Source organism: Lissotriton helveticus, chromosome 8 (genome assembly GCF_964261635.1).
Source record: "Lissotriton helveticus chromosome 8, aLisHel1.1, whole genome shotgun sequence".
Lineage (NCBI taxonomy): Eukaryota > Metazoa > Chordata > Amphibia > Caudata > Salamandridae > Lissotriton > Lissotriton helveticus.
In genome coordinates, this window is record NC_136069.1 from 578,774,791 (window position 1) to 578,846,879 (window position 72,089).

Here is a 72,089-nt window from a genome sequence, read left to right on the forward strand (position 1 = left end):
ATCGGGTGGATACCCTCTGACAATCTAATTGCCCCACGGCAGACATTTTGGTCTGTTTAAATGATTTAAGGGTGAAAGAAGCGATTCTCAAGGCGGCTCGCTTCAACCAGGCTATGCGATTCAGAGACCACTCTATGTAGCTTTTTCAGGACCTGGCTGCCAGTACTCTGCAGAAGCCGGAAGACTTCCAGCCTGTGACCAGTCATTTGCGCTCGGCTGGAATTGCCTACTCCTTCAGTCATCCGTTCAGCATAATATTCCGCTATGAAGGCAAGCTCCAACAGTTTCGCTCCCTGGCGGAGACCTGCAGGCTTTTGTATCTAGACACTGACAACCCGGCCTCCCAGTCCTCCTGCACAGTGAATGGTGGCACATATGCCCACCAACAGGGCTCATAGTCTGGACCACAACTCGATCTGTTTGCGCCCTAATCCTTCAACAATAGTTAAAGAGCGATATGCAGTGATTCGATCACTCCCCAGTGTAGAAGGGGAATCCTTGGACTCTAATGGTTGAGGTACCGATGGATGGTTGTGGTGCATTGCATGATTGGGCCAGATGGGGCTGGGGCGATTACCACAACGTTGAGAAGTGTCTCTTGATCTCTTGGCTGCCCACGTATTTCCTGGCCCCCCTATGAGACGGACATTTACTGTACTTTACCTTTTTTCTTTTGTATTTGGGATGTTGATTTGTTTGGGTTGTTTATGGGTGGGTAGGGATCCCTCTCTTACGATTCTCTTAGAACATTACCTGCAAGTATTGTCACTTATAATCAACATAGCTTAACATCACACTCCCTTGTTTGTCGAGACTCAGCAGAGCAATAGCCAAACCTACACAGACCTGCTAACCCCACCATGTGTATAGAGGCTAAAATAATCAGCCCCAACGTTCGCGGTCTCAATAACGCTGTTAGGAGGAAAGCAAAACTTTCTCTACTTGAGTATTCCGGGGGCGATACATGTCTTCTACATGAGACTCACCTACTTTCATAAGACACACACTGAATACAGGCTAGATGGTTCTCATGTCACTAATGGTCCTCAGGAAGGGCAAGAAGGGTGGAGTGGCTATTTTAATTTCCAAGCGTTTTAGGGGTACATGTTGGGCTCTGTGGCCGAGATTAAGGGCAGCCTGCTAAATTGTGGGTAAAAATGGGGGCACTTCATTGTACAGTGGCTTCAATCTACTTACCTAATGAACATCAAGAAGCTTTCTTGATGGAGGCTATCACCAAGGTGCTTCACGCACCTGACTCTGCAGTTGTGGTGGGCAGAGAGTTAAATCTGGTGATGGATTCAGTGATAGATCGCTCCAGTCAGAGGTTGGAAGGAGCAGGAGCCCTGTCATTAGCAGGTCGGGAATGGCTTGAGGAATGCGGGTTGAGAGATGCATGGCGCTGCTTGCATCCTGGAGAACATGATTATACCTACTATTCTGAGGCACACAAATCCTGTGCTCTTTTGGATTACTTTCTGGTCACCTCTGCCACCTAGGAAAGTACCCAGGCCTCTACTGTCGAGGCCCGTTCGCTCTCTGATCACGTGCCTATCACCCTGACCATGCGTACTTCCCCTTCATCTTTGACACCACAATGGCGTCTGAGAGATTCGATGCTGTCATCCCGACAACTGTTACTGCTCTATGGACCACATTGCAGGACAATTTATCACTTAACGATGTTGGCTCCACTTCCCTGTTCTCTGTGTGGGAGGCACTGATATTGGTCACTAGGGGGGCTCTAATTGCTAAAGCCGCACACAAGAATAAGATAAGAAGGGCTCAGAGGGAGGAGCTTTAATTGAGAGTGAAGGAACTTGAGGCAATTCACAAGCGCTCCGATGCTCCTCAGATCTGAAGGCAACTTAAAAAAAAATGGCTCCACCTTCGGTGCCTTGACTTGGATGGGGCTGAACATGCCGTAATGTGCTTGAAGCACAAATATTTTGTAGGGACGAATAAAGGGGAACGCATGCTGGCACATTGTCTGTGCAACAAGTAACATGCACAAGCAGTTAAAAAGGTTCAAGGGGCTCAGGAGGTGGAGGTTACTGAGGACAATGGAATTGTGGATGCCTTCCAGGCCTATTACTCAGAATTATACTCTTCAGATCCCTCGATCTCTTCAGATCCACATGCCTATGTAAATGCTACAGCTGTCACCCCAATCCCCGCTAGCAAGGCTGATGATCTCGATGCACCTATAGTTATTAAAGAGGTGAGTTCTGCATAATATTCCAATATAAAGGCAAGCTCCAACAGTTTAGCTCCTGGCAGAGACCTGCAGGCTTTTGTATCTAGGCCCTGACAGCCTGGCTCGCAGTCCTCCTCTACAGTAAACGGTGGCCCATCTGCCCACCAACGGGGCTCACGGTCTGGACCACGACTCGACCATTTGCACCCTGATCCTGCAACGATAGTTAAAGAGCGATATGCAGTGATTCGATCACTCCCTGGTGCAGAAGGGGAATCCTTGGACTCTAATGGTTAGAGTAAGGATGGATGGTTGAGGTGCATTGCATGATTGGGCCGGATGGGGCTGGGGTGATAACCACAACGTTGAGAGGTGTGTATTGCTCTCTTGGCTTCCCCCGTATTTCATGGCCCCTCTATGGAACAGACATTTACTGTACTTTACCTTTTTTCTTTTGTATTTGGGATGTTGATTTGTTTGGGTTGTTTATGGGTGGGTAGGGATCCCTCTCTTACGATTCTCTTAGAACATTACCTCCAAGTATTGTCACTTATAATGAACGTAGCTTAACATCACACTCCCTTGTTTGTCGAGACTCAGCAGAGCAATAGCCAAACCTACACAGACCTGCTAACCCCACCATGTGTATGGAGGCTAAAATAATCAACCTCAATGTTCACGGTCTCAACAACCCTGTTAGGAGGAAAGCAATACTTTCTCTGCTTGAGCATTCCGGGGGAGATACATATCTTCTACATGAGTCTCACCTACTTTCAAAAGACACACAGAGAATGCAGGCTAGTTGGTTCCCATGTCACTAATGGTCCTCAGGAAGGGCAAGAAGGGTGGAGGGCTATTTTGGTTTCCAAGCGTTTTAGGGGTACAAGTTGGGCTCTGTAGCCGAGATTAAGGGCCGTCTGCTAAATTGCGGGTACAAATGGGGGCACTTCAGTGTACAGTGGCTTCAATCTACTTCCCTAAGGAACATCAGGAAGCTTTCTTGATGGAGGCTATCGCCAAGGTGCTTCACGCACTTGACTCTGCAGTTGTGGTGAGCGGAGATTTAAATCTGGTGATGGATTCAGTGATAGATCGCTCCAGTCAGAGGTTGGAAGGAGCAGGAGCCCTGTCATTAGCGGGTCGGGAATGGCTTGAGAAATGCGGGTTGAGAGATGCATGGCGCGGCTTGCACCCTGGAGAATGTAATTATACCTACTATTCTGAGACACACAAATTCTGTGCTCTGTTGGATTACTTTCTGGTCACCTCTGCCACCTAGGAAAGTACCCAGGCCTCTACTGTCGAGGCCCGCTCGCTCTCTGATCACATGCCAATCACCCTGACCATGCGTACTTCCCCCCTTCATTTTTGACACCACAATGGCGTCTGAGAGATTCGATACTGTCATCATTGACAACTGTTACTGCACTACGGACCACATTGCAGGACTAATTGTCACTTAACGATGATGGCTCCACTTCCCTGTTCTCTGTGAGGGAGGCACTGAAATTGGTCACTCAGGGGCTCTAACAGCTAAAGCCGCACACAAGAATAAGATAAGAAGGGCTCAGAGGGAGGAGCTTTAATTGAGAGTGAAGGAATTTGAGGCAATTCACAAGCACTTTGATGCACCCCGGATCTGAAGGCAACAATGGCTCCACGTTCGGTGCCTTGACTTGGACAGGGCTGAACATGTCGTAATGTGCTTGAAGCACAAATATTTTGTAAGGACGAATAAAGGGGGACGCATGCTGGCACATTGTCTGCCCAACAAGCAACATGCACAAGTAGTTAAAAGGGTTCAAGGGGCTCAGGGGGTAGAGGTTGCTGAGGACCTTGGAATTGCCAATGACTTCCAGGCCTATTACTCAGAATTATACTATACAGATCCCTGGATCTCTTCAGATCAAAATGCCTATGTAAACGCTGCAGCTGTCACCTCAATCCCTGCTAGCGAGGCTGACAATCTTGATGCGCCTATTCATACTGAAGAGGTGATTTCTGCGATTGCCCGATTGAAGCCCCTGAAGGCACAGGGACCTGACAGGTTCGGCTCAGCCTTTTCTAAAACTTTTTGCACTGAGTTAGCTCCCTTACTCATCCGCCTGTTTAATTCCTTTACTGATACAGTTACGCTCACCAAAACGATGCTCCAAGCCTCGATTACAGTGGTACCCAAGCCCGGTAACAACCCCCCCTCTGTAGCTTATATTGACTGATCTCGTGGATAAATATTGAGGCAAAGTTGTTCGCTAGCATTCTAGCTCAGTGTTTGAGTGCTCTGATGCCCGGGGTAGTGGAGCCAGACCAGGCTGTATTTATACCCGGTAGGCAATGCGGGGACAACACTAAACTTATTTGTAATTTGATCAATAAGGTACAGCGGTCCTGCAAAGAGGCCTTACTTTTAGCGGTAGATGCTGAATAGGCTTTTGATCGGGAGCACTGGCATTATTTGTACGCTACTTTAGAGCGCTTTGTTTTGGGCACACGCTTTCATAACTGAATTGCGAGCATATATAGTTTCCCTAGCGCTATGGTCAGGATGAATGGAGTACAATCTTGTGGTTTTGCAATCAGCAGAGGTACAAGACAGGGTGCACCTGATCACTGTTGCTCTTTGCCCTTTACATGGAACCCTTCACACAAAGACTCTGGGACACCCTAACGCTAAGGACATTCAGTTTGTCACCAACAATCACCTTAACAGTCTTTACGCACATTATGTTATCTTTTCCATCGCCCACCCTTTGACATCTCTTCCAGCTATTGTGGCAGACTTATGCACCATTGGCCAGGCATCCGGTTGGTTTTAAGATCAATTTGCAGAAGTCACAAATATTTTATTTTTTTTAAATCTTTATTGTCAAGATGGCATATCATACAATCACATAAACATACATGCATCTCGCTCATGTATCATTGGCATTGTCAATCAAGAGAATTGGAGAAACAAAAACATGTCGTGATCCAACAACTTACGGTTGCCACCTTGATTTGTGCATGGAGCATTCTTAAGATTCCGCGAAAGACAGGTTTCAAGTCATACCTTCATAACAGTCCCTCATGGTAATCCTTACGGTTCTTACTCGTGGTAGGTTTACCCGCTCCCAACAGGTCAAATTTTAAGCATAACAAAAACAATTAACTCAACTAAGGTCATCACATGGCAATAGATAATTCCGTATATGGTCAGCATTCGGCCATTCCACACATGCATTACTGGTCCCAAGATAGCTTTGCCACCCCGCACCCTCTCAGCCCTCCCCAGTTTTCAGTGTGTGGACTCAGTCCATCTAGTCTTCATCCTCCTCCGACTCTGAGTCCTGGCCCTCCGGCAATGGTGTACATGGTTCCCCCCTATATTTGTTCCACGGCGACCATACCTTATTCCACTTACGGGGGCAAGCTCGCATCAGATATACTGCCCTTTCTTTTACCATTAAAAGGTCCATGTTCCTGATCCACCCAGCTACTGTAGGCAGCTCCGGGGCACCCCATTTTTGCGCAATGTCTCGTTTGGCCACCGTGACAGCCAACGTAACCCACAATCGCCCATACCTGTCCAGGTCAGTAGGTTCCCAAATGTTTAACAGGCACAGACGGGGTTCTGGCAGGACTGATACTTCCATGGCCTGGGAGACAGTACGCATAATCTGCCTCCACACCTCCTGGATTCGTGGGCAATCCCACAGGGTGTGGAGCAGAGTACCCTCCTCCCCGCAGCCCCTTAGGCAGTATGGGTGTGGTGCCCGCTGTATTCTATGGAGGAGCGGTCTGGTGTAATATGTGCGGTGTAGAATCTTGAGTTGTACTAAGCGGAACCTGGCCGATATGCCTACCTCCCGTGGTGATGCAAGCGCCTCGTTCCATTCTGTCTCGTCCATTTCGCCCAGCTCCCCAACCCATTTCTCCTTGAGCTTCTGTGTGGGGTCCGGGAAGTTGTTAACTAGTTTTTTATATGTGAGAGAGGTAGCCTTTTGTTCCATAAATTCTGTCAGTAGCCTGTCCTCCAGCGGTGATGAGTCTGGGAGTGTGGTGTCAGGTGGAATTGCTTGTAGGAGGGCGTGTCTGATCTGAACATACCTGAATGTCTCCGTAGGGCCTAGTCCATATTGTTGTTGGAGTTGGGAAAACGTAAGCACTGTGCCCCCTTCCCAAAGGTCTCCTACCACTGAGATCCCTATGTTGTCCCACTGTGTGAATCCCTTACAGGACCTCAAGTTTCCCAGCGCCTTAGTGTCCCACAACGGTGTTAACCTGGTAATTCTGCCCTTCCAGCCCAGACGCGATTGTGCTGTGTGCCACAGTGTCGCTGTGTGAAATGTCGGGCCTAGTAGGGGCTTAACTTGCGAGTAGTTGTATAACACCGCGAGCATGCCGTCCGTACCCAGCTGAGACCAGTCCGCCTTATAGGCGGGATCGTCCCATGGAGTGTGTATCCAGTGGTTAATTATTTTAAGCTGGGACGCCCAATAATATAATTGAAGATTAGGCAACGCAATCCCTCCCTCATACCAGCTCTTAACCAGTTTATCCTGTGCTATCCGCGCTGGGCCATTACTCCACAACAAGCCAGATACCAGTGCAGCGATTTGCGTAAAGTAGCGTGGGTCCACGATATAGGGGGAATTCTCAAGCACATATAGAAACCGCGGGAGAGCCATCATCTTATACAGCGCCGCCCTTCCAAGGAGGGTCAGCGGCAGTGTAGCCCAGAATTTAACGTCCGCACGCAGGCGAACTAGAGGCGGCAGCAAGTTCTCTGTATAAAATCCCTTAGCATCAGCAGTAACGAAGATTCCCAGGTACTTAAAAGAGGTGGACGTTATCTTTAGGGGACAGCCGTCTTGCAACAACGGGGCCGGGCCCCGGAGTACGTATAAGATGGATTTGGACCAATTCAGGGTGTAGCCCGACGCCCTGCCATGTTCATCGCATATTGCCAATAGGGCAGGGACTCCTTCGGCAGGATTGATCATGTAAATAAGCATGTCGTCTGCATACAAGGAGACTTTATCTTCCCATCCTTCCTCCCAGGAGATGCCCCGGAACAGCGGTGTCACTCTGAGCAGAATTGCCAAAGGTTCCAGTACCAGTGCAAAGAGAAGGGGTGATAGCGGGCACCCTTGTCTGGTTCCCCGCCCCAGTGGGAATGGCGGTGAGATGTGACCATTCGCAACCACCTGTGCGACTGGCGACGTGTACAGTAGCCGTACCCATGCAAGATATTTTGGGCCGAAGCCCATTCGGGTCAGTACAGCGAATAAATATTCCCATTCAACCAGGTCGAACGCCATCCTAGCATCCAGGGAAATTATCGCTGCCTGGTTCGTAAGAAGATGCGCCCGTGCCATCACCCCATGCAGTCTCCGTAGGTTCAACGCCGTGCTACGGTACGGCATGAAACCCGACTGGTCTGGGTGTATCAAGGTGTGTAGGTGTTGAGTTAGGCGACCGGCCAGGAGTTTCGCTAGTATCTTTGCTTCAATGTTGAGTAGGGAAATGGGTCGGTATGAGCTACAATCAGTTGGTGGCTTGGCTGGCTTGGGAATGGCCACGATCGTGGCTGTGTGCTGGTCGAGTGGGAGCATCGCCTTCTCTACGCTTTCAGTGTACATATCTAACAGGGGTTTTGCCAGCACCGAGGCCGTCGCTTTATACCACTCTACAGGTATGCCGTTGGGTCCCAGCGCTTTGCCTGACTGCAATGCCTGTATTGCCAACTGGATCTCGTCCTCAGTCAGGTCTGCGTCTAGTTCTTGCTGTGTTTCGTTGGAAAGCTCTGGGATATCAATGTGACTAATCGAGGCCATCGCCTCCCGTTCCGTGACGGACCGCTCCGGGGTGTATATCCCCTGAAAGTGGCGTGCTAAGGTATGTACTATTTGTTCCGGGTGTGTCTGCAGTTGGCCCTCACTGTCGCACAGTCTCTGTATCCCTCTATTACTGCCGCCCCATTTGTCTAGCCACGCCAACATCCTCCCGGCCTTGTCTCCCACATCGTATATTCGGTGTGCGGTGTGCGCTAAGTGACCCTTAGTGACTGTTGTCAAGTGAGCCTGGTATTGCTGCTGTCGGAGGTGTAATGTATGAGTAGTGTCCGGGGTGGGGTCTGACATGTGAGCATTGTTCGCTGCGCCAAGCGCCAGCTCTAAATTCGTAAGTTCTGTTCTGGAGTCCTTTTTATGCCCAGCGATGGCCGCTATGGCAGCTCCACGTAAGACCGCTTTATATGCCTCCCAGAGTACCGAGGGTGAGCAGACTGTTCCTGCATTTTCGGTAAAGTAATGTGTCGTGGCTAGCTTGAGTTTCTTCCTGATCCCAGGGATCTGTAGGTAGTTGGGATAAATCGGGTATATTCTGGCGCGCTTTGACTCTTTGGTGGTAAGATGTAGTGATATCGGGGAGTGATCTGAAATGCCCCTGGGTAGAATCTCTAGCTTATCTATGGAGCCTAAACCTACCCCTAAAAGAAAGAAGAAATCAATACGTGAGAGGCTGTTATGTGAGGAGGAGTAGTGCGTGTATTGATGTGCTGTGGGATTGAGTTGACGCCATGCATCCGTGAGGCCCATTGCGTACAGGAAGCTGGGAAGAGCAGAGGCCCCTCTCGGGCGGTCCCGTGTCGGAAAAGTGTCTAGCAAGGGATCTGTTATAGCATTAAAGTCCCCCCCGATGATTATGTTCCCCTCCGGAAGTTCTAGAAGAAACTGCCCCAGTGCCGGCAGTGCAGTAGAGTGCAGCGCCGGGGGGATGTATACTGACACCACATTAAAGGTTCTCCCCTCCCATTGACCAGAGATCGCCGCAAAGCGTCCCTGGTCGTCCGCCCTATGGCTGTGAACCAGAAAGGGCGAGTTTTTCTTAATAAGTATCCCAGTGCCCCTGGAGCCCGTAGTAAATTGAGCGTGAACTGCCATGGTGTATCCACGTCTATTTAAAGCCTTGCATGTATTCCCTGTCAGGTGTGTTTCTTGAAGTAAAACCAACTCAGGCCCGTGGCGTTTGATGGTGTGCATCACCAAACCCCTTTTTATTTTATCACCCAATCCCCGGACGTTCCACGTAAGTAGTTTCAGTGGGGGCACCATTGTTAGAGCGGGAGCGCCCTCAGTGGGTGCATTTTGTGCTCGCCTTGCCATCCGTATTTAAAGCCCGTGACTCCAATGTGCGGCTATGTGGCGCTATTTGTAAGGAATGACGTGAGTCTGTGTGCCCGATGTGGATGGCCCACAGTGTGACCGTTTTCTTCATGGAAGTAGTGATGACCAATAACGATAACCATAACAATAACAGTACAACTTTCCCCCCCCCACCCCCTCCCTGCTCCCCTGCTCCACGGACGATGACCCGCCCGCATCCCCAACTTGGCAGAGTGCTTAGTCCCATCCCTAACTATCTTACTTGCTCGTGGGGTCGGTGAGTCCCCCACAGGCATCGGCCAATGCCCGCCCTACTCAGCTCCAACAGCCACAAGGTCCCAACGGCAGCAGATTTGTCGATCCAAATGTATCACATTCATTCAGCCCCTAGCAGGTTGTCCTGAGCCGAGAGGGTCTCTTTCTAGATCCGAGTCCAGCCCCGCGGCTCCTTCTTCAGTTGTAGGGCTGTTGGTTCGGCGTTCCGGCGTCCCTTCGTTACGCTGGTTCCGGCGGTCCCTGTGCGGACGTTGGGGTTGGCCCACCTGCCTCCAACCATCCAGCCATTCTCGTGCCACCTCCGGTGTGTCGAAGAACCATGTCTTGCCCTCGGCCACAACCCGCAATTTGGCGGGGAAAAGCATCGAGTAGGGTACGCCCCTATCGCGTAGCGTCTTTTTTACTTCAGTGAATGATTTTCTGCGCCTAGCCACATCCGCCGTATAGTCCGGAAAGAAGGCCAAAGTCGAGTTCTGAACTTTTACAGGCGGTGCGACCCTTGCTGCCTGCAAGATGGCGTCTCTATCTCTGAAGTTAAACAGCCTGGCCAGGACAGGCCGCGGCGTTGCTCCCGGTTTGGCCGTACCTCCAGGGACCCGGTGCGCCCTCTCAACAGAGAAAAAGTTGGACAGGCCCTTTGGTTGTAGCTTGTTTTTGATAAGGTCTTCTACATACAAGTCCATGGCGCCTTTCCCTTCCGACTCCGGAAGGCCTAGGATGCGTACGTTGTTTCTACGGGTGCGCCCTTCCTGGTCATCCAGCTTGTCCTGTAGTTGCTTCGCGACCTTTTCCATTTGCTCCATCGCCACTTGCAGGTCCGAAGTGTCTTCAATGAGAGATTTTGTGACCACTTCCACTTGGGACACTCTTTCAGACATCTTCTTAAAGTCCGCCCTCAGCAAATTTACTTCGGAAGAAATAGTGCCCACCGTCGCCTGTACATCAGTGAGCGTTCTCATAATGTCCTCCAGGGTTACTTTCTTCGCCCCTTCTGTGTCCGGAGGTGCACCAGTGGAGTGGCGCCCGCCTCCCTGAGAATGGCTTTGTTGACCATATGCAAATTTATCAAGTTTTGCCTGCGTCGTTATACTCCTTAAGCCTTTGCCTGCCATGGCGTCGCGTTCTCTGTCGTGCGACCCGGACCCCTAAAAATGTCCAACGCAGACCGCCACGTGTGGCCTGACTGGATTCCCACCGTCTGCAGTCTCTCGCACCGTTAGTTACAGGCTTCTAGTTCACTGTGACTGATGGGGCGCATTCGTAGAGGATCTGTGCCCGTGCCCGTGCCGTGCGGCTCCCCACGTGTGAACTTTGCTCCTCTGTGCGCTACAGCACGCTTACCTTCCGTGCCTCGTGGTGTCTTCTGTGCCCCCAGGACAGGTGGTGTCTTGTAAATAGCGGCAGGTTTTCGCTGTGTTTTGAGCCGCAGTGCCGGGGGGTAGTATCCGGGAGGTCGCAGCCCCCACCAGTAGTGTAAAGTGCACAGCACACGCCTTCCCAGGGTAGTGTCCGCTGTCCACGGGACAATGTTCAGCACCAGCCCCCCAGGTGGGCTGAAGCCAGTGACCGCTGCACGGATCTATGGGCGCGCTGCCGTCTCACCTCTCAGACGGGGCGGCGGTATCAGCCCTCCTCTCTCCCCAGTGATGGCGCCGCTGAAGAGCAGGGATTTCCCCGCTTGCGTGGGTGCTCCGCCCGTCCGGGGTATTGCAGCCGATGTCGCTCTCTCAAGGGGTGCAGCTTGGCAGCAGGGAGCGTCGGCGCGAGTCTTTTCACCGGGTGTCCGCAGGTGCCGGGTGAAGTCAGTGCGCCTCAGCCGCCCAGGGCGCACTTCCGCCCGGATCCGCCTAGTACGCCAGCCCGGTGCTGCCGGGCAGTGAAAGGCCGCAGCAGTCCGCCCCCGATCGGAGCACCTCTCGGCATCTGACAGTCACCAGGAGCGGGTCGGTGCGTGCCGCTGGTTACCCCCAGCCGATGTCGCTACTTCGAGCGGGCGATGTCACGGATGGGTCTACGGATATGTGGTCAGGCCGTTATGCCTGCGGAGCTCCCTCGTTAAGCTGCCGCCATGCTCGGCAGTTGGCCACGCCCCCCAGAAGTCACAAATATTGAACGTGACTTCTACCCTGCATGCTGTGGGAGATCTGCGCGCTCAAGTTGACTTTGACTGGGTTACAGAGGAGCTAGCATACCTTGGTGTGGTCCTCAATAAGAGCCTGGCGAAAACCACCAAAGCAAACTATTCCACATTACTTGCACCTATATGCAAGGATTTGACACAATGGCAGTGGCTCCCTTTGCCGTGGCTAGGCAGGCTTGCTGCTGTGAAGATGAATGTGCCACCAAGGGCACTATATATTTTTCAGACACCTCCGCTTCTGCCACCCCAGGTGTATTTCCTAAAATCAAAAGGGAGATTGAGCATTTAATTTGGGGATCGCTATGCCCTAGGTTGCAGAAGCATTTGTTGCAATGGCCAAAGCAGGATGGTGGCCTCGCGTTGCTAAACATGACTCGCTACTATCAGGTGACGCTCTTACGATATTTGGTAGAATGGAATCGTCATTGTATGGAGAAGTTTCGGGTATTTATGGACCAGGCGGTTGCTGGCCGCCATATATGGAGGGAGGTGTGGATGCCTAGGTCTTCCCGAGCTTGTGGGCTCTACTCTTCTCCTGTAACGCGACCAACCTTCTAGGTCTGGGATAGGGTTGCCACATCTGCTAACCTCACAACATTCCTGTCGCCTATGTCTCCCACATTCTCGAATCTGAATTTTCCTCCTGGTATGGACAAGGGGGTGGTTGTTCGCTGGGTAAAGGAGGGGTGTAAATGACTAGGCTGCCTTATTGATCACAATGGCCCTATCCCATTCACACAACTTGCGGCTGATTATGACTTATCAACCTTAGATCAATGTCTCCACTCACAGATGCTGCATAGGGTGTTGGACACGTCCATGCGTCCCCTTGTAAGCAGGCCAATGTTCCCATTCTAAAAGTGGTTATTCTTTAGGGGTGAGCGGATTTTGCGTATTGGCAATCCGCGGATTTGCGGATTTGCAGATTTGCGTATTTCGAAAATACGCAAAATCCGCGGATCCTAGCGTATTTTTTTTGTTTTTGTGTTCGCACGGGTTTCTGCAAGTTCGCGAGGGTTTTATTGTACAAAACGCTCGCGAACGTGCAGAAACCCGTGCGAACACAATGTGCCTACTCATGGGTATTGCGCTCGTGAAAGTCAAGGATGCAAAGTCTATCCAGCATCACAGCTGATTTTCCACGGTAGATTTGGGAAGAAGGCACACCTGTCCAGCCTCGACGACGCTCACGATTGTTTTTGGGCTAATGAATGAGTCACTGAATTTGAGCATCAACTAGTTCGAGCGACCATGTGTGTGTTACTATGCAATCGCCCCGAAGGGCGCAGGGGTCCCTTGAGTGAGCTGCTGTAGTATTTTACAATGGCGCCAGCAAGCTGCCAGCGCCGTTGTAAAATAGTTACAAAGTTAGCTTGCACAGGAAGCACTTAGATAAAATAAAGCAGCACCTGCTTCGTTTTATCTAGTGGTTCCTGTGCAAGCTAACTTTGTAACTATTTTACAACGGCGCTGGCAGCTTGCTGGCGCCATTGTAAAATAGTTAAATGAGTGGGGGTTCAACTTTTGAACCCGTTACGTCCGCGGATTTTTTTTCGGATTTTGTGGGAAATCCGCAAAATACGCGGATTGCGGATTCCCCAAAAATCCGAAAAATCCGCGGACGTAACGGATTTTCCGCTCATGCTTATTATTCTTTAAGAATGATGAAAAAAACTAATCTCTGAAATGTATTAATTTGTGGGACATACTGAAACATCGTACAAAATTATCTCATGCTGGTATTACACTCCCTCCCGAATAATGAAGTGGAATCCTCAGTTTGACAGGTTATGTTGGCGGGGTTGTGGTAGTCCTGGCACTCTCCTCCATCTTTTATGGAACTTCCCAAAACTCACTAGATATCGGGATAACATTTTTGAAGAAATAGACAAGGCCTTTGACACTACTATCCCTCGGTTGCCCACTTATACAATACTGGGTTGCCTAATGCACTAACCTTTCCTCTTCACTCAATAAAAGGCAGACAGATTGCCCTGGCACTTAATGTTGTCCATTGGGTGCCCTTATCTGGTTGGAAGCCTAAAATAATGCCTGAACACACACAGTGGCTCCACCAGTGGTGGTCCCTTCTTGGCATGGAAAGACTGTCAATGGTCACTCTGAGAGATAAACCCGACTATACGAAGATTTGGCCCCCTTTATATCAATAGTCTCGTGTGAATTTTGAGAGTTGACCTGCCCCGTCTACCTGTGCATTTTGAAATTGATACAGGACCATCAGAGGGAGATTTAGACCTCTGCTTCTGGGTGAGGATCATGGGTGCGGTGCTGCCTGGATGTTTCCCTATGAGGTCTTCCCCTTGTTTTATCTCGATTCTTGGCTCATTCGGAGAGGGATAGGGTGGAGTGCGAGTGGGGTTCGTTGTTCCTTTTGTGCAGGTTTAAGGGTTTTTGTTGTTGTTCATTTGTTTGTAAATGGCAAATATACTGGCCTAACAACAGCCTTTTTTGCCTGAGGTTTACAATCTGAGGGCACCATACATTGTTGACTGATTTTCTCCTTCAATGACTGATGGAGGGTTGTAGCTAGCCTCCCTCAGCTTTTCTATTGACGTGGCTGGCCCAGATTGGGTTGTAGGCAGCTTGCTGTGTATTCTTTGTTGTTCATAAACATATACAATAGTTACTTGCTTTGTTTCTTTGGTGATCCTTAACGCAGCCGGCCCACTGGGTTATAGACAATATGCAGTGTATTGCTTTCATTATACACTCTGCTGATAAAAATTGATTTAATTCTAAAAAGTGATTGGACCTTGAAACAAGGAAATGGGAGAACATGCTGCCTCTTGTCCTATTTGCGATTAGATGTAAGGTTCAGAAAAGCTCTGGGTTTTAATGATTTGAACTTTTCTTGGTGACAGCCACGTGTCCTCCCGAACATTGCCAAAGAAGAGTGGGAGCAAGAGACAGATGGGACTAATCTCCTGTTAGAGTATGTAACCAATCTTAAGATTAATTTGGGGAAAATCAGGGGTATAGTCAGAACTAATATGGAGCATGGAGCATGCCCAACAATCAGAAAAGATCCAGTATGATAAAAAAGCGAAGGAAAGATCTTAAACATAGGGCACCCTCTCCTAATAATAATGCCCTCTTTGAACCATAACCTATTAGGACAATGGCAAGGCCGTTATGTGATTAAGGAAAAAGTAATCCCTGTCATCTACCGTATACAGATTTCAACAAGAAAACAAGTTGAATCCATCACATAAATCTTCTTTTATACATACAGAGCATAGACCCTGATCTCTCTCCCGCTTTACAGCAAGGGCTGATCAAATCTCTCCAAACACTCCAGGAGGTGTTATCACTTCTCCCAGGCAAGACAGCCTTATTGGAACATCCCGTAAATACATCTCTAGTGTAAAAGGTCTTGTTAAGGCCATATCATATGCCAAAAGCACGGAGAGAGATTATTTGATAAGAGGTGAAGCAACTGCTCCTAATTGGGGTAATTGAGCATTCCATCAGTGAATAGAATTCACTGATAGTATTGATACCAAAAGCAGATGGTTCAGTATGCTTTTGCATTGACTTCAGAGAGGTAAACAAAATATCACAATTTGACACCTATTCATCCTAGACTGGATGAAATGGTGGTGGCAAAACACATCAGTACCCAGGGTCTGTGTATGGGATACTGGCAAGTACCCCTGAGGAAACAGAACAAGAGGAGAAGTGTATGACTTCACAGTGTTCCATGGAGCCCCTGGAACATTCCAAGGGATGATGAACACCATACTGAAGCCCCACAAGAGGTATTCTGCTACATACATAGATGACATTGTTATCAATAGTTCATCCTCGTATCAACACTTAAACCACTTACAGGTGGTTATACATGCATGAAATGCTAGTGGTCTAAAACTTAACCTTTCTAAAAGTCACTAAGCGGACAGAAAAGTAAAATGTCTGGGTATTCTTCTGGGTGAAGGTTATATTGACTCCAAGCCGAGAAAATAGCAGCCTTATCAAAACTCCCCCTACCTAGGAACAAAAGGGATTTATGTGCTTTTTTTAGGACTCCTCTGTTACTACTGATGATTCAGTCCTTGTTTCTTACAAGTAGCTGCCCCTTTGACATATTTATTTTACAAATCCAAGAAAGCCAAGATAGAAGTAGAACAGCCTTCTCCTGAAATGTTTTTATACTCTAAAACAATCTGTCATTACTGAGCCTGTTTTGAACTTGACCATTCATTTTCCAAACTGATTCATTGGAAGTGGGCCTAGGGGCTTTGTCTCAGACAGATGAGGGAGGGGAAGAATGCCCAATTGTGTAAATAGGTAGAAAGATGTTCCCCAGAGAGAAAAGCTGTGCTGTAGTGAAAAAAGAGCAAAACCAAAGGGGATGATGGGCGGAGTGTTGAACATTGCAAGCACTCACCCCCAGTCAACTGATCTGGGTTTAATCCATCATCATTCTTTAGGTCACTCCGCCACCCCAGTTCAGACATGGCCATATGGAAATCAGTCTGACCCTGTGCCTCATGGGAACAGTCCAGCCCGAGCTGCCAAGCCATGTCTTCCCTGGACCGGAAACAAGCACCCTGGGCCCGGTTTCGGGCTCACAGCCCTCATCAGCCAGGCTATCTTGAATCCAGTGCAAGGAACCCATGCCTGGGCATACCCTGCCAACTTAGGGCAAACAAAGCAAAACCAAAAGGGATGATGGACGGGATGCTCAGACGTGAGTCCCATTCTCCATGCCACTGGAATCAAGCTATCCCCTGGCTGATGAGGACTGAAAGCCCAAAATCAGTCCTAGGATGCTTGTTTCCAGTCCAGGGAGGACCTGGCTTTGCAGTTTGGGCTGGACTGATCCCATGGGGCACATTGTCAAGACTGATTTGCATATGGCTGGGTTCAAACTGGAATGGCATGGTGAGCAAAAAAACAATGGATTTAGGCCCAGATATCTGTACTGTGGTGAATGTATGACATTGTTCTGCAGTCTGTCCATCAACTGTTGTTTTTCATTTGTCACCCCGATTGGGACTGGTATGCTCAGGCATGAGTTCCGTGCTCTCCCTGCCACTGGAATCAAGCCATCCTGGCTGATGAGGGCTGAAATCCCAAAAACGGTCCTAGGATTCTTGTTTCCAGTCCAGGGAGGACCAGGCTCGGCAATTCAGGCTGGACTGTCCCCATAGGGTACAGTGTCAAGTCTAATTTGCATATGGCTTTGTTCAAACTGGAATGGCATGGTGGGCAAAAACGATGGATTTAGGCCTAGATCTCTGTACTGGGGTGAATGTATGACATTGTGCTGCATTCTGTCCATCAACTGTTGTTTTTACAGTAGTGGAAAAAAAAGCACTAGAAGTCAAATAGGCCATTGAAACCCTGCAATATTATTTAGAGGGATGTGAATTCACTCTTTTTACTGGTCATGGCCCCCTTGAATGGATGGCCCGAAATGAATGAAACAATGATCTTATTCTTGGTTGATTCCCAGCAAAACAACATTTCCGGTTTCAAACCTCACATTGAAAAGGCACCGAGCAGACCAACATTTACTTTTTGTCTAGATATCCCCAGAAAGATTTTCTTACTGGTAAGAAAGTAAGGGAAGAGGGATGTGAGGAGGAAACCCCAGATATTCCCTACTTATCGAGAGTCAGTCCCCGAGTCCACATGAAATGCTGCCATTAAGCCACGAGCCAGGAGCAAATATGAAAAAAGAAAGGAAAGGTTTAAACATGCAAATCCCAACATAACACCACTAACAAAAGACCGTTATATTTATGAACAGGTAGGTGGGTCCCCAACAGACAAGAACCAATCTGACTGACCAAGAGGCTGAGAAAAAGAAGCTGCAGGATGTCGAGGACAGATTGTGAAGGAGAGTGGAAGGCTGGAAGAAGAAGGAAGTCATGGGCTACCCAAGGGAGAGCCACCCAACGTAGCCGAATCAGCCAAGGATGACACTGACCTTGATGGGAATCTGGAGACCTGGAGTGAGGAGTAGTGAATGCCACCAACAGAAGCTGGTGAGCTGCCACATCTCCGGAGAGTTGAGGCGTAGCGGGTAAGTGATGAGGGGAGGATGTGGGATTGTAGAAGATGAGAAAAGTCACAGTGAATGGTTGCTTTTTCTTTACACTGCACTTTTTTGGGGGTTTGATTAACCCTGGGTCACAAACTCCGCTTCGCCGGCGGAGTTTACAGATGTTTGCATACTCTGCGTTCTGCAGAGAACGTGAAGTTCCTGCAAAACTCATGACTCCGCAGCGGAGTTCAGCCCTGGACCCTCCCACCTGCCACCCCCTTCAATAAATATTTTTCAAATACAATTACAATTCAGTAGTTAAACGTGCACTTACCTGTATGCAGCGTCTCCAGGCTGCCCTCCTGCTCCTCACCGTAATCCCTTACATCAGATGTACGTCATGGTAGGACTGTGCATCCGCATTTATGCGCACTGCTACCATGACTTATGTCTGATATCGGAGATTCTGCAGGTGAGGCATCCCGGGACGCAGCGATAAAGGTAAGTTCACTTTTATTTACCTTAATTGTAATTCTATTTGAAAAATATTTATTGCGGGGGTGGGAGGCATAGAGAGGAGCATTTGCCCAACTTCGTAGAGTTCCGCGTAAAGCAACTTCGCCTGCTCTGCCCGGGGTTAGTTTTAACGCACTGGTAAAAGTTTAAAGCAAAGGAGCTTGCACACCTTCATTGCTTCATTTATACTTTCAAGAAAACCTTAGTTGTAAGGCACTAAGAGAAGGTCCGAGCTCAGACTGGAACATTTTTGATCCAGGTGATGTGTAACCTGGTGAGAACTCCACTGATCATTGTGGTGCTACTTGGAAAGGGAGGAGAGAAAGAAAAACCACAATGTCTGAAGGTCCCAGGGAAAAATAGCATTTCTTGGTAGAAAAAGGGAATTAATGCCCTGGTTGCCAGGAGAGTTGCAGTAAAGGTGGAGTCCCAGCACAAACTAGGTGCATGCTTCTGTTATCAAAAGAGGATTACTTTTCACGGTGGATCGGTGTTTTCAGTTTCCATTTAGATTCTTGTAAACTTGAGTTTTTGTTAACCAATCGGGTTATATCTTTACATGCTGACCAACTTTCGTGCATTTTTCCTTCACCAGTCAATGTATTATCATGAAATGCAAGCGCTTTTTTGCCTTCATTCAATTCACGCACGCTCTGGCTCTTTTTAACTATTTGGCATCATCTTCTCATTTTCTCGTTTTGTTCATTTCAATAATGTTCCACCAACTCGTGAACAAGGGCTCATGCATGCTGTTAATATGTTTTACAATAATCTATAATGGTCTGGCTCCTTAATATTGTTTACATTTACATGTTCATTAGAACATGTTCCCTGACGAGGGTCTATAACGGACCGAAATGCATTGGGATTGATCATATTTCTTTCAAGTCTCTTTGATGGATTACCTCAACAATTGTGTCTTGAACATTGTTCTGATATGATACTAGAATATCTAAACATTCAGTAAATACAATATATGACTACCGTCAAAAGAAGTGAATTCAAGTGTACTTGATTTATTTCAACGTTTCAACCCCATAGAGGGCTTCATGCAGTGCCCCGGGGGACATCCCCTATTCAGGGGGCGCATCTTGCAGTACTTTCCAAACACTCTGTGACCAGAGAGTGATACCTGCGCAGGAATGCTAAAAACACACAAACTATACAACTTGGTAGTGCGTGTCCTAACCTTGTTTAGTTCCCAGGAGCTCCCAGACCCCTTCGGAGTAGCACACAACCTTGAGGTCATTTATTAGATGGGCACAAAGTAATCTTTGCATTTAAGAGTTAAGGGAAAGGTGTGTTCATGTGACACCATGATTATCAGGCTTCAGATAACACGGTCTGACAATAGAAGTGCTCAGGCAGAATAATGGCCAGGCTGGGGCTGAGTCACAGGGACAAACAACTGAAGCACTGAGGTACTTCTGTCATAAACATATATCCCTGCCAGGTCAAATTTTGAGGTGTGCTTAAAAATATGATCTGGAATGCTTTTAAATGGATGTCAGTTGAAAGGGAGAGTTACCTAACTTCTTGAGCTAACACTTCATTTAATTTTACTAGAGTTTCTAAGTGTATCATGTACAAACTGCAGCCCCCTTACTCACAGAGGCCACTATTCAATGTGCCATTAGTATTTATGTTTAGCCTTCAGTAGTTCACAATGTTTTGCACCGATCAGAAGTAGGTCACATTACCGAATATGTAAGAGCACCCTTGGCTTGTTGATGTCACAAGCCTGGATTGGTGAGTTTAGAACATGTCTTGGGATGAGGGTAGTCAACAGGTCACTGCAAAAGTGTGCATTAAGATATGGGTTTTGGTCAGCAGGTGAAAATACACATATTGTATGCTAACTTATGAGTCATGCTAGTGATAAATATAGAAGAAGTTTATTATATCAATACAGACAAACAAAAACTCACAAAATCATAGTTTTTTCATACATTTCTTATATCCATGCAGGTCAACGCTCAACAGAATCAGAACATTTGGAAGACCAGCACCAGGAAGGTGTGTACACTTGGGGTCTATAAACAGTGCAGCGTCGATTGCTGCACGAGGTGGGAGGACCTATGACACTGGACCAGAAAGTCTAACGAAGTCCTGCTCGGGTGGCCCTCCCAAAGTGGGAAGCACGTGTGTCGAACCCTGAAACCCCTAATTGCCTGCATGATTGTAGTGGCCTATCTGGAGCATGTTAGGCAGTTGAAGGCCCAACAGCAGCAACAAGGGAGTACGTTTCTATCAGAGTTTAACCTGTTACATCACTCTTTTTTGTTACAGCCAGGATTTTTCTGGTCAACATTAAGGTTGACCCATGTCCAACGCACAAGAAGGGTTCTTGAAGGTGTATGTTTGGCACAATGTGTATGATGATGCATTTTGTCTCTAAATTATTTGGAAGGGATCCCACCTGATTCCTGTTCACAACCAAAGGAATGTTTTTAGTAGTCACATGGCTGCCTAAACTCCACATATACATCTGGTTCTTTAATGTCATAAGGGGCAGTTGTATCAAACAGGCCAATAGTCTTTATTGTCTCAGGTGTGAATTCACTATGTGGATGATGTAATTTGAGCGCTATTACATGTGACATAGAATACCAGGCACTTATGATACAAAGGATGGACCAAACGTCACATTGGTAAGGTGCGATTTCACACAAACATAAGTGATCATGTGATCTAAAATGACTAGTGACATCAGAACAGATGGCTACACTTTGGAATCAAAACATATCCAAATTGTGTTTAGCATCAGAAATACTGTTTCATGCATGTTAAAAGTGACAGATTGACATGGTGTCTTACTTTAACACAAATGTGTGTGCAAACCAGTCTGTTTTTGGACAAATAATTGAGATAGGAATACAATTTTACATGAAATACAGACAGGAATGTGTACACATTGATTCACAGATTAACACATACTCAAAACCATTTTTGAATCTCCTTTGTCAAAATCAATGATGAAGAAAAATGGGAAACATTAAGGGATTTTGGCAGATGGAATGTTCCATCACATATATGTAGGAGTATCCCATCAGAAAAACTCAGAATCAGGACAAACTCATGACACATTAAGCAAATGTTGAAATTCACCGAGGTGAAACATGTTGCATATTGTGATTTACATTTGAATCTTTGAAGTAATTATTATATATGAATCATTGTATGTAATGATTACTGCGATATTTTTCAACTTTCTGACTACAGTGAAAGATAGCATATTTAGTGAAACAATTTCACAAAGATACAACACACTCCAACTAGAGGTATTTAGAAGTCAAATGTGAAAATATTTTTGCTCTTTACTGAAGTGTATTAGAAATGTCTCAAGGGATATGTATTAACTTATTCTGTAGAAGTCATTTGCCAATCCACCCAAATATTTGTTTCTGACTGTCTTCAACAGCATAGGTATCTACATAGTATGTGATATATTGCTAGGCAACTTCAGTTCATAATTCATTTATAATTATGACAATTGACATATCATTTAGTGACTTAAAGTAAGTGTTACAAAAATGTATTCATATTTCACTTATTGATAAGAAAAATATGCAGATTTTAGGGCCTTGAGAACACAGTGTACAAATGAATTTTCGGTTGATATCCTTTTTGGTGAAATCAGTTCATTATTCAAACTACAAAGTGTTGAAAATTAGTACGTTTTGGTGAACATTATCTGCGCCATCTTGCCTCTTCCCCTGATGCCACACTTTTGTCGTGCGCGCCCGCCATTTTTTTTAAGATGCCCCGATCAGAGCGAACCCTTTTGCATGCTGCTGGCCCCTGACATAGCCCTTCGCCTTCACTAAGCCTGCACGCTGACCACCGCCTGCTTGCACCTGCCTTGAGTCATAAACCCCTCTTCGGCGCTGCTCTGCCCCAGGCCCTCATCCTGTTCCCAGCGCGACACCTCCCTGCTTCCCTTTCATGATCTCCGGCCCTTAGATGCAAACCCCCTTTTTCCCTGTGTGCCCGTTTTGTCTTCCCCGTTCCCAGGCCGACACCCAGCTCTGCCGATACCATTCCTTGCCCCTCCCCGTACAATAGAAAGCTTCCCCCATCAAAGGATCCCCGGGTTGATCAAAGCCCCCACTCCATGAGATCCGATCAAACCCCCCACATTCCGTGAATCGGCGGAATATCCAGCTGCGTGATACTCATCACCTGTTGTGACTAGGGTGGGGACTTCAACTGTAAATGTGTGTGGGAACGGGCCCAAAGGGGGATCTGAGGATGTCTTTCTGTACATCAAAGTATCGACGAGAATATGTTACATGCAATAAAAAGATAAACTTGTGTATAAGAGGCCAGGCCTCAGGGATGCAGTTAGAGCACCTCAGAACGATACCTTCTGTCCGTTTCGTTGTGTTCTCCTCCGGAGAAAATAAAAACCTTGTTTCCTGCTTTCCAGTCTCCAGCGCCTGCCTCTTCATTGATTAAATAACTAGAGGGTCACAGAGGCAATACCGCCGGGCAAATATCGATTGTCCCCGACCCGACTCAGGTTTTAACAATTGGCGCCCAACGTGGGGCCCATCAGCGACTCGTGGATCCAGTGGGAGAGGTCCCGACGACAGAGTGAACGACTGCAACGATCGGGAGAGCTCTTGCCCAATAGACCCTCGTCTGGCAGCCGATCATCCGAACTTCACTAGTTCCGAACAGACCTCTCTCGAGTGATCTACGGTCCTGACTGGGGACCATCAGGAGTGCCGTGAGAAATACGAGAAAAAGAGGACGATCGGGCGCTGGATTCGGAAGACAAGAAACTGTCCACATGGTCCGGGTAAGGTCGTGTAATCACGACAAGTTACGAAATAATTGCTTGATTGTTTGATTGTTTACAAATACTAGTATTGCTCTTTATTTATTTGGAGATTCACTGTCTACAAACGGAGAAACAACGGGCTCTCTCTTTGCAAGCAGTGGAGGATAGGTAGGGCAGCAGCCGTGCTTATTTTTCTCCCCCACTCAATAATTACTTGAAACTGAACTGTTGTTCGCAAAACTATTGTCTCCTGGAGATTCCCTGTCTGCAAACAGAGAAGAGACCACCCTTTTTGCAGATAGTGAAAAGGGTAGGTAACGCAGATCTTTGCGGACCTACTCATTCTCCCCATTGTTATTTATTGGTCTTTTTATTATTTTTGATCCATGAGGTATTCACTGCCTGCAAACAACGTTGAATAGAAATATTCTGTCCGGTCTTTGCACCTAGTGATAAGATAGGCAGTGCTGACTTTTTAGTCCCTCGTTACGAGCCGTCATGTCTGTCTTCTCCCCACTGATTAATAGCCTGTTTAGCCCGGACCGAGTATTAGAGGTGGACCATATAGCTCCACTAGAAGGCACCCCTAATAAGGACATGTTCATAAACTATGGATTAGTCACCATAGCCTATAATAAATTGTGGCACAGGTATACCGAAGATAGTCAAGACAAACAGTGGCCACTGGCAGGATCCTTTGACCTTGATAAAATAGAAACGTTAGAAATAGCCCTTCGAAATAATAAGACAACGCCAATTATGCTCGACAGTCTCGGTATGTGGCGCAGAGAGGCTATGCAACGACAGAGAAAAAACGAGGACAAACCAAATAGAGAAATATACCGACAGGACAACCCCAGGACATCGCTACCCACAACTTATCCCCCGACACTATGCAAAAGACGACCAGACTTAGGGCCAGCCCAATGCGCTTTTTGTAGGTATGTCGGACACTGGAAAGCCCAATGCCCGACTCTACTGAGCGTGAGTAAAGGCAAAGGGCCGACAGGAACGACAGACCGGCAGTACAAGAAGAAGCGCGAGACAAAGAAGAACCCGACTTACATAGACAGACCAGACAGAACCACCACGTTTGATTATGCCCGATGGCACAGATTTCGCCAGGACAATTTCAGCGGCATGCTCAAGTTCTCCTAGGTCGGGCAACGTCAAGACGGGAACCCAGCCTCGTTTCAAATTCACAGACGGAAAGAGATAATTATGACCAATAACTGTTTTATATTCGTCTTGGGTCTTTGTATGTCGTACTTGTACTGTCCCCCCGTCTGAGTTTGTGTGTATGTAATGTACAAATCTGCGTCATCCCTCTACACGTGTTTCCGTGTTACTCAACCTCTGTTAGCAGAAACTTAGCATAAAAACAACCTGAAAAGAAAGAAATGGTAAAACAAAATCCGTAGACCATTAATGAACTTGAACTTTTAATTTAACACAACAAACAAGGAATAATAACGGTAAACTGTAGAAAATGAAAGTCAAACAGAACATTCGCCCCCCCCCCCCTCATTCTGGAACCTTCCAAAGTAGGGCAGGGTTACGGCTACGCCCAACCAACGGCAACCCATATAAGGCGGGCCCGGCCGCCAACTCTTGGTCAGGAAATCTTAACGTATGGGGGAGCCGGAGGAGAGGCAGGAGCCAGCAGCCGGGGCAGTTGTAGGTAGTCCCGCCACATGTCTCCTCAGCCAGCCGCAACGGGCCTGGATAGACTTAAGTAGTCCCGCCACATGTCCAGAGGAGAACGAGGCACCTTTTTTTCCTTTTCTCTTCCGTAACAGCCGCAGCAGCTCTGGACGGCGGGATGTCCTGCACGTACCTCCACAACAATTTGTCCAAGTTGGGCTGGGAGGGAGAGGCGACGCGGACGAGCCTCTCCCACCTCCACCGATAGGAGGTCTCCCAGCCCCCGGCCCGACGCCGAACACCCCCAGTCAGGCGATGGTGCCAATACTTCCACAGCACCGAACACACCATGGTGGCACCCCAGTACTTGCGCAGCACCGAACGTGCAATGGTGACCATATTTTCGGAACACCGAACCTGCAATGACTGCACTGATACTCGTGCCGCGCCGAATGCGCGCCACAGGTGGCCATGCTCCCACAGCACTGAGCCCAGGACTTGGGGAACACCGGATGTGGAGAGACCTTCATGCGGGGCGATGAAAAGGAGCGGCATGGAGTGCACCGGGAGAAGGAGACGATGCGAACGAGTCTCCCTCGCCCCCCCCCCAGGTGGGGGCATCACAGCTGCACCCCAGCTGAACGTCCCGCTTTCACACAACAGGGACCTCTTCCGTTCACTCCGAAGGATCTCTCCCACTCTTGCAAACTCGACGAGAGTGGCCCCTGTAGGGCCTCAAAATGGCGTCTGGGTCCGCTGGAAGGCGGGCCCCGGCCACTAGAGTAACTTTGACCAGCAATATAACTCGAACATTTGCCCCTTGGAGCACGAGCCCCCATCTCCGACAGCATCTCCGCAGCCTTGAAGATCCTACAAAGGTCCCCGGCGGAACCTTCGGCCTTTGCAGGCTTCCGGTAAGGGACGGCTGCCTTGATCCCCAACGAAACAGACATGACATTGCCACTCCTTCTGTTAGCATGAATTCTAGAACTGCCGAAAAGGACTCTGGTCCAAACTGCCAGTAATGGGAAACATTTCCCCCTGATGCTGCTTCCGGACTGAGCCGGCCCCGCCCAAAATGGCGCTGGTATCAATCGGAACTTACGAACACCTCGTGGTGTTCCTTCGCACTAATATAAACTTGATGTTCTAAGATTTTATATGATCCTTTGTACACTTGGCTAGAAAAGACAAGGAGAACTCACTCGATGAACAGTACGAAAGGATCCCCGTTACAAATGTTGATTACAAATGTACAATGTATTATATTTTTATAACTGATGTAAACCTCATTTACGACGCTCACGTACGGTATGCATATAGGAAATCTGATTACCACTATTATGATTATGCTTCTAAATTATGAAAATAAATGCCCCCGAACCCCCAGCCAATTAATAGACGTTTTAGTCTCTTACAAATGAATGAGTAAAACTTTCCGATGTTTTTATTGCTGCAAACGACACCCCCCACTGTACGCACTTTAGCCATTGCCACGACCGGCCAAATACGACCGCACCCTCATAATCCTCATGCTGAAATGATTTTGCAAAATAAAGTTTTTGAAACTATGGACGGGTATTGCATGCTTTATTTTAAAAATGTGGGGTCGGTGGGAAAGTTCTTTTCTGTGCACCCTACTCTGCTCTCTCTTTAAGGTTAAAAGAAGATGGTTGCCCAGCCCTGGAGGACGGATCGGATTGACAACACGACACTCCGCCTTCAAAGTACGCGACTGACTCATGAACTCTCGCGTAGAGGAAGACCTTGACTTCCAAGGATGGGTAAAACGAACGGTGTAAATGAGGGAATGTAAAAGGAGGGTGAAATGAAATAATGTAAATGTGATAAAGTACAACGTTCCAAAGTATCAGGGAACGGAGCTGACCCAAGAACCGAAGAACCTTAGAACGCCACAGCGTTGAAAGAGGTTTAAGGATCCCGATAGTGAGATACATCCTTTGACTAGATACCTCGCACTAAGCACCTCCGGTTACCTTTTTACGTTTCCCCGCACACGACCTATATGGACACACTACCCCCCTCGACTCCAGAAACCATATCCCCGGGGACCCTGCCCCGAGGAGGAAAGACGAGTAAGAGGTAAGTAAAGGACTTATGAACCCATGTGTTTGAATATGCGCGAATGCTGTCTCCCCCAACCCCTTTTTCCTCCCTCTGCAGGTTACATCAGAGATTACAGCCGAGGTGTGGCGAAGATCTGAAGCCTTGCCATGTCTAATACACGAAGCGGACTAGCGCCGCAAGGTGGTGTCTAAGCACGCCTGCAAACTACTCACGTATCGAACAAACCCGGAAAATTAGCGCAACCTGATAAAAAGTGATCACCCTTAAACCAGACCGGACGAATGAACCCATGTCACGTATGATGCGAAACTGTGAGGGAATGTGTGTGTGTGACTGAGGCGTCGACCCAACTGGTCGAAGGACCGAGAATGCGAGAAGTGCGACAAAATGGTACCTCCTTTCTTCTTTCCTTTTTCTCAAGGCACGTCCCTCTACCCTGTCTAATGCTCAAACTGCATGATTACAAGATTCTAACGCAGACCCGTGAATGCCCTTTACTGTGTAATGCACTAAATAGCCTTTCTTGAATACACCGCCACCCTCTCTGTCGCACGTATACTATTTAGCCTGCCGTTGCACTCTCTCTCTCTCTCTCTCTCTCTCTCTCTCTCTCTCTCTCTCTCTCTCTCTCTCTCTCTCTCTCCCTCTCTCCCTCTATTTTTGCACTCCCACTCTTCCGAGTGATTAGCCCCGAAATTGGCAGATTGCCACCCCTAGCACACCACCTAATTGGCTTCAAATACCGTCAGTATTTGCACAAAAACTTGTCTTTAATAAAATCACCCTGAGGCCGCGTCATTACCTCTCCTTTTCCGCTAGAAGTCAATGAACCGAGGTTGGGCCGTAAGGGAAAGGACAGGTAAGACGACAGAGGTTCCCTAATCTGGCCCGAAATAAGGGAACTACATGTCGACGGCTCCTATGGTATAAAACAAGGACCTCAGAATACGCGACCCTCCCCTCCCCGAATTGTCGCAATACCCAAACCAGAAAAAAAGATCACCCCTGTTACCCCCCTGTATCAGCCGCCCAAAAACTGGAATTATGAAACTACCCCTCATTTCCGGTTGTGAGAGATGGGTCGATTTATGCCCTTACCACAAGTTTCCTATGTCCCTGGTTGTTCCCCATAAAACCCCTGTCCCTCCTAATTAAGTAATCGGGCTGTAAAAGGTTACGTAGGATCCAGAGTGATGTTTTACAAGGTTAACAGACTAGTCCAAGGTAAAGAAATCATCGAAATGAACCCCGTAGTAGTTGAAAGGCAGGATGCATCGATAGAAAGGAAATGTTTAGCCATGTTCGTCTCTCAGCAAAATACCTGTGTAGTACTATGTTGACGACTCACAGTACCCTTTGTAAATGTAAAACTCTAGAGAACGGCATATCTTTGCCAGGTTCGTCGCACGAAGGTGGGTCACTATCAGATGAACTGTCGTGACTGTAATAAATAATTGTAAAGGAAAGTCATAGTAAATCCAACAGGCCCGTCACCGGTCATTCATATGCCAGTTGTGAACACTAATATAACGGGCATTTTTCGTTCTTTGCCTGGAGCTGGGAGAGAAATAGACTTTTTGATTATCTTCATCTGCAAATTCTCTAAAGACTGTCTTTTCAAACTTGTTTAAGGGTACTGCTGTTGGAGGAGAGAAGGACCGGATGTGGGAGCACGAGGCCTGACTACAGACTAAGGAACACCTGCGACATTAGCCAAGGCGAGACCACGACAGAAAAGAGCTGCAGGACGAGGCACTGTTTTCGACAAACATGAGAAGAAAGGGTCGACCTGATGCCCCTGCTCGATGTCCAGTGTCTGTCGACAAGTCCCCGCTCTCTGAATTCGGTCACACGCCCGCCTATTTGAAGTCTCTCGTTCCCCTAGTTTGTTCCTAATTTGGCCTTGCTCCATCCCCCTTTTCCTCTGACCTACCCTATGGACTGTTTTGTACGCTCTTCTTCCATCTGAACTTTCTGACAAACACCTCAAAGGACACAGGGCGAAAAGGACCTTTTCGACCAGAAACGCGAGGAAAGGGTCGTGCCCTGCAACACAGAACTTAGAACAGAGCTGGACTTGTAGCTCCACCGCCGGTGCTCAACAGCGCCAACGAAAGGCAACAAAGAATGATGAGAACTCGTTAAACTTCGAACATTTGACGTCCCCAATCGCCGTTTCTGCTAGACCTCATTTCTCTCCCAGCCGCCATCGTATTGATCATGCTCCAATCCGAACCTGATATATATGTAATAACCTGCCAGTATGAAATATGCTTGCTGCTCTCGCTACAGAATCGTTTTTGTATTGCATTCCTATGACTTTCCTGCTAAACAAATTGATCAAAGTTTATCAAATAGGCCCACCTCCTAAAAACTAGAAATGTTAAAATGTATTGTTTACAACTCTTTTCCTCTAGGGTTCCTACCGTTTTCTTTCTCATGCCCACCACAATAGAACCGAGTAGAAAATGAACCAGCAAGATGTCTTGAATATGTTAAAGGGAGGACTGTTGAAAATTAGTACGTTTTGGTGAACATTATCTGCGCCATCTTGCCTCTTCCCCTGATGCCACACTTTTGTCGTGCGCGCCCGCCATTTTTTTAAGATGCCCCGATCAGAGCGAACCCTTTTGCATGCTGCTGGCCCCTGACATAGCCCTTCGCCTTCACTAAGCCTGCACGCTGACCACCGCCTGCTTGCACCTGCCTTGAGTCATAAACCCCTCTTCGGCGCTGCTCTGCCCCAGGCCCTCATCCTGTTCCCAGCGCGACACCTCCCTGCTTCCCTTTCATGATCTCCGGCCCTTAGATGCAAACCCCCTTTTTCCCTGTGTGCCCGTTTTGTCTTCCCCGTTCCCAGGCCGACACCCAGCTCTGCCGATACCATTCCTTGCCCCTCCCCGTACAATAGAAAGCTTCCCCCATCAAAGGATCCCCGGGTTGATCAAAGCCCCCACTCCATGAGATCCGATCAAACCCCCCACATTCCGTGAATCGGCGGAATATCCAGCTGCGTGATACTCATCACCTGTTGTGACTAGGGTGGGGACTTCAACTGTAAATGTGTGTGGGAACGGGCCCAAAGGGGGATCTGAGGATGTCTTTCTGTACATCAAAGTATCGACGAGAATATGTTACATGCAATAAAAAGATAAACTTGTGTATAAGAGGCCAGGCCTCAGGGATGCAGTTAGAGCACCTCAGAACGATACCTTCTGTCCGTTTCGTTGTGTTCTCCTCCGGAGAAAATAAAAACCTTGTTTCCTGCTTTCCAGTCTCCAGCGCCTGCCTCTTCATTGATTAAATAACTAGAGGGTCACAGAGGCAATACCGCCGGGCAAATATCGATTGTCCCCGACCCGACTCAGGTTTTAACAATAGCCCAACCATTCAGAGGTGTGAAGCAGTTCCTGGAGAGACATAGTAATGGATAAGAGACAAGATCATACACAATATCGGAGCTATCATGGGGAATGACATAAATGTGTACAAATCTTTTCTGAAAATGTTTTGTACATGCATGAGTTCATGTTACTGTAGAAGCAAAGTTTGGGAGGATTGAATCAGGTGAAATCTTAAAACTTAGAAACTGTTTTGTGATCCAATTGCAGGATTAGTTCTGTTTCCACAGATTCAATAAAACTATTGTATATGTAATTTCAGCATCAGCAAGAGCAGGCGCAGGCAGGGTTGGCTCTAAGGCGGTACAACCGGTGTCACTGCACCGAGTGCTGACTTCAGGGGTGAGGGTGCACGTTTACAAGTTTATTGTAGCTTTAAAGCACCTGCTGCCACATTCCTTGCCTCCAGCACTTTCCAGGCAACAATAAAAATGGCCAGATAACTCTGGTGATTAATGTTCTTCCTGGAGAGAGATCAGAGTTTTGTCTAATTGGGGTTTTGACTCACTTTAAGGTAGCGCTGAGGGTTAATATGCCTGCTGCAAAGAACGTGTACCATGCAGAGCACAAAGTGCATATTTGTAAATAGGTCAGTGGGTTACTGCTTTTAAAAGAGACATCGTTTTGTTACTTGACATTTCGAAGTTAAAATCCTAATAAAGAACAATGAGCTATTAACTTTCCTTAGAGAGCTGCATGTACACTGCAAAGTATAGATTAAAGCATATATTTATGTTGCAAAAGGGTTAATTTGGGTAGAAAGCAATTCTTACTTTTAAAGAGAACCCCAAACTATGGTGTTCTTTTTTAAATTCTAAGGGGGTCATTAGGATCGCGGAAGGACTTGCGTCCGTCCGCGACCCCAGAGCAGGAGGGAACCTCCGCATGGCATGCGGAGTTCCCTCCTGTGCAATTAGGATGTGACCGCAAGGGTTGCGGTCACATCCTCTATTTTTAACATTGCGGCGGGTGGAGCTTCAAGCTGCACCCGCCGCAATGTTAAAAATGCACGCATTGCATTTGCATGCAGTAAGAGGCAGGCACCGCGCGGTGCCTGCCGCTTTCTGCATGCAAATGCAGGGGGGTACCATAGGTACCCCCCATGTGCACCCCCCACCCCCCCTTCACCTAGGGGGCCCGCAACGGGCCCCCGCAGTGAAGTTCCGTATGTTTTTCCACGGCGGAAAACCCGCCGCGGAAAGGCATACTTTACAGGCCATCCTAATATGGTGGACGGTGTCTGACAGACACCATCACCATATTAGAGCTTTTCCGCCGCGGTTGTAAGCCAGCCGCGGCGGAAAAGCTGCGGACGGAAACCAGGACCCACCAGCCATCCTAATGTGGCGGTGGGTCTTTGGTCAGTCCGCATCCTCTGGGCCGGCGGTGCCTTCCGCCGGCCCCGAGGATGCGGAAAAACCGCGATCCTAATCGACCCCTAAGTTTGTGCTCCTCTAGACCAAGCACTCTTAACTATGCTGCTTACCAGTATGGATTGCTGGTCACTCCTACACCATATAGTCCTCTGGCTTACGTAACATTTCCTATACATTGATTTACAAATGTATGATTGCCTGTCTTTGTTTAATGTATGTGTGATCCAAACAGCTCTGACACCCTACAGTGCATGCACACCTGAATTCGGTATTTTACCACACAAAAGCATTGTGTGGTAAAATACCGACTCTTAAGGGCATGTGGCACTCTTAGGAATATCAGCTACATATGGATTTACCGTTTCGGTAAATATACCGATTCGGTATTTTACTGAATCGGTATATTTACCGAATCGGTAAAATTACCGATTCTTAAAATTATATGCCCCTACATCTGAAAACACTAATACCGGTCGGAAACGGCCGAAATCGGCCGTTTCCGACCAGTATTAGGGCTCCTACATCTGGCCCTGTATTTGGAAGTGTTACTACTGGTGTGTGTGTATCACCGTGAATACTGATCAGTATGAAATATTTGTATACAGTACAGGATTTGCACTAGACAATGGAACATTCTACATGGATGTCTATGTTAAATGAGTCAAATTTTGTGACTGACATTGATTTTACAGTTTATTTCTAAGTAAGAGGTTACTCCTTGTCTAGTGCAATCTCTACATAATGTTACATTGCGCTTATCCCCATGATGCATGTTGCATATGTTTTTAATGTGGAAATTTTAGAAATGTCTTTAAACACACCTGTCTAGTGACTTTTTTATTTTTATTTGGATATACTTTTTGTGCAAGTGTCCATTTTTTTGAAGGCAGCTTGCACCAAATATATACAGACAATGTGATCATACAAGTCTATTTCTCAAAATGTCTTAAAGTGACAACATTACAGAAGTATGTGTTGGCACATTGATATGTTATTACTTGTAAGAGAGATTTATAAATGCATGATTCCTGTGCAAATGTTAACAGTCAAGTCAATAGATAACAGGTAAAAGTGGAGCTTACCACTGATTGCGTCAAAATTGGTGTTGATTTTGCTTATCATCAAGCAGCAGTGGCAGGACGTGGAAGACTGGATCCATGGCAGAACAGGAAGTGTGCAAGTGAGCAAAGATGAGTTTCTGCCTTATATCCCTTCCATTCTGTCAACTCAGGTGTGGAGACTTATCACCGCAGTCACGTCGCCGGGAAGGTACATCATGATTGGCCCAGTGGGGTAACTGGACGTTCTCCCACTGACAGTCACTTTTGCCTATCATGCCATCAACGTGGTTGCGATTGTGCTATCTGTGAAGGTGGGAGAGCGGCTGGGTTTCATCTATGGACCGGCTAACATCTAAATAGGGTGGGCAAACCACCATACCAGTAGGCAGGAAGACTGCCCCCATGGTGGGATTTGATCCGCCAAGATCTAAATCAAGCCTTAAGTGTTGTAAGGCAAGTAAAGGTGGTTGCTGGCCTCTGACGTGGTTGTGGACTGAGGGAAGTGCATCTATTAAAATTTAGGTGTGGGCTCTTGGGAATTAGTGCTTGCCTCTCTTAAATCTTGCAGTACCTGTTTTAGATTTCCTTTATATTCTGGAGATGTTTGTGTTCCTTTATATTATTAACAACATCATCTTTTGCAGTGGTCCTACCATAGCATGCATTAGAATAAACTTTAGTAAATTTCCAGTTGACTGTTTCCATGCTACTACTTTTTGCATTGTAAGTGCAGCCTATGTGGAAGAGTAATTGTTCTCCTTTCTGTGATATGATATATCTTGCTCTTTCTGTCATTTTGTCTAAAATATGTGTAAAAATATAAAGTATTACTTGTTTAACAATTTATAATCTGTTAAACATTAACATGTAAATCTGTTTCATTTGCTTTTTGCAGTTATATGCCTGTTGTTGCTGGAAATTGCTATCTTTATTTCCAGTTTTTTTGTTGGGGTTCTTGTAATGTGAATAAGGTGCTTTCTTTACTGTTGGAGAAAAAAAATGTTAGATTTATTTTAATTGTTTGCTTTTGGTAGATAGTGGCGGCTCAGAAAGTTTCATTCGTTTCTTCCCTTTTTAGAGAGAGTTTGTGTTTAGTAAAGGTTGTAATTAACTCAATTTTTGTTAGTCTTTGTCCATGTATTTGGTTTCTGTTGTTTTTTGCAGTTTGGTATTTTCCTGAAGTTGCAGTAGCTGTTGTGTGGTATCTATATTAAAAGACATCAAATCAAAATCAAAAATCTTTTATTCGGTTCTCATCATATCGAAAAGCTATAAAAGTACATTTAGACAAGTTAGGTAAAAAAGATTTAACAATTAAAAATATCATTTACAATTTCGTTTGCTTAAAAATAATGAAAACAAGCGGACGATTAAAGTGCTAAAGTGTAAAATCTGATAATGGTAGACATCCTAGGATAACCTATCATAGCCTATACAGTTCAATGACTACTCTAAATTAGGCCTATGTCTCACGCAGAGCTTTAAAAATTGGACGATCTTTTTAGCAACACATGGTTCTTCAAGGAACTGCAAGGCGAGATAGGCCGGTCGGCAGCTACGTAGACCCATATCTTTTAGAATCAGGATCAGCCATTGCGTCCTTCAGTCTTTATAAAATGTTCAGAATAAAACTAAATCAATTGTTGTTTGCATGGAAACTTCATCGCACGGACAAGATGGTAATTGTTTTGACCAGTCGTTCACTTTCGGAAAGGTCAATAGGCGATGAAATATATCCAGCCTGAATCATGTTAGGAGAAACCTATCATAGCTGGTTAGATTAAATGTGAGGTAAGGCTGAATAGTCATAGTTGTTTGGATGATTAGCATATGTTGGACTGAAGGTTTGGGAGCCTCAGTAGACAGCCGCAGTTGGTCAAGGTGGTTTAAACAGAGTTTTTTAAGACCCTTTCTAGATAAATTCAGAAATAGTTAAGGGAAAATGATAATATCTGGCAAGTCCGAAATCAGTCAAAAAGTTCTTGATATAGTTAAGCCATCCAATCTTATGCCCATATGTTAAAGAGAGGCAATCCTGAATAAGATCTTGGTTAAAGGTAGTTTTTTTGGATGTCCAGAGGCAATGCCATAAGAAAATTGGTTGTGACTTAACTATATCAGTAACATACGGCACACCAAGTTCCAAATGACAGCCGTAGGTGGAAGAACTTCGTGGGACAGCTAGAAAGAATCTCAAAAAGCTGTTTTACACTTTTTGCAGTGTGTCCAGATTGCCATATCCCCACACTCCTGCACCATAAGTAGCGACATTTAAACATTTTGCCTGATAGATTTTGATCAATTCAGTAGGTGGTCTGTTCCCTAATTTTTGTGCAAAGTTCACTAAGGCGATTGTGGTCCTCATAAAAAGCAATTTCCTCACCGCAATTGCTTGTTTCCATGAGCATTTATTATCCATTAAGATACCTAGATAAGGGTACGTCTTTTTGGGCTCAAGCTTCTTGTTATCAATAAGTATATCCAATGTTTTCTTGGGTCTAGGACATATGGACATCACAAAGGTTTTTTTAATGTTAATCCTGAGTTCTAAGTTGCCCATGAAACTATGGTAACTCCTAAGAGCTCTTTAGAGTCCAAGGGGTGTTTGGGCGAGGATCACGGCATCATCGGCGTAAAGTATGGCCGTTACTGGGCGTTTCCCGATAAAACGTAGGTCCTGGCACCCTTCCAACATCACCTGCTCCAGAACGTTTGTAGAGAGCTTGAACAGGAAGGGCGCCAGGACACAGCCCTGCCTTACCCCTCTCTCCACCCCGAATGGCACCAATAATTCCCCCGATATACCGTATCTCACTCTAGCTGTTGCATTAGAGTATAATTCAAGTAGGAAGTTAACCAGTGTAAAGTCAACTCCCTTTTCTAATAGAATGGACCACAGTTTTGAGTGACTCAGGCAGTCAAAGGCTGCTGTTAGGTCAACATAAGCCATATAAAGATTTCCACCCTTTGCAGAGGCATATTTTCCCATAAATAATGTCAAGTTGAGAGCTTGTTCAATAGTTCCTTTTCCTTCTCTAAACCCGAATTGGAGGTCTGATAGCTTTTTGTTATCTTCTGCCCACTGCTGAAGACGTTCAAGAATGATACGACCTACTTTGCCTAGCGAATCTAGCAAGGAAATCGGTCGATAGCAAGCAAGGGGGCTGGCGACCCCCCTTTTTAAAAATTGATACTAAGATTGAGTTAGACCAGGAATCTATGAGCCCCACAGCGCAGGAGGCTTTGAGGTCAATATTGGGGCCCACAGTTCCAAGACATCAATTTAGAGGAATGTTTTGTTAGTTAATTTTTATTTTACTATTTTAAAATGAATTAGTCTAATGTTTTACTTATTTTGGAACATACTTGTATATATTTTTCATCTTTTGTTTGGAGGTTCTATTTGGAAAATCAGATGGAGTTTTGTCTTATTGCAGCTCTTGTAGTCTTTTGGAGTAGCAATTAGTCATATTTTGTGTGCCTTTTACATTGTTAGTAAAAATGATTCTTTATTTTTATTGGTTAATTTTGTTTGCCTTGTGATTTTATTGGTTAGTGTTATTTTAGTGTGAATATTTTTTTAGTTATTGCCTTTAATGGTGAATGCTAATTAGTGTATATTTTATAATTGTACATATATATAGGGGTATATTTGGTTTAATGTGGATATATATATATATATATATATATATATATATATATATATGATCGTTTTTGTTTATTGATAAATGTTTATATATGTTATAAATATTTTTGTATTAATATTGTAATTTTGTTATTGTTATGTTAAAATAATATTCTTTTTAATAGCTAATTTTAATTTGTTTTTTAAAATGTTATTTGTACGTTTTTTGCATTAAAACTATTGATTCTTATAAATATTTATGCAGTTGCTAGTTTATGTTCGAATATTTGTGTTTATTTCTATGATTATTTAAAGTTCACCACATTTTGTGTCAGATAATTTCATTATCGATAAAAGAGAATATGGATATGTATGATATTGATATTTTGGTAATTGATATTCATGTTTTTGTTAGTTATATATAGGAATATTATATTTTTATACCCAATATTTATTTTCTGATATTTTAGGGAATGAATATTTACATTGATACTATGTCAGTGATCTTTTTGTGGTGGATTCTGCTGCAGTGCATCTTGACCCACAAGGGCTATTCCTGAGGTCCTGGGACCCTTGACTATGTCAAAGGGTACTCCTCCCAGAATCCTGAAAATCCTGGGACTTTTTAATGTTTTGGCTAAGGTTGGGCCGAAACTCCGTTCCGCTCGCGGAATTTGCGGATTTTCAGCCATTTCGCGATCCGCGAATCTCGCGAAATTGCAGAAAAATCCACTCACGGGCGGATTTGCACATGCCCGAGAGTTGAAGCTCAAATTCAGAGAACCATTGCCTCCAAATCCTTCTCATTGAGAGCCAGTCTGCAAGCTATTATGTGCATGGCTGGATGGTAAAAGGGATCCACTTTCACACAGTTCTATGTTAAGGCTCATCGCTTGAAAATGGGAGGGTGTGGCTGCAAGGTGTTGCAGGCTATCCCTTAAGCAGCATCTCCTCAGACGAGGAGATTGGAGAATAGGCACAATATATATTTTAGTAGAACAGTAGTAGAATTTGTCTACCCTCTTACAAGGATGTCACTAGAACTCAGATCATTCACTTCCAGCTACCTTTTTTTTCTTTGGCCCGCCCTTAAAGTCCCGTCTTAGTGCCCACGTTAGATGCATTAACTGGATTTGATGATGGACAGCTCACTCAAGGGACCTCGGCGCCTTTTGGCGTGGTGGAAAAGTTACAGGCACACACGGTCACTGGAGGCAAATCTTCTGTCCCTCTATGCAGCTGCAGTGTAGAAAAAGCACTATACATTTACCCAACGAGCTAGCACTTACTGATTATTCAGAAACAGTCTATTTGTGCAAATCGGCGAGTTTGTGAATTTTTTCACGAACTCGTGGATTTGTTTGCAATTTCGCGCGAATTTGAGAACCGCAAATCCGCAAAATTCGCCCATACTTAGTTTTGGCTCTAAAGACCTCCTTTCTAGTGGCTTATGCTGCTTGCACCTGTTTGTTGTTTATTCTGTTATTATTGTCACAATAGGGTGGAACATGCACAGACGACTTTATCCTCTATCAGTTTGTACCCAAGTTTCATGGTTTCGCTATCCTCCATGGAGATTCTTCCCCCTCCTCTACACTGTCCACTTCCTCTTGCTCGTCATGCTCACTTTCTGAACAATACTTTCGTTTACAAATTCAAACAGTCTACACTGCTGTGTTTGTCCTAAATATGTGAAGTGACATCCCTCCAGTGTGAACTCCTTCTACACTTCTCTTGAGTTGCTGTCATTTAATAGGGCCTGAATATGAGTTGCACAGTATTGGTGTGGTTTGAACTCTGTATGTTAAATTTATGTTACTGTCAGAACTTATGTCATTGGATGGGGGTGGAAGCACCATGCAGGCAATAACCACAAACCTCATTAGGGTGCACCAAATAAGCCACTAAATTAACCAGAGCTTTAGCTCTGTATGGTAGCCTGGCACAAAAGCAGTCATGCTTAACTTAGATGATATGTTGTAAAGTATTTTTGCAGCACGCAAATGTGAATAAAGTGAAAACAACACACAAGACAAATAGTAAACAAATTTAGAAACGCAGAGCAAATTGCAATGAATAAAATGATACCAGAACAACACACAACCAATCAGTAAAACTGGAGATTTTCAATTTGTTCTTACAAGGAGAAGACCTCCAGTCATAGTGGAGAAGACAGCAAGCAGCAGTCCGAGCGACACAAAGTGAAGGCCAGGCGTCGTGGATCGTTGTCGCTGTAGCGTGAATAGCTTGTCGGGAGTCATGATCGGTTGCTGCCATTGCTTTACGTTGGCAGTTGTCACAGGCTAATGTTGCTGTCAGGAAGGGCAGGTTTGGCTTTGCCAGTCATCGCTGGTAGTTGCTGTCAGCATGAAGATGTCTCAGCGGATGTTGTGGGTGGCAGAGTCTTGGCCATTCGTGGTCACAGGAAGAAAAAACCTCAGGAGTTTCACCTTTACCTCAGGAGGAGTACACTCTGATACTAGCCGAGGGTCCATGACATAGAGAGGCACCTCTTGCGGTTCAAGGACTCACTCCAGCTCAGGCCAGCAGGGCTCAGTAAGGTCCAGTTGCGGCTGGTCAGCTGTACAGTTGCAGGGTGGCCTCTGAAGCTTGCTGTGTCCCTGTGGCACACACAGGAGAGAAGTGAACTGATCCTTGGAGTCACTCTGGTTAGACTGGGATGAAGGTAAGCAGGCACAATCTTCCTTCACAGAGAGCAAGGCAGTCTTTCAAGTAGCAGGGCAGTCCTTCAAATAGCAGAACAGTCATTCTTCTCTACGTTCCACAGGTCCAGGAATGTTCTGAAAGAGTGGCTCTGTAGGGCCAATATTTATACCAGGTGCCAGCCTTTGTGTTGGGTACTCCCTGTCCTATCGCCTCATCTGGGTATGGAAAAATCTTCCACTTCCCCCGTCAAGGCTCCAAACTGTCAAAGGGTGGCAAAGGGCAGAACAGGCCTGGTTTCAGATTTCTTTGGGTGTGCAAGAGTGAAAGCCCTTTGACGTGTAAGTGGGGCTGGGTACAGCTCATCCCAGTCATTCTTCCGGGATGGCTCATCCTTTCCACACCTAAGCCAATTTGGAAGCAAAACACAAACCTCAACAAAGGTTTTGCACAGTTAGGCAATGTTCGGTTATATGGCACCATATTAAAAATAAGTTGTATCCCACTTCTGCTTAACAGTATAACATGTACTTAAAAACCCTTGATTCCTGCAAGGTTCTTAAAATTAGGCTTTTAAAAGTGCATCATCAATAAGCAAATTCAATAAATTATGTTCATATAATTAAAAATCTCCAAATATGTGGGGCATTAGAGTTAGGAATTATTAGTCTGGCTTTGAGCATGGTTCCCACATAGTGTGTGAGATCAGCAGAGTGGAACATTTTAAGGTAACATTTCAGTTTTCCTTGTTGAAGGGACTCTGCAGTAGCTTTTGCCACAAAACATAGCCATGAAACAACTGATTTATTTTTCTGCCAATCTTAGATGCAGAAAGCATGAAACAATTTAGTTTATTTCACCAAGGGATCATCATGGATCCCAGGGTAAGTTTATTCTTTCATATGCCATGCTTGACCCACTGACTAGGCCCTGACTAGAATCCATAGAAGAGACAAAGGCTTACCCGTTTGCTGAATGAAAATTGGTATCTGCCTGATAGTCATCTGCAGAAAAATGTTGGCTGTCATTCAGAGTAGAGGGATGGTGTAAGAAATCGGGTTATTGTTTGAAGGAGGTGGAAGCCCCACTCAGGCAACAAGCACAATCCCTGTAAGAGTGAACCACAAAATGTCACTACATTAACCTGTGCATAACATTCTGGTAACTTGGCACAAACCATTTGGCTTAACTTGGAGGCAAATTGTCAAATAATTATGCAGCACAAAAACAGTAATTGTAGGAAGCTGGCTCTGTATACACTATACCAAAGGTAGGATATAGTGTTCACATAGTCCAGCTGATCCCCAAAACCTTACAGAGGTAAAAGTAGATAATACCTTACTCTCTATTTGTGGTAGTGTGTGCAAGCAATAAGGCTTTATCAGAAGGTAGTGTTAAGCATTTATTGTACACACTCAGGCATGACATGATGTCACACACTCAGAGAACGAACTCAGACCAATTATTTGTATCTCCAAAAAATCTTTGTTGTATTTTTACTTATAGAACTAAGCAGGACTTGGTGCAGGTAAATAGGTGAGACTGAGGGCAGGCGGAGACGCTGCTGCGCGATCCCCACCCAGGTACTAAACGCCCAAATTCAGTAAATGTTGGGGGCAGCCACCTGCACCAGTACACTGGTGCATCGCTGGTGCCAATGTGGTATATAAATAAATAATACCGGGACTATTTTTGACTATATTAACAATAACAGATAGCTCAATAAATAAGAGGCAGGATCCGATGTGTCCGAGTCAGAAGGATTTATTCAGGCAAAAGGGAAGGGACTGGAACGGGACAGCCTGAAATAAAATAGGAAGGAAGGAAGGCAGCTGCAATGCTTCATCGACAGTGCAGCATATATATAGTAATACATTTCCAATACATTACATACAGTAGGCGTAACTTATGACAAACATATGATAAGAGTGCATGGGTGGAGAAAGAAAGGCGTGTACAGGGCGTGTATCAAGACATGTGGTATGAAACGTCACAGAAGTGTCATAAATGGGGCGGAAACATGGAGGGGGCTACCTGAGAGCAGCTGGGACTTTTAACCTAGTGGTGCGCGCAAACGGGCAATGACGTGTTACCAGGGAGAACTGGGGGCTATGACTTCTGCGCTAGAAGAGGAGACTAAAGTCTGCGGTGTCAGGACGACATGTACCTATGGCATATCTGGTATCTGGTGTTTGGAGTACATGTCGATAGAATCCAAAAGTTATCAGGGCAAAGGCTACTTGACACTAAGACTGGAGCATGCATTATTCTTCATGTATTGCATGTGCTAGGAATATTCTATGAATATTAATACAGTATTTCTCTTACATGGAGACAGAGAGGCTAGACCATAGCTGGAACTATTGATGCGATTCAGTAGCTTAGGAATGCAGAGAAGGAGGGCTGGACTGATAACTAGAAGCATAACATACTCTTGGCAGACAGGCAGGCAGAGCCAGGCCGGGCCGGGCACCGCGAGGCAGGAAATAAGTGAAGGGTCAGGGATGCAGGTGGGGGCTGTATCGCTCCTCGGAGAGGGTTCAGGAGACTGGAGCTGGAATCTGATGTCCGGGCCCTTTTGAGGCCTAGGAACGAGGACAATGTGGTGAATTAACGTGCACACTGTGAAACATGGCAACATAGGCCTAATACTCGTTGCTTTCACGAGAACTGGAAACTGGCATACTAGAGTTGGACACAACTATAATTGCGTCTTTGGTCAATCATAGGGGGATACATGCATATCGATCATGCACATATAGCATAGGATGGGGAACACGTAGGCACATATAACATGGCAAAATTTACTTTTCCACATTCCCTCCTTGTGCCCTACGTTTCCATCAGGAAACATCAATATTCATGATACCATCTATCTGTTCATATAGCATCATTTGTTTGTCTCGAATTGTCTTGGAACGGGACTTGGGACTAGGAAGACTAGGAATACAAGAGGTAGCACACATGCCGCAAATCGCAGGGCCACATTGTAAACAGAGGCAGCAACTGAATATGATCATTACTGCTATACCTAGGAATGACAATACTTTCCATCCCCAGGCAGATATGATACTCCAGAGCCAACCGGACCATGTCCAGGTGCCTGGATTCTGGTGTAACTGATGGGCAATTTTATGAAGTCTAGTTATAGCTGAATAAACAGACGGCGCGTTATTAGGAATGAAAATGCAGCAACTAGATCCGATGATTCTACATGCTCCTCCTCTATCGGCCAGTATGACGTCAAGAACGAGACGATTTTGGAGCACGACAAAACGCATAGCAGATTGTTCCTCAGTTAAGTTACCTAGAGCGGAAGTAGTCTCATTCACTACTGCTTCAAGGGTTCTGGTTAGCCTACGTATTAACTTACTATTCTGGACAGGGCCTATAAAGAAAAAGAAACCTTTATTGAAGTCTTGATATTGTTCTAGAGCAGTTTCAGTTTGATCGACAATTGGGGACTCAGTCTCCCTTCTATGTCTAATGTGGACTAGATGTGTGTTTCTGTGATAATCGGATGGGGCTAGAAAAACTGGTGGCAGTAGGAAGGCAATGTAACATGTTCCATCCCAATCTAGGGGCAGACGAACATATGCGGTCTGACCACAAACAAAATAAGAATGACGTGAGGCTTTGAAAATAGATTTCCCACTGTCACTATACTCGACCATAGTAGTGCAATCACTATGTCCTACATGTGTGGAACCATTCTTTCTGACACATAATTCACCTTTGACTGGTAGTACTGAAATAGTAGGCAAATCTGGAGTAGTATCGGACTGAACATTCAGAACCATGAAATTCGAGGAATAATTACCTAAATCATATACTTCATTTTCTAGATCTAACCCTGTTCTATGGGAAAGACCTTGCTTGTCTGGGAAACATGTACGATTCAGAAGGGACATATCAGTTGAGGATGACGTTAACGTGGACCATGCTCCACACGAACCATTATGTGAAAACGGATAGGGAAAGAGTGGCAGAACTCCCTTCGGTGTCTGGAAAGGGGGGAGCCGACCACACACCCAACAATTAGTGGCATTGCTGGTCTGGTGTGAATAGTGCAACATTCGGATAAAAGTATTATTTCGCATAGCAAGACGATAGGATAACTCGTGAGGAGGCAGATCACTAAATGTGTGCTCTACTGTAACATTAGAAAACATATGTACATGTGAAATAGGAAAACATAAATGTAACGCATAACTTATGCATGTAACCATAAGACTTAGGAACAATAAAAAGAATAGAACGATAATACATCTCTTAGAGTTTTGACTAACTCTCTCACTGTGTGGGTCTATCTCATACATGTCAGGAACCTGTCTAACCGTTTCACCCGAGAGGGACTTAGACAATTAAACTGGCTGACTTATTTTACTAGACCGGAGTTTTGCTTTATACTCCTGCTGCGGAGTTTTCTCTAACAGGGGTACTTTAGATTCATTTTCGGGGCAGTCCTTGAATACGGGGCAGTCTTTGAGGAATGTTTTAGGTTTTAGTCCATGGAATTTTTTAACGTGGCTCATATGTAGCCACCCTTTACGATTTTCCACCTTCACTGCTGTCCGGGTGGTGAGGAGGACCAGGCGGGGCTGCTTCCAACGGGGCTCCAGCGGACTTGAACGATCAAAATTTCGCACCAGGACAAAATCCCCCGGAACAACTTCATGCGGTTTCACTTCGGTGTTGTCTGGAAATGCAGCGGCAACCTGTGAACGACAAGATTGTAGTGCAGACATCAAGGAGGCAAGGTAATCTGTCAGCATATTACTGTCAACATCGGTTATGCTACGGGGTCTAGGAGTACCCCACATGTTAGGGGGGCGGCCAAATACTATCTCGTAGGGAGATAGACCTGAACGGGAGTGAGCGACCATTCTCATATAGAATAGGGCAACTGGCAGTGCTATTATCCAGTCTACACCTTTCTCTGCACATACTTTGGCGATGCGGATTTTCAAAGTCTGGTTATGTCTCTCTACGAGACCGGCTGCTTCAGGATGGCGTACACAATGGAACTTCCACTGGTACCCTAACAGAAGGGAAACTTGTTTCATGAGCTCGGATGAGAATGGCTGGCCGTTATCTGAATACACGACCCTAGGTAATCCATAGCGGGGAAAATACTCACGAACCAACTGCCTGGCAGTGGTCGCGGCTGTGTAATCTGGAACTGGATATGCTTCTGTCCACCTGGACAAAGCACATACAACTACGAGGACATACTTGAAACCTCGACATCGCTCCATCTGAATATAATCCATCTGGAGGACTTCAAAAGGGTAGTCAGGAGGATGGAATCCACCTTGTTCCACCGGGACACTTTTACCTGGATTCAACTGACAACATATCATACAGGTACGTACTTTCTGCTTGGCTGCTGCTCGTAAATGCTTGTTGAACCAGAGGTTCTGGATACTGTCTAACATGGCTTTCTCTCCTAAATGTGCTGGACTATGTGCGGTGTTAATAGTGATTTGAACCATAGAGTCGGGGAGAAACCATGTGGCTTTTCCCTTTGTCAACCATCCTTGATCTGTCTGGACCCCTCCTTGTTCGGACCATTTCTTGATTTCATCGGGAGTAGCATGTAACTGTATGTCTATGACATCTTGTGTAGGGTCCTTAACTGTCATACAAGTAGTCTGTTCTGGAATGTCTGTCTGTGTCGTGTTAACTGGAATGTCTGGAGCCTGAGCTGTAAGCTTGGCTGTTCGATCCGCTAGATCGTTACCTTGGGAAATGATATCAGTGACTTTCGTATGTGCCTTGCACTTCATGATAGCGATAGCTGTCGGTAAATGTATTGCATCTAACAGAGCTTGAATGAGGAGACCATGCTGGATCTTGGTTCCATGAGAAGTCATGAAACCTCTTTCCTGCCAGAGCACTCCAAAGTTGTGTACGACTCCGAATGCGTAACGTGAATCTGTGTATATGTTTACTTTCAGGTTCTTGGCACGTATGCAGGCTTGGGTCAGAGCGATGAGCTCTGCTGCTTGAGCAGACAGGGTATCAATACGATGTGTTTCTATAACTTTGGTGTCAGTAGTCACTGTATACGCGGCTACTAGTTCTCCTGTACTTGTTCTCATACATGAACCATCCACATAAAGTGTCAGGTCGGGATCAGGTAATGCAATGTCTGTCAGATCTTGTCTTGGTTTTGTCATCGTGTTAACAACTTCCACACAGTCATGTGTGGCAGAATTTGAAGTAACTGACGGTAACAGTGTAGCTGGATTTAAAATGTTGCAGCGTCTAATTTCTATGTGTGGTTGAAACAGTGTCAGTTCATAACCTGTTAAACGTGCAATCGTCAAATGTTGAGTCTGTGTTCGGTTTAAAAGAACTTCCACGGAGTGTGGAACTTGTACTGTCAGGGAGTGTCCTAACACTATGGAATCACTCTGTCTGATAGCTAGAGCTGTGGCTGCAACTGACTTGAGGCACGCAGGCAGAGCCTGGGCTACTGGATCTAATGTGCTAGAAAAATAAGCACAGGGCTTGTATTGTCCTGCTTGATCTTGTGTGAGAACAGATAATGCAGTACCATCACGTTCTGTGACAAAAAGTGTAAAAGGCTTACTGTAGTTCGGTGTTGCTAGAACAGGTGCATTACATAAAGCGTTCTTTAACTCATTAAAAACAAGTGTATGTTCCTGGGTCCAAGGGAGGACAGTCGATGCGGCTGCCTCCTGTGTCGTTAACTGTATCAGTGGCTTGGCTAGAAATGCATACTGAGGAATCCATTGTCTGCAGTAAGAAGTGAGGCCGATAAAAGCTCGTACCTCCTTCTGTGTCTTGGGCTGTGGAAGACGTGCTATTAACTGGATACGGTCAGGTGTCAACTGCCTACCCCTCTTGGACAGTAAGTGTCCTAAGTAGACCACTTGCTGGACACAGAATTGCAATTTGGAAGGGGACACCTTGTGCCCCATCTCGGCCAGAAAATACAGAACTGTAAGCGACGCACGCTCGCAGTCACGTTCAGAACGGGCTGTGATCAGTAGATCATCGACATACTGGAGCAGGGCAGTATCAGTTGGCATGTGAATATTGTCTAGTTGTCTCTTAAGTGCTTGACTGTAAATGCTAGGACTCTCTGTAAAACCTTGAGGAGCTCGTGTGAATTTATAGCTTCTTCCATTTAAACAGAAACCGAAAAGGAACTGGCTGTCTGGATGAATGGGGACACTGAAAAATGCGTTCTTGAGATCGATAACTGTAAAGAATGTAGCTTCAGAATCAATGGCTGTCAAGAGTGAGGAAATATCTGGAACCACTGGGTACTGTGGTATAATACATTTATTAAGTTCTCGAAGGTCAATCACTAATCGATAAACTGGAGGTGCATTTGGATCAGTACGTTTCAGGACTGGAATGATAGGAGAATTACATACATTGGAGTCAGTTTCTACAACCACTCCCTGAACAATAAGTTCGTCAATAATTTTGGATAAGGCTGCTACAGCCTCAGGTGGCAATCTGTACTGTCTGATTCGTGGTAGAACAACACCTTGCTTTAGGGTCACACGATGGGGTGTGATATGCATACAACCTACATCAGTTGGACCTTGCGCCCACAAATGCTGTGGTACATTTAATAATCTTGGATCAAAATCACGTAATACATAATGACCTTTAAAATCACGCAAGAACAGACGGACCCCTTCTGGGGAGCAGCATATGACTGCTCCTAATTCTTTTAAAGTCTTAATTCCTAACAGATTTTCTGGACAAGATTTTGTGAGTAACAAATCTGTAGTTCGGGACAATGGACCAACTTCTAGAGTAACTGGTTTCGATATTTCATTTACAATAGGCTTTCCTGAAAATCCAAGGGAAACATTTCTAGAGCCTGAGAGTGGAGCCCCTGGAACCTCGTCATGACTGATGGTAGTCCTACTTGCCCCTGTATCAATCAGAAACTTTCTGTCTTTCCCCAATACTTGACTGTGTACATAGGGACCCTCTTGATCTACAGGTATCTCGATGAGAGGCAAGCCTACCTCCCTCTCTAGGCTGTTTCATGAATATGGCTGATAATCTGGATACTCTGACTGTGCATACTGGTACATCTGCTGTGTAACATGCTGTGTTGCAGCTATAGGCTGCGGTGCTGTAACTGACTGTTGTGCATTCTGCGGTGGCTGGGAAGTCTGTGAAACTTGTTCTTGTCTAGGCGGACGTGGTCTTTCTTTAGTTTTACCAGTAGCTATATTGTGTTTCAGAACTGCACATTCGTTTATAAAATGACCTGGCTGTTTACAGTAATTGCATGTCCCTTTAACGGGAGTTGTAGGATGACTGGCTTGATTCGGACCCCTCTTCTGACTGTCTTGTGGAACAGATTGTGCAACTAGTACTTTCATTTTCGTGTCTTTCATACATCTCCTTTCATGTTCCTGCTCTTCCCTGATTCTGTTCTGGTGGTACTGGAGCATCTGGAGCATCTGTGACGGGGAATTAGCTTGCCAGGTACTTTCGACTTTCAGGACTCGATTTTTAACTTGTGGACTTGAATTCTCGACTAGTTTGGTAACAAAAAGATGAGGGTATGATTCACTACTTGTTTTCAGACCACTATTAATAATAAAACATTTTTCAAATCTAGAATAAAAATCACTAGTATCTTCGTCTTGTTTCTGTTTACAGGCTGAGATGGCATCCCAATCTTCCTTTTTCGTGGCTAGTAATCTTGGCAAAACTTGTATCAATAACTCGGGCAATTCTTTAGCTTTATCCCCAAGACCGGTACCTGGTACTCGTATATTATCTTCAGCTTCTAGAGCTGTCCAATCTATCTTTTTCTCTCCCACCTCCCATTCCTTTTCCTTGAGTTTTTCATATATGCCCGCAGGCAACAGGACCTTTAGCAATTTAATGATATCAGGATACGTGTATTCTCCCATACGGAGCATGTCTTTTAATTCACGGTGGAACCCTGCTGGATCTTTATCATGACAGGGAATTAACTTTTTCATCTCTAAGAGTTCCATCTTTGTGATAGGGGTGTAAACAAATACTCGTTCTAGACCACCACCCTCTTTCTTGACTGGATGTACTTCTCGTAACGGATTCTGTCTGTCTATGTAGAATGATTTACTTTCTGGGGGTGAGACGTGAACAAAATGCGGATTCAGAAAAGTTCGGTATTTGTGGCGCTGTTCTAGAATAACACTTATTAAATCAGTACCTAGACCTTTCCATCTGTACTGGAGTAACTCGTTCAATACATCATGTAGAGGACCTGGATCAGAATGTTGATCCTCATACAGCGTAATGAGGTGCTGGATCATATACATACCCACCAGTCGTTGCTCGGCTGGGGGCAGTTTCAGAAACATTTGTGCCACTATTTCGTCTGGAAAAGTGGTAGGATCAGTAGTCCACCGGACTGCCGATCGGGCTAGTTCTTGTTCATGCATGGTACTAAGCTCGCTATAACCTATCCGTAACTTCAGAATGTGATCGGTAGCTTGGAATACTTGCTCAAGAGAACACTGTTCTGGTGCTGGAGGAGGAAAAACTTTCTTGTAATCTGGACGTGAATGTCGGTCGGAAAGTCTAGTTCTACCTACATACGCTATTCTGGAGGGATTCTCGTCGTCTACCTCCTCAGTAGAAGAGTCATTCTCTTTCTCGGTTGCTTGTCTTGCTTCTTGTTTCTCGTGTAACTTTATGATTTCCCTACGAATTTTCTTGTGCATACTCTCTATACAATTTTGTGTCTTGTGTTTTCCCTCGGCTATATTGTCACTCCACCTAGTCAGGGCTTTCATTTCTTCCGGATCTTTTTCTGGAGTATCGTGCTCTCTTATTAAACAGTTAATCAAAAACTTTAAAATCATGAGCTGAGTCTCGACTTTTCTTTGAACCATGGCTTCGTGAATACTTTCTGGATTCACTCCTGTACGGATAAAACGATATATTCTGTCTAGATGTTCTCCCATATCGGGCAGGGTGTCCAAATAATCGACAACCCGTCTTAAACGTAATGAATATATGACCATATGACCTTCGCCTGGAACTGGATCATAACGGCATTCAGTGAGTGCTCGCTTGATATCTGCGTATGTAGTTATTTTTGGCGTACGCTGTAACGCTAGTTCATGTAGCGTCAGCCGTCTGGTTTGAGGCGGGGTACGAAGAGAACCTCCCCCCGCGGCTCCTAAACTAGAATCGTCGGTGTATACTGTACGTGCTGGGAGAGTGACTGACAAAGCGGGTACATGTACTGTGGGCTGGGCCGGGGGTGCTGTAATGGGTGCTGTAACATGAACTGAACCCACGGAACCAGCGGTTGGAGGAACAGGAATTACATTATTAACGGGAACAGGCGGAATAGGATTTGTATATTCTGGGACTGTATCGTCCAAATAGGACGAGAGAAAAATATCAGCTGCGGTCGGTTTGTGACGTAGCTTAATCGGGACCAATGGCGGCGGAAAATTACAGGGTGCTTCCGGGGTTGCTTTTGGCAAGCCCTCGGCAAGAAGAGGATACATGCCCTTAATAAGGGCATTTCTCTGTCTGTCTGATTGTTCTGTTTTAACTCGCTCACCTTCTTCGATTAATTCCCTTTCTTGGGCTTTTCCTGCGGATTCCCTACTTAATTCGGTTTTTCTGAATTCTTTTTCGGTTCTTTTATGAGATTCTTTGCGCCATAACTCGATGGCATCTTTCTGGGACTGTCTGGCTTTCTTTTTCCATAATGCTTCTTCTACTCGCATGATGCACTCGGCATCCCATGTACCTGATACGGGCCATCTATATTGCTGTTCTAGTTCCTTGGTATAATCCGCCCATAAGTCTAGATATATAATGGCATCTAAGCCATGCTTGTGATACATAAAATGTCCTGGACTGTCCCTAGGAGGGACAGGGACTGCCTCTTCGAGCAACCCTTTTCTGGTCTTTAACTGACGTAATTTCGAGAATAAAGGCATTACAAGAATATACTTGGAACACAATACACAATAATCACAGTAATAAAACAGCGAACAAAGCACTCATACCACGACATAAAAATACATGAATAACAGTTCGAACAGAATATTACCTGATACACTGAAAACAGAACACATGAATTTCTCGAGAACGGAACTTTCTAGAATTACTGGATGCACTGCTAAAACAGTACAGAACATACCTGTCCCATAAAGAGACACGTCAGGACCCGTATCCACCTAGGTGAATACTTCGTACTGGATCTGCGTACCCAAACCCATCGGACCAGGAACAAACTAATGCTCCTGTCTAGATACTTCCCCTGCGACGGTACTCACCGGGAAAGCAGAAACTGGAAGGCCTCGGACTGGACTTGACTGGACTGCCACGACGTCGGACTACGAACTTCGGAAACTTCGGTTACAGGTGGGCCTCCGGATACTTCGGACCTTGCTCTCTCGGCTTGGGCTCTGGTCGGGACGAACCGCATTCCACACCGCTTCGTCTGGATGTCGGACCGCAGACTCCGTCTCCTCCGTGGGCCTGAGGGAGACTTGAAGCAGAAATATCTGCTGGTGCGCAGTAGAGTTCCGTCACGGCTGTAGAGGGTCAGGGGACCTGCGTGGCATCGCCAGCGCGTGAGGAAGGGGCTCGTTCCTGTTCGGGCGCCATTTTGTGGTATATAAATAAATAATACCGGGACTATTTTTGACTATATTAACAATAACAGATAGCTCAATAAATAAGAGGCAGGATCCGATGTGTCCGAGTCAGAAGGATTTATTCAGGCAAAAGGGAAGGGACTGGAACGGGACAGCCTGAAATAAAATAGGAAGGAAGGAAGGCAGCTGCAATGCTTCATCGACAGTGCAGCATATATATAGTAATACATTTCCAATACATTACATACAGTAGGCGTAACTTATGACAAACATATGATAAGAGTGCATGGGTGGAGAAAGAAAGGCGTGTAAAGGGCGTGTATCAAGACATGTGGTATGAAACGTCACAGAAGTGTCATAAATGGGGCGGAAACATGGAGGGGGCTACCTGAGAGCAGCTGGGACCTTTAACCTAGTGGTGCGCGCAAACGGGCAATGACGTGTTACCAGGGAGAACTGGGGGCTATGACTTCTGCGCTAGAAGAGGAGACTAAAGTCTGCGGTGTCAGGACGACATGTACCTATGGCATATCTGGTATCTGGTGTTTGGAGTACATGTCGATAGAATCCAAAAGTTATCAGGGCAAAGGCTACTTGACACTAAGACTGGAGCATGCATTATTCTTCATGTATTGCATGTGCTAGGAATATTCTATGAATATTAATACAGTATTTCTCTTACATGGAGACAGAGAGGCTAGACCATAGCTGGAACTATTGATGCGATTCAGTAGCTTAGGAATGCAGAGAAGGAGGGCTGGACTGATAACTAGAAGCATAACATACTCTTGGCAGACAGGCAGGCAGAGCCAGGCCGGGCCGGGCACCGCGAGGCAGGAAATAAGTGAAGGGTCAGGGATGCAGGTGGGGGCTGTATCGCTCCTCGGAGAGGATTCAGGAGACTGGAGCTGGAATCTGATGTCCGGGCCCTTTTGAGGCCTAGGAACGAGGACAATGCGGTGAATTAACGTGCACACTGTGAAACATGGCAACATAGGCCTAATACTCGTTGCTTTCACGAGAACTGGAAACTGGCATACTAGAGTTGGACACAACTATAATTGCGTCTTTGGTCAATCATAGGGGGATACATGCATATCGATCATGCACATATAGCATAGGATGGGGAACACGTAGGCACATATAACATGGCAAAATTTACTTTTCCACACCAACCCCCCACTCACCGGCACATCCCGAGGAGGCTGCTACTTTGCGCCACACTTGCCTGAACTCAAAATGGCACAGAGGAGATGAAACGCTCGGCCCACTAGGCAGATCTTCACCAGAGGACTCACAAGCCGCAACAAAGGAGGTGAGAGGGACACGGGCCTAATTCAGCTGCACTAATACCCGCTCTGCTAACCCCCCCCCCTTCTCACTGCAGTGCCTAACAGCCGGCTGGTCGCAGGGACTGCCTTTGCCTGACCCTAAAATGGTGGCCACCAGAAGGCATTATCACCAGTGAAAGCACGACATTCCGTCCAAGCAGTAGCAGACAAGCGCCTGGGACACCATTGCTACTAAACTCTCCTGCCACACCACCTGCGGCATGCAATACCACCTTTTGGGTGCCTCGCATACCTGAAGACACAGTAAGGTTTTGCTTGTTTCCTTCCTCTGCCTGTATATTTAACTGAGGGATTCCTTACCATAAATATCAGGGCCATGCTTCAGTGCTGCATTCTGGGGTGCCACCTCAGGGGAGAGGAGGAGGAGCCAGGATCAAACTTGGCTGCTCGGAGCCTCTGTTCCGCTGGAGCCCCGCTTTCATCAACTAAGTGAGGTGCTTAATCCCCCCTAAACAACTGTTTCAACCATCTCCGGACATCAGATGGTCGAGAGCGCCTGACGCTGTGGCTTCAGTTCCAACTGGTCGTAGCAACACAAAGATACTGGCGAAAATCTCACCCGGCGTTTTAACCTCAAGATGGCGCCTGAGAAGGAACGGACCTGCTTTTTGAATGACTCGAAGCAGATCCATGGGACTTTTACCGAACTACCTAACCCCTACCCCTCCCCGCTCCACTGCTCTCCACTTTCCTGCTACTGACCTCTGCCCTCACCTGTCCTGGCCCTTAGTCCCCACCCTGTTTACCTGTGAATTGTTCCTCGTAATTTGTGACCTAGCTATTTTGTCTGATGCCCGATGGAGCTACCTGGTTTAGCTATAGGGGAAGACAGGTTGGGGATTCCCTCCTTGGACGTCACCTACCCAGTCTGTCTTTAGCCAGACTTCCTTTCGTCTCTCCTGTCGTCTCTTCCCGCATCCTCCTTCTATTTATGTCCCTCCTTCTCTCCTCTTTCAATGTATTGAGACTGAACTATTTTGTCTGATGCCCGATGGAGCTATCTGGTTTAGCTGTAGGGGGTATGGGCCGTGGACTCCCTCCTTGGTCGTCACCTACCCAGTAGGCCTTTAGACAGACTTCATTTCACCTCTCCTTGTTGTCTCTTCCCCTATCCTCCCTTTCTCACCTTCCCTGTCCCCTTCCCTCTACGTTCCACCTATTTTGCCCTCCATGTTCTTTAAATGTTTTCCCATTGAGACCTAGCTATTTGGCCGAAGCCCGGTGGAGCTACCTGATAGCTTTAGAGGAGATGGGTTTTGGGACTTCCCCCTCGACCGTCACCTACCCAGTCGGACTTTGGGCAGACTTTCCTTTGTCTTTCTGCCGTATCTCCCCCCACCCCTTTATCCTTACCCCCTTCCCTTCTACACTTCACTTAGCTCGTTTTCTATGCTCTTTTCATTGTTTGTCTAGCAACTGATGTAAATTAGAACTGATGTAATCTTGTAATTTTGTGGAACCTCATGTAAAGCACTCTGATACCTCCGGGTCTAGCCAACGCTATATAAAACTCTTAAAATAAAATAAAATAAATAGATAAAATACAAGTTTGTAAAAATGTGCAAATACAGTTGTAATTACTTTTGGATTACTTGTTCTTACTTTTCAGGATTACTTTTCTAGTCAGTGTGATGTGCATATATATCACACTGGGACATTTCTTAATTTTTCTCAAAACACAGTTTCTTAGGTTTTCATACAATTTTCAAATCCATGCAGACCTTTTTACACAGAAAAACCGTCAAAGCAGTCCTATGGGAGAACATCAGGTTATCAGTTTAAAGTTGAGTAATCGGTCTTGGGAGTTGGGTATCTGGCATTATAACCAGGGTTCCCCCAGGTTCAAGAATGCACTATAAGAGCACCCTCAGCAGCACTAGGGCAGCCGGGTGCAGAGTGCTGAAGCCCAATGTTATCTAATGGGGGATAGATGGCCTCTGGTTAGTGGCTGCTCATGGGCACGCTGCATGAATGTGGAAGCAAAGCTCCTAGAGTTTAGCTCAGGGCAATGGATGATCCATGATAGCACACAAGGTGCACCCACAGTGGCACAAGGGCTGCTGGGTGCAAGGTGCTGGATTGCCGTCGGGAGCCCTGTTGGTTTCAATAGGGAAGCTTTGGTCAGAACAAACACTGCAGGCTCGGACACGAAGATGTTCTGGTGGTGACCACTGGTTGGAGAGGTAAGTTGGGATGTCGAGGGATGCCAAGACACAGTCAGTTGGGCCACCCAAGGGCCTGGGGTGTCTGATGAGTGGGTGTCTTGTGGTGTCAGGTTTTCGTGGAGGGCTCTGGTCGCGGTCAGGGGGATCCATTAGATAGAGGCTGCTGGCATCGTCAGAAGGTTTGGGGCAGGTCAGGGATCACCAGATACCAGGTCAGGTTCACTAGGTAGACCTCCTTGTTGTGTTGTACCACACAAACTCGGGCCGTGGAAATCGGGGGAAGAGTGGTACAGACTCAGGGATTTCGCCAGAGTCTGTTGGCTAGCAATCCTGTGCTCACAGGAGACAACGTCTTTTTAGAGAAGGCAGGTCAGGTCCTCTGGGTTCTGGGGGGCTGCTGGCTGCAGGACACACTGGGATTCTGCTGGAGCAGGTTGAGGTCAGGACAGAGAGGTAGGGCTGGGGCCAAGTCAGTTGGTGTTCTCCTCTTCTTCCTTCAGCACGGCTCTTTGGTCCTTCTTTTTCTTTATTGTCTGAGTAAGCAAGTTTCGTGGTTGCCCCTAAATACTAAATTTAGTGGCATAGATACAGGTTGGGACCAAAGGGTCTCTTCCTTGGGGTGGGTATACCCCCTATTATGCCACCTTCCAGTGTGAAGGCAGCATAAGCCTCACTATGATTGGCTTGTTCCCCCATCTTAAAGATAGCATTGACTGAGAGTTGTGCTCCACTTTAGGGATGGGGTTGACAAAAGTGGGCCCAACTCTCCTCCTATCTTGGTTTTCCTGCAAATTCTCCCCCCAAAATGGGGGTCAGAACCGGTGGGGGGCAGTTGCTGGGAGCAGCAAATGGCTGGGTAAGCTCACAAAGCTGGCAAGCCTTTGAATGTTCCCCCCCATGGACCCTGCCCATCCCAGGGGAGGAGGCTTGGACTTCTGCCCAAGATGTGCTTTGTTTCAGGACTGTGAGAAACATGTCTGGGGTGGCAGATGGCGAGCATCCAGTCAGCCAGGACACTAGAGTTAGATCGCTTTTCAGGGGGCATTTCTAAGGCCCTCTGAGTACATTTGCCATTAAATCCCACACTGGCATCATTGCGGGTTTAATGTGCTGAGAAGTTTGATATCAAACTTCCCAAATTTCAATAAAGCCGTTAGGGTGCTATGGAATTCGTAATGATGAAGTTCCAGACCATATATATGGCTTTACTGCACTTACAATGTCTAAGAATGGACCTAGAATCTGTAGGGGTACAGGGCTCACGCACCTATACCCTTACCAGTGGTATAGTGCACTCAGCTAGATGGGTGGCTTACCTATTCCTTAGGCAGTAGATTATTGGCATGGCACACAGGAATGTGTAAACAGTAAAAGAGTGGATGAGTGCACTCATTGAAAATTGAATGTTCAATGACAAATGGTTCTGTATATGTACCTCGAAAAGTAAGGCACATATAACTAATGAAGTTATGTATTTATTTACAGGTTCGCCCCTGACAATGGGACGCTCAGTCCCGAAATGCATTGGGCTTAATTCAACATATTGTTTTCGTTGTACAAAAAGTAACACTGTAAACACAATGATTATTGAATGAACTATGAAATGTAAAACAGAAATTTATTGTTGGTTCGAAACAAATAATGGAATAAGAAATAAATTGCAGTAAAACGTGAAGTGGTTAAAGATGAGTCAATTCTAGATTAACCAGAATACATAGTTAGTATTTAACCCCAAAAGCAGTGCACGTTTGAGATCAGGTAGCCTTACAGGGACCTGACCACTTTCAAGACACAGGGATGTGTGCCATGTTGACTCTTCACTTTGCTCTGCACCAAACACGCAGCCTGAAAGGGCAGTGCGCGTGTTTTAAGGTACCGGGCCTCTAAGGGTGGCACAATATGTGCTGCAGTCCTTAAAGGCCCTCCCTGGTCACAGTGCCTTTGGTACCCATGGTACCTTTTACATGGTACTTACATATGGCCAAGGAGATGTCAATCGGGGGCGCATCACAGTTTTAGGGAAATAAAATAGGTCCTGGGTACCTGGTGGGCAGGAACCCAGAGAACACTTAGTCAAAGAGCATCAACATCAAGCAAAAAGTGGGGGGCAACCATGCAGAAAGGGGCACTTTCCTACAGTGGTATTTTGAAAACCAAACACAATAAAAATCAAAAACCAATTTGGAAAGATTGAGTAAATTTCAAAAAATAAAATGAGAGCTGAAGACAAAAATCCAATCAGTAGAACTAGATATATGCATTTTCAAAGGTTTAAGTAGATATAGTAAAACTAAAAACACAATGTGCCACTTGTGATCATCTGGTCGTGCTAGCCCAGTGAAAAGCCACAAGTTCAGACCAACCGCAATGATGCACGGGTCAGATATAGGAACAAGGTTAGTCCCACTGAAAAGTTATCTTCTCAATTTCTTGCCACAAAGAGTTCCAATTTGCAGTGGAGAAGGTCCTGAGGGGCAGGGAGTGTGTCATGGAGGGTGGACACTGCAGCATGTAGAGTAGGTTGGGTTATACTGGCTGTTGTTGCTGTAGCATGAACAGCCAGTTGGGCATTGGGGACGGTCATTCCTGAAGCTCCACATTGGCTGTCACCATGGTTGCGGTAGTACGAGGTGGAGATTTTGCAATGCTGATCGTCACTGTAGCACAAAGGGTCGGGTTCACCGGAGTACCACATTGGCGGTTGGGTCAGATTAATCAGAGATCTGCATTGGTGGTCATTCCAGGTATTATATGCTTGGTGCTAACAGGGCCATTCCTGGTCGTTAAGACCCTAAAACCTCAGGGGTTTCCCTTTCTTCATAGGTGGAGCTGATCTGATGCCAGCCAAGTATCCTGGCCACTGGGAGGCATCTCCTGGGGATCAACTCAGTCCAGCAGAGGTCAGTTAGATTAGCCTGGGATGAGGGGAGCAGGTCCAGTCTTTCTTCTCAGAGAGTTGGGTAGTCCTCCAGTAGCAGCAGGGCATTTCTCTGGCAACAGGACAGCCTTTCTTCTGTAGTGTCTACAGGTCGAGGGCATTCTGATGAGTGGCTTCAGAGATACAATATTTATATCTGGTGCCAGCCTTTCTGTGTGGGGAGACACCTTGATCTACCTCCACATGTGGCTCTGGAAAGTTCTTCCCAACCCCTCTCCAGCCTCCATGAACTCTGGGATGACTAGTGTCATCTTCTTTGTATGTGATGGAGGCAAGGCCTTTGAAGTGTAAATGAGGCAAGGTACAGCTCTATCCTCAGCCATCCTCGTAGGATGACCCATCCTGCCCACACCAAGTCCCTCTTTGTCTCACTGTCTTGGAGAAATACACACAAAGCATAGTCATTCACAGTCATGTGACTGAAGGCACTAGCAGATGGCACACATGATTAGGAAAAGAAAAGATGTACAAGTGTCCTTTTCAGAATTGTGATTTAAAATCTGACTTTACCATTAAAGATCATTTTAATTTACATTTCATTGAGTGTAGACACCATATTTTTATCGACGTCCATTCTAATATTATCACCTGCTAAATGTAATAAGTTAACTCCATGTTAGACAATGGGAGAGATGGGCCTTACAGTAGTGAAAAACAACGCTGGAAGTTTTTCACTGCTAAGACATTTAAAACTTAAACCCACGTGTCCTACTTTTTAAATGCAATGCACCTTGCCCTGTGATCTTTATGGCATACTTTAGGGTTGTCATGTGTACAGAGTCCTATGTCAACAAAAATGGGCTCTGCAAGAGAAAGGAACATTTAGTGCAAGACCCTTCAAAAAGGGCCTGGACCAACAGGTGGGATACCAATCTGCTGGGTGAGGATTTCATTGCCTTTCCACCCATCATATTTGAAGTTCCCTCTCCATATTGGCAGGCTTTTTTCAAATGGGCTTCAACAGCATAAATAAAGTATCACATGCTTATTTTTGTGTGTGCCTTTTAAGCAGCGCCCATACGCCCCAGTTTCTCCTACTGGACTTCCTCGACAACGCAGAGACATTTTCCGTTATTTACAAGTAATGAATATTAGATGTATATTGTGTGTCATGGGCAGCCATCTCCCAGAGCCTGAACTTTCATTGGAGATGCAGTTTGTTTAAATATGTTATTTTGCTTTTGTTTCTCAGGTACAAAATGGATTCTCATTGTACTACAAACACCCACAATACCTCCTTGGATCAATATGTTGATCTCAGAAAATCAAACGTTTTTGAAGATTGGCAAACGGAAGATGTGTTTTTTTACACTCTGACTCAGTAAAACCATGGAAAAACTTGGATTTTTAAATCAGGAAAGAAGCAAACTCTTCTATGATTAAAATGTTACTTCACCAACAAGTGTGGAAACAACTTCTATAAATAAGGAAAGCGTGCATATCCCTCTGCCATCAATCAGCAGCTGTGATATAGTTTTCAATCTTGTATGTATAACTGCTAAAATTCAAATGTTTCTGCAGCTGCCTTCCTAAAGGAGATTATTGCCTTTGTATTCTGTGCGCATGAAAGAAACTATATAAATGCAAATAGTTTACTATTAGCAGTGCAAATAATTTGTTTTTCCATTATGCAGATGTATTTCTTTTGTGACATATGCACATACCAATTTGTGCAGTCATTGTTTTGTTTCTACTATAATATGTATGTCGCAAGCAGATCCCTCGGCATGCAATTTCTGTGGCAGACAAAGTAAAATGCAAAACCGTAGCTACATCCAGTATATTTTAAATACTGTATAGGAAATGGAAAACCTGTATTTCCTTTAGAAGTTAGAGGTGTGTATGTGTGTGGTTGGTGTGTATGTGTGTTCTTTTTAATTTCAAGCTCTTGGGACTGAACCACCCCCCTTAGTGTGTTTCGGCATTTTAGAGCAAGTGTATTGAAAAAGTAAAGTATCACAGACATTTACTACTTTACCACTCGCTTCAGCAACGAAAAAAGAAACTCCGGCAGGTTAAACATTCTTCTGATAAAGTAATTCCGTGCTGGTCCTCAGAAATGAAGCTAAAAAAATGTACATTGATTGACAAAAGAAATATTGAACCACGAGGAAAGATTTTTGAACCAAATGTTTCAAATAAAAAAAAGTATAATTTGGATTGATTAATGTACAAGCAAAGGTATGGCCTTCCCAGCTTATCCCATTCCTCGGATGCACTAAAAACCTTGTGCTGACTCTTGGGTGTATTGATTTAAAAATATCGAGTTGCTGAAATATAAATTTTTCAATATCATGACACAGAAATATTGTGTGCAAATTTATAATTGACAAAAATATCGATTTTTGAAGGTAGGAGATATCTTTTATTGTTTCTTTATGTGTTTAAATTATATTGTAACTGTATAAGTGTTGTATTGTTTGTGAAATATTTGTTAGTGTTTTTGAATTTAGGGGCAGACTTTTTGTGTTGTACTGGTGGCACAGTTCACTGCTCCATACAAAGACAGGAAAAGCCACCCTGCGTGACTTTTCCTGTCCTTGTAAATATGTCCCCTGTGCATGAAGCACTTTGCGAGAAAGGGGTGTTCCATAGGGGGTTGCTGTGGGTGTTCCCACACAAAAACTTATCGAACCAGATACATTTCCAGATTTATGAGGAATCGCAAATTTAGAAATACGAGGAAATGCTGCGCCTCCCGAGGGGAGGCATAGGGAGGCGCAACGAGGAGAAATATATTATTTCTCCACTTTTTCTTTTCCTCTTTCTATGTGTGCTGCATTCTGAAGCACAGCGAGAGAGAGGAAATAACCTCTAATGATTGTTTATTTACAAGAAGGGTTCCCTTCTTGCACATAAACAAACATTGAAACAATGACGTTTTTCAACTTCTATGTTTGCTAATGCAGAACACATAGGAGTTGAAAAACTGCATTTCAGATTGTTTTTGTGCGGGAAGGAAACCCTTACTGAAAAAAAAAAATCCTCACGGCGCAGGCATCCTTGCACCATGGTGCAAGGGTGCCAGTGCATGGCAGCAGTTTGAGCGCCAGTGAGGGGGAAGCACAGATATGCGACATGTTGTAAATATGTTGCATCCCTGTGCTTTGAAAGTGACTCTGCGGAACAGCCAAATGGCTTGCATTCTGCACTGAGTCACTTTCTTGTAAATCTGCACCCAAGTTTGCAATTTTAAGTTATTTACATTTTTTATTTAATTGTAAAATTGTAATTCATAGTTTTGTAGCAGGAGAGCCGAGTCACAAGAAAAACGTAAAGAACAAGATAAGGGGGCAGGGTAGAAACACCCTGACCCCCTAGGCCTACTGTGGGAGTGCGGGCCAAAAAAAGCATTTTTGTGATAATTTTTGGCGGGATTCCCATAGGGTCCGTAAATCTGACATAAATATTTTATAAAAAATGAAGCTCTGGCTCCCGCTCTTTCTTCATTTGTTTTGAGGCCCCGGGTGGGCCAGATCCCGGGGCAATTCATAATTATGAAGCGGGGCCCCTGCAGCCCTGGGGACCACCACAACACTGGCGCTTTGCTAATAATGCGCTGGTCACACGGCCCCCACAACCCCGGGACCGCCACCTCACCGGCTTGTTGAAAAAATGATGCATTGGGGGCTCCTTCCTCCCCCATGCAGCCCCAGGGACTACCACTTCAATGTATTTAGGGCGGGGGCCTCACAGGCTCCCTAAGCATTGGGGACCACCATCTCTCCAGGGCTACTTGTCAATACTAAGTGTGGGGGGCTTGAGCCCCCCACACTGCCCCAGGGACCACCACCTCCCTGGGGCACACTTTATTTAGTTATTGAGGTCAGTTGTGGACCCACGGCCCTGGGGACCACCACCTCCCTGGGCTTTAAATCAGTTGGGGGGGCCCGTGGCCCCATCCCAGGAGCCCTCCTTGGCCCTTGGTACTGCAACCCCCCAGGGCCGGCTCCAGCAATGTCACGGGGTTCCCACCCCCGGGACAATGCAGTTTGCAATGGCAGGGTGGTAGCACTGCTCCCGCCCTGCCATTGCAAACTTCTGCTTCGCTTCATGGAGCTTGAGCAGGAAAACTGCTCTCGCTTCCATAAAGAGTAGCAGATTTGCTTTTGGCAAAGGGAGCCTCATCTTTGTAGCTCCCTTTGTCGAAAGCAATGCTGGCCCCCGCAGGAGTCGGGGAACAGGCAGGGACTGCAGGGGCATTGGGGATTCCCACACAGTCCCCAATGTGAGGACAGGCGCCGGGGGATTGGTCCTCGGGACCAAAAGTGGCCCATGGAAGGGTTGCCACACGGCACCCCTCCTGTTAAAAAAATATATTTTTTTTTTTTAAAGATGCAAAGTTTTGGGGGATGGGCTCCAGGTGGCCGAAAATGGCCTCAGGAGGGGAGCTGCGCAGCTCCTCCTTTAAATGAACAATTAAAAAAAAAAAAAGAAGTTGCCATGCCCTGGGGTCCCGAGGCAGGAACCAGCCTCAGGAGGGGCGCTGCGCAGCCCCCTTCACATTAAAAAAAAATAAATGTCTCAAGCTCTGGGGATGAGGTCCCCAGGGCCCAAAAAATATTAAGAGAAGAGGGGCCACACAGCCCCACTTATAAAAAAGAAAAGAAAGGAGAAGCTGGCATCTCTCCGTAGGCCCTGCCCCCTCCATGCACTACCCTCTGCAAATGCGCCTCCTGGCTCATTCTGGTTTGGGGAATTAAGTCCCCTTGAATCCTAAGGGTCCTTAGGGGTCAACTAACCCAGCAGGTACCTCCAGTAACCCCTCACAGTGGGATTGTTGAGAGGTTGTCTGAGGCCTTGCCCCTTTTTACACCACTCTGCAAACGCGCCTCTTCACGCACTGCTGGTGGGGTGATGAGGTCCTCTTGTGTCCTGAGGACCTCAGGAATAAAGTGGACTCATTCCCTGAGCAGCAGTGCGGCAAGAGGCGCGTTTGCAGATTGGTGTAAAAAGGGTGCCTGGCCTCCGACCACTCTCAGCAATCCAGCTGTGTGGGGCTTACTAGAGATAACAGGCGGGCTAGTTGGCCCCCAAAGACCATCAGGAGGCAAGGGGACTTCATTCCCCAACCAAGTGCGCACCAGGAGGTGCGGTTTCAGAGTGGCGGAGAAAGGGGGCATGGCCTGTGTCCACCTCTCAACAATCCCACCATCTGGGGCTTACTGGAGGTTTCATATAGGTTAGTTGGCCATTAAGGACTCCCAGTAGCAAAGGGGACTTTAATCTCCATATAAGAGCGCGCCAGGGGATGCGTTTGCAGAGTGGTGGGCAAAGGGGGCATGGCCTGCTTTGAGAATTTAGCAATCCTGCTGTGTGGGACTTACTGGAGGTAATAGGAGGGGTAGTTGCTCCTCAAAGAAGTCATTTGGATCCAACTACACCTCCTGTTACCTCCAGTAAGTCCCACACAGTGGGATTGCTAAGAGGTCTTCGGAAACCAAGCCACCCTTTCCCCACCACTCTGCACACACACCACCTGGCACACTAGGGGTTGGAGGATGAAGTCCACTTTACTCCTGAGGGACTTTGGGGGCCAAGAAGCCCTCCTTGCACCTCCTGTAAATCCTATGCAACACAATTCCTGAGGGCTGGTTGGAGGCCCAGCACCCTTTCGCCACCACTCAGCAAACTCGACTACTAGTTAAAGAAGGATTTGAAATGAAATAGGTTTTGCATTTGTGAGAGTTAGAGCTATTGGCATTGTAAATGTAAACTTTTTTTACAAATGTTTTTTGCAGTGGAGTGGAAGTACGTTGTGTGTAGTGAAATTATGTGGTATGATGTCCAGTGAAATTATGAGGATAGAAAGTATCTGGTATTTAGTTCATAGGAATTATGTAGAGTGGGATTATTTTTATGGAGAGTAATTATGTGGTATGGTAGTCTGTGTTGTGGAGTGGTAACCTCAGGTTTAGTCTTCCTCGTTTCCATAAAAGCTAAACTATACACTCAATGAGACAAAAAAAAGAAGGAACCACTGAGGAGCAGTTCTGGACCTAGTCAGAGGTATGAGCAGGGCCACTGGAATTATGCGACTGTTTGGCTGCACCGACGTTTGCACAATTATACATGTTCCGCATTTAGCACATAATCCATCATCTACTGCATAATCTGCAGATTTGAACAAAAGAATAACTTGTTTCTAGCTCAAACGGTTCAAACCTTACCAAAATGAGGCGACAAGTGTTACAGTGTGGTGGAAGGCTCTTTGCACACCTAGAATGGTCAAATGTTACTTATTGCTAAATGTGGGTGTTAAATTGGTACTATTGGTGTGCAAACCACTCTTGCTTCTTTGTGCGCCTCTCTTGCCTCTTTCTACATTTCTGTTGCTTCTTTCTCTACCTTTCTTTCTTTTTCTGCAATTATCTTGCCTCTTTCTGCATATCCCTTCTAATTTCTGTACTTCTGTTGCCTCTTTCTGCACCCTTATTCCCTCTTTCTGTACCTCTCTTGCCTCATTCTGTACCACTATTCACTCATTCTGTACATCTCTTGCCTTTTGCTGCACATCTCTTGCCTCTTTCTGCACTTCTTTTGCCATTTCTATCCCTCTGTTGGCTCTTTCTTTACTTCTTTAGCCTCTTTCTGCCCCATCTTGCCTCTTTTTGCACCTCTGTTGCTTCTTTCGACACTTCTCTTGCAGAAAACTGCAGCTAAAGCGGCAATAATGGGCTTGATAATATGCCCTGGAGAATTTCCAATAGAAGCCCATGTTCACACTAGAACATGGACTTCTATTGGAATTATCAAGCCCATTATCGGCGTTTTAGCAGCAGTTTTCTGCCGCTAAACCGGCGATAATTTTTAACGCCGTTCTCGATAATATGCCCCTTAGTTGTTGCAGATGAGCTGTGTGTTTTGTTGAACCATTTAGGAATGATGATGCTCATTACAAGGACTGCGTAGTCTTGCTACCAGGTACGTGAGGACATGATAGGGCCTCATGTAGTTTTAGCACCATGAGGCTGTTTGCTTTGTTTCTTTTTGCCTCGATAAGTCTCTTAGGGGTATATTAGTAACAAATAGCGATAATTATCGCTAAAGGCGCTTAGTGCATTTTTTTTAGCGCTGCCTATCGCCGGATATTATCGCAGAGATAACATGCTATTAGCAACGTTTATCTCCAATGCGATAAAATATCCGGCGATAGCGGCTCAATGCGACAATATTGCTGGAAATCCAGCGATATTTTCGCATTAAAGCCAATGGGGGCTTAATCTGATAATCCACCCCCCATTGACTATACAGGTATGTCAACTTTATAGCAGGCGTTAGATTCTAGCGATAATCGCGCTTAGCGGAATTTTTTTTCCACTTCGCCTGCCTTGCTAATAGGCGATAGCTGTGTTAGCAACTTTTTTCAATCGCTAACAGTTTGGGTATGCCCACTTTGCATGTCATTTGAGATAAATATCGCTGACATGCAAAGCGGGCCCCAAACCTGTAGCTATCGCCTAAAAGCTGTCACTAACTGCTGTTAGCGACAGCTTGTTAATAGGGCGATAAAATTGTCCTCGCTTCAGCGGGAAAAAGTCCTGCTAAAGCGGCGATAGTGCCCTTGCTAATATGCACCTTAGAGTTTAACATTTCTGGTACACATGCAGTCATTAAAAGTACTGACAGGCAAGCAAAGTGGTCGGCTGGCAGAATTCATGGGACCTGTTTAGCTGGTGATGGTATGCACTTACTGTCCTTTGCCTCCAGAAACGTTTTGTGCTGGAATGCCTGTGCTCTTTGCAATGTGAGCTTCTGACTCCACTGTCAAGAGTTGTGGGCTTCCATTGTTACTCCGGACTCTAGCTGGGTGTGGGTTTGCCTGGAGACAGCCCCATGCCATCCTCCCAAACCGCCTTTAGCTTCTTTTTCAGAAAGCAGTACTGCTTGCGGGACTAGGCAATGACCCATGTCAAACGTAAGTGAGATGTAGGCCACTCCTACTCCGAAACCTGCGTGTCTTGATTGAAGAGAACTATCTCCAGCGGCAAGTCAGAAGCTCAGATACACTTTGTTGTAGCTCTTGGAAGCTCTTTTGTTAATTTAATATGATAATTTGTGGTCAAGCTGACCTTGGCTGTCTAATTGTAAATACATTAATAATAAGACACCCACGACACCTTGCATATCGTTTTACTCACACTAGTGTCTGTAAGATGCAAACTTATTCAATGCTTCTAGCTCAAAGTATCATTTAGAGCAGGTGTCTTCAAACTGTGGGGGCTGCCCCCCTGGGGGGGCGTGAATGTGTTTCCTGCGGGGTGCCAATGAGTCTGTGTCCTTGACTAAGGAGAATCCGACTGAGGAGCAACATAAACATTTCAAGTCATCAAGAAGGAAGGTTTTCAATTCTGGGAAGGACAGATGGGACGATTACTCTGTCTTTCTTCACCGTCATGATAACAGCTGTCATTTCCAAGGTCATTTATTTAATGGTAAAATTATAATTCTCAAGAACACAAGTACATTTAATTACAATAAAATATATAGTCTGCCAGTCATGGCAATCAGTCCCATACAATATCCTCAGTCTACTCTTCATTTTTCTCTTTCCTCATGTGAACAAGCTTGTCCTCCCCTCCCACTGACGACATTTCAGCTCCAAACCTAAAAGGCAACGCAAACCTGTTACGTTATTCAATTCAATAGTAATCTCGTTATATATCAGTACATCATGCCCTTTATCACTTGTTGTCAGCAGCCACTCCGAAACAGTTTGGCTTTTCCTTATTATTTTAGATAATGTCCACGTTTGCAAATCTTCTACCTGCTGCCCCAGAGTCTTTCAGACCACGTGGGATACGCAACTTTCATCATTACAGTGACGCGGCTTTGGTTGGTCTAGCAAAGATGTACCAGGAATGGGCGAGAGGAGCTTCTTATTATTGTGCAACTGGGTTATATGTCATTTCACTCTACTATGCCTTTTCCACGCAATTCTGTGTTTGTTGATTGCATGCTAAGCTATAACTGTGATGCACTTATTTATCATCCGTTATCTGAAACCTAGCAGAGCTATGAAACTAATTTGTGTCTTTCTACTTTTCCTAAATGTCTATAAACAGATGTTTAAAAAAAAAAATCAATAACATCATGTCAACTTATGAATAATAGTTTCATTAAGTATAATGATACATATTTAGTTACGTCAATATCTTTTACTCTAAAAAAACAAACTCTTAATTACATAATTCACAGGAAGAGAGAATCTTCATTATAAGGTTGATGGGTAGGATAATCCTCACCTCAATGTCTTTAATAGAACTGAAACTTTCCCTCTTGATACGAAATAGTAGATTCTATGTCAAAACTGGAGGTAAGGACAATGCATGTTCAAAACCTAGTTACCACCAAGGAGACTTGGCAGCAATTTGTGCTCCAAAGTAGAGTGAAAGGACAGGGATGCACCATATTTCATAAATAAGGTGCATTCCTGCCCTTTCACATTGGCGTAGGGCAGCGCAGCAAGAAGACCTGCAGCGCTGTCCTACGTGAATGCCTAATAAATGAGGCACATTTTTTTTAGCCATGCCTTGACCACGCCCCCCCAAGCTCACATGTCTTTGGTTTGGTAAACATGGTTTAATTAATTTATTTATTTATAGAACTTGGTCCTCCTCATCATTGCCACCTTGCTCAAGTAAGCGCGGTGAGGCAGGACAGGCGGGATAATCGACAGACGACAGAGTAGGTATAATTAAATAAATAAATATTACCTAGTTTGTCCGCTTCCCCCCCGCTACGCTCCCGTGCTTACCAGAGCCGGCCACCGCTGGATAGTTGGCAATGATGAGGAGGACAAGTTCTATACATTTTTGTCAGGAGGGGGTCCTAATGCCTAAAAATGGTTTGACGGGGGGTCTCAGCATCAAAAAGTTTAAAGAACTCTGATTCAGAGCAACTAGAAAAACAACTCCTGAATTACCATCAGGCCAGTTGGTAAAGGAGGGGCACTGGTGATTTTAGAAACGTGAAACCATGACCATAAGGTACTAAGAGAACTCACCAAAACAGACCACTTCAAAAAGATCTTATATATTAACCCACAGGAAATCAGATTCATACACCAATGGAGGAAGGTTTGGGGATGGGTTGGCTCTCAGAAAAAGAGTATCAATCCATGAAAAGGAAACATCCTTGTCCATCTGTCCTTTACATAATTTACATCGTACACAAAGACCCACAGAACACTCTAAGGAAGGCCCATCTTCTAGGGGGGTAGGCATCTTTTTGAACTCATCAACAGCAAAATGGGTAGATATAGTAATCAACCCTTTTGTCACAAAAAAATGCTTACCATCAAGATAGAAATTACTCCATTAATACCATTGTATTGATGCATCTTGCATACCAACAATCTTCAAATTGCAGCAATAAAGGTAAAAAGGTAAAATGTATTATGTATAGTTAATTAAAACCAGTACAAAACTTTTATATTTAAAAAGATTTCTTAAAATGTAGTAACATATGTATAGTTGTTATGATCGTCAATGTTGCAGTAAAATACCAAGATAATTATCTGGCCGTCTTTCCCGAATCCAGAGCGGCGTAGGCAGTTAGGGGCCCAGTGGCCGTTTACTAGGTGCCTGAGTCAATGGTCCCCAATGATTGTAGGATTGACAGTCTTTGCTCTATTATTGCCAGGAACTTGACGTATCTGCAGTTTAATTTAGTGTTAGCAGGGTTCAAGCAGGCGAGCACCGCTTGCCTTCGCGTGGTGGTCCCTATATGCTTGAACTGGTCGTGTAGGAGCTGTCGGCGGGCTTGTCGAAGGTCTTCACAGAGACAGGTCATGTGGTGTATGTCTCCCTTTGCTATATTGCAGAGTGGACAGGCTTCATGGCTGTTGCTCCTGAGCCATGGTGGTAGGTGCTCTCTGCTGAGCAGGATCCCTAATCTGAATTTCAGGAATTTCAGTTTTATAATTTTTGAGTAGCCCTGACCGAAGTAAGCTTGTGGTTTCAGGGATTTGTACGTATTTAATGTCATCCATGCATGATTTCTTTTTGCAAAGGTGGCCTTATCCTCTTGTAAGGAAAGGGATTTGACATTTTTCCAAACTGCTTTTTTGAACGGGTTATGCCCCAATTGCATGTCCCAGAGCGCCGAGGCTTTGACGGCCCCCATTGCTGCCTTCAGGTAGCAGCGTGCCTGGGATGCATCCCTGCACTGTATATCTTGCCACAACATCGAATTTAGAGTGTCGTTGGAAGCAGAACGGAGTTTGTGGCAGCAAATTATGTAAGCTCCCTGTCTAGCAAGGTTTTGTTTTTGCAAGCCAAACTCCAGCCTTATTTGTGCGGGCGAGGTGTAAGGCGGAAGTGAAAACAGAGTTCTATATGCTTTTACCTGGGTGGTTTCTAGGTTCCTGGCGTCTCTTCCTCGTAGAGCCTCGCTGCCGTAGGAGATTGAGGGGAGCATCTTGGCCTGAATAACTTTCAGATATGGTGACAGAGTTGGCCCCGACAATTGGTTGGCTAGGTTTTTCAATGTAATGGCGATCAAAGTCCCTTTCCTTTTTGAGTCCTGCATCTGCTGGACGAATGAACCATCGCTGTCAAAGATGACCCCCAGGTATTTGTATTCGCGCGATGACTCTATTTTTTGGCCACCCAGAGTCCAGGACTTCTGATGTTTGTTCCTGGCGTTGATTGTCATCGTGCGTGTTTTGCTCAGATTGATTTTTAAGTTGTTTTCCGTTGCGTAGCTGTGCATTTCACTAAGTAGTTTCTGGAGGCCAGTATGTGTATGACTAAGAAGTACAACGTTATCCGCGTAAAGTAAGTTACTTAGCTTTTTTCCTCCCAGCCTCGGGGGAATGGGAATTGCATGTGTTAAGCCGACTTGGTAGATCCGCCATAAACAGGTTGAACAATGTTGGGGCAAGCACGCACCCTTGTTTTAGCCCTTTAGTGGTGTGGACTTTGGAAGACAGATGGGTGCCGCTTCCCAGCTTCACCTGCACCCATGTGTCAGAGTGGAGTAGTATCAACATATTTAAGATCGATTGCGGTATGTCCCATTGTGCTAGTTTCCGCCAATAGAGGTTGCATTATGGTCGCCCATTTCATGTTTTTTTCCTTGAACAGGGCTGGCGGGATACCATTAGGTCCTGGAGCTCCTTCTTTTCTGCCCTTGCGGATCTGCTTTGTAATTAGGGCTATTTGCTGGGCCGCTGATGGTGGTGAAGTTACTTTGGGTTGGAGTTGTTCACCCATGATGGGTAACGCTGACCTAGTCATTGCAGGTGCTTGCTCTGAGGTGCTGCTTCTTTGTGCTCCTGCCTGTCCCAGGGGATCATTAAAATGGCTGCTGAGATAGTGGATCCATTTGTCCTCCCCAATGTGAGATCCTAGGTCCTTGTGCTCTGGACGTAAGATCTTGTTCACTGTTTGCCAGAAGCATGCACTGTTGTTGCTCTTAGAGTCGTATAAGAGTTTTGCCCAAGCCTCGTTTTCTGTGTCTTTTTTTATTTTCCATTTTGTGTGGTTGAGTTCTGCCCTCTGATTTTTCAATGTGGCGCGCAGTTGTTCGTTTTGGGGCGCTGATCTTAGCCTCCATAGGGTCTGGTTTACAGCTCTTTTTTGTGACCGTAATTGTGTTCTTTGTCCTTTCTTTAGGCTGGGTCTGCTGTTCTCTATGCAGTGGTTACCTTTAGGGGCGGGCTTGGTTGCCAGTTTGTTTAGCAATGATTTTGTGTATTGCTCCCAATGAATGGTGTGCCCAGCTAGATCTAGTGTTTGTGTGTTGTATATTTGGAGGGCAGTTTCGGCCAAGGTGGTTGAGTTGGGTGGCGAACATTTAATTCTTGTTTGGTTGATTGAAAAAATCAGCCCCAGTGTTTTGTCTGGCCTGATTGTTGTTGGCGTCATTGCTGTCATATAGCATTCCTGAGGGCGATGGTCACTTTCCCCCTGGTCCCCCATTCTGAACCCCTGGATGTGTGGAAATAGTGCCAAACTAGCAAAAGTATAGTCCAGGATAGAGCTAGCTGTTTGTGAGTAGAATGTATCTACTGGAGGGGAGTCGGTCAAAAATCTGCCGTTTAACGCCCGGAGGTTTTGATGTTCGAGGTCTTGGAGGAAAGCGTTGTGTTGGAGCTTTCGCCTGTTTTGAGGGAAACTTTGTACTGGTATGCTGTAAATTCTGTTAAGAGCCAGAGCCTCTTCTTCTGATGATGAGCTGAGTAGGTTTTGATTGAAGTCCCCTGACAAAATGAGGAGTGAGTTGTCCATTTGAGTGACGTGCTCCGCCAGTCGGTTTGTGATGTTTTTCGAGTCTTTGACTCTGTGTTTGGGGTGAACATATGCGTTGACAAAGCATACTTCTTCTTCTTTGAAACCCAGCTGTAGTTTGATCTTTACTGAAATGGTTGAAGATGTAGATGAGTCCATTCGGACCACCAAGGGTATTGTTGTGGTAGATACATATGTCGCCAAGCCGCCTGATTGATGTCCAAATCTGTTGTTTCTGACCGCTGCTATTGAGAAGCAGGTGAAGCCCGGGATGTGTTTTGTATCTGAGAGCCAGGTTTCTTGTAACATTACGATATCAAATCGGGAAATATACTTTCGAAAGTCCGGGTCGTCTATTTTTTAATTTAGGCCATTTATATTCCAAGAGCAGATAGCTAGTCCCCTTCCTCTGGTATTTTCTCCAGATTGTTGACGGCGTCAGACCTCTTCAGGACATGTGAAGATCGTTCGGGACAAGGTTTCTCTTGTTAGTGCATGGTTTAAGTGCGGTGCCTCCCTTGAGCTGATTTTTACCCAATCCCCAGTACCGCATGTGTTTTTGTTTGGCGGGCTACCTCGCAGGGATTTAGTGATGGAGAATGTGCGGATCTGGAGATCCTTTGGGTCTGAGTTGCGCCTGCCTATTGTGGCCGCTGGCTCGGAGCCAGTTGTCATCAGAGGTCTGTCCATTGGTCGCTGCCAGGGGCTGTTCTCCTTTTTTTCGGTGAGCTTCCCAGGGCACCCCTGAGAACGCTAGAGGTGTTAGCCTGTGGCATATCTGATTCTGGACTGACTCTCCTCAGGAGTGGAGAGGGATAGGCTGGTCTTTGTAGAGGGACCAGCTTAATGCCCCAGGTCTTAAATTGCTCTACGTCTGATGCAATTAGCTCTGCAATACTGCTGGAGGACCAGATTGTCCTAGTCGCCTCTTGGCTATTTGGAATTGAAGCGGGCAAGAATTCTACAGAGATTAAGTCCTTGGAGCTTATGCCCCTCAGGACTGGGATGCATTCCAACAATTTAAGGATGTTTCCTCGATTCAATACGTCCTGCCGCCCTTGTGATCTGTATTCCGGGTAAAAAACCAGGCTCTCTATTGATTGTTTTATGCTTCCTTTTTCTTGCTGTTTTGTAGATGTATGGTGAGCGTGGACTCCTGAGCCGAGGTCAGGCAGAGCTATGTGAGATACTGAGTTTCTGCCGGCACTTTGCGTGTTAGAGCTGTGGATTATTGCTTTGGTTGCTGTTGGATGTTTGAATAATGTTTGCGTCTCTCGTGGCCTATTTGCCTTTGGGTGCTCTGTTTGGCTGGGGGCAGAATGAATAGCCGTGGTCGTAGTCAGTGTGACTCTAGTTTGTACATCATGAGATTGGCTTGACGTTTGGCCAGTAATTCTTTCCCTGGCCTCCTCCTTGGCGTTTAGCGTGGGTGGTTTATTATATGCGACTATTTTTAGAGCATCTTGGTTGGTGGAGTCCGCTGAGTTTTCCCTTTGATGGAGGGCCCCCCTGTTTGGTGATGTTAGGACTGCCGCTTGGCGTTCGGTGACCAGCTCTTGGTGTGCTGCGGTCCTGGTGGGTTGTGTGGGCTGGCTGATGTTAATCGCCGCTATTCTGTGTGCGTCTGGTTGTCCAGTTAAGTTTTCGGCCGATAGAAATTGGGGCCCATGACCTTCTCGAGACGTCAGGCTGTTGTTTGGCTTTTGCTGCTGGATTTGGCTGGTGGAAGCTTGAGTTTCTCCTTCTGTGGGATGGGCGTTATTGATGCTCTCCATGCATTTTCTGGTAGTGCCAGAGAAAATGGGAAAGAATTTTGTTGTAGTTGTAAGAGAATTTTGCTTAC